General features: G+C 41.1%; 1 protein-coding gene across 1 annotated transcript; it reads left to right on the forward strand.

Moving 5' to 3' along the window:
* Window positions 1–16066: 16066 nt before the first annotated feature.
* On the forward strand, window positions 16067–58709 carry RERGL (RERG like; the record flags this gene model as incomplete). The annotated part of the gene is made up of 6 exons (XM_082751782.1): window positions 16067–16319; window positions 50245–50403; window positions 52532–52605; window positions 55203–55351; window positions 56521–56878; window positions 58347–58709. 5 exons carry the CDS (start codon window positions 16067–16069, stop codon window positions 56795–56797), a joined length of 912 nt encoding a protein of 303 aa, XP_082607908.1. The 3' UTR covers window positions 56798–56878; window positions 58347–58709.
* Between the last annotated feature and the right edge of the window lie 418 nt (window positions 58710–59127).

Raw genomic sequence — 59127 nt, forward strand, 5'->3', positions numbered from 1 at the left:
CAGTGCTGCAATAAAGAATATACCACTTAAAGGAATTTTGGCTTTGATCTTTGAATCAATTCTACGGGGGATTCTACGGGGGATTATACAGGGGATTCCACAGGGGATTCTACGGGGGATTCTACGCACAGTTCTGGAAGCGATTCTTCAGGCTATTGTACTAGGGATTCTAAACACTGTTCCACAATGTATTTCACGGGGGATTCTACAGGGGATTCCACAGGGGATTCTACGCGTGATTCTACGCACAGTTCCGCAACAGATTCTATGGGGCATTCTACGAGGGTTTCTATGGGGATTCTACACACTATTCCTCAAGAGATTCTACAGGGTATTCTACGGGGGATTCTACGCACTTTTCCGCAAGAGATTCTATTGGGGATTCCATGGGGAATTCTAAGGGGGATTCTACTCATCATTCCACAAGAGATTCTACAGGGGATTCTGTGGGTGATTCTATGCACTGCTCCACAAGAGATTCTTCGGGGTATCTATGAGGGATTCTACGCACCATTCTGCAGGATAATCTATGGGGGATTCTACGCACCGTTTTGGAAATGACTCTACACTGGATTCTACGGGGGATTCTACGGGGGACTGTTCACACCGCTCAGGAGGTAATTCTATGGGGGATTCTACAGGGGATTCTGCAGGGGGTTGCACGGGGGATTCTGTGCACCGTTATGGAAGTGATTCTACAACGATTCTACAGGGGATTCTATGGGGGATTGTATGCACCATTCCACAAGAGAATATGCAGGGATTCTACAGAGTATTCTACGGGGGATTCTACAAACCATTCCCCAAGGGATTATATGAGGCATCATATGGGGGATTCTACAGGGAACTGTATGCACAGTTCTGCACGAGATTCTACAGGGATCCTACAGAGGATTCTATGGGGAATTCTACGCACCTTTCCGCAACAGATTCTATGTGGGATTCTATGGGGCATTCTATGAGGAATTCTGCAGGGGATTCCACGGGGGATTCTAAGAGGCATTCTATGCACCCTACCACAAGAGATTCCATGGGAGTTTATACAGAGGATTCTCCGCCCCATTCCGCAAGAGATTCTGCGATGGATTCTGAGGAAGATTTAATGCCCCTGTTCTCACGAGATTCTATGGGGGATACCATGGGGGATTCCACTGTGGATTATACACCCCATTCCACAAGATATTATACGGGGGATTCTAAAGGGGATTCTATGTCGGATTCTACGCCCCATTCCGCAAGAAATTCTAGGGGTATTCTATGTGGCATTCTACCCACAGTTTCGCAAGAGATGCCAGGGGGGATTCTACACACTGTTCCACGAGAGACTCTTCAGCAGATTCTACAGGGCATTTTAGGAGGGATTCTATGCACCGTTCGAGAAGAGATTCTACAGCAGATTCTATGGGGCATTCTTTGAGGGATTTGATGGGGGGTTCTAAGCACCGTTCTGCAAGACGTTCTACGTGGGATTCTATGGGGGATTCTACACACCATTCTGCAACAGATTCTAGGGGGAGTACTACGAGGGATTCTAAAGGAATTCCACACACCGTTACACAAGAGCTTCTATGGGGGACAATACGGGGGAGTCTATGGGGGATATTACGGGAGATTATATGGGGGATTCTACGCTCAGTTTTGCAGGTGATTCTGCGGCGGATATCACAGAGGATTCTGTGCACTCTTCCGCAACTGATTCTACAGGGGATTCTATGGGGTATTTTATGGGGGATTCTATGCACCGTGCAGAAAGAAATTCTAGGGGGGATTCTACAGGGGATTTTACCAGAGATTCTATGGGAGATTGTATACACCATTCTGCAGGAGATTCTACAGTGATTCCACGGGGATTCTATGAACTGTTTTGCAATAGAATCCACAAGGTTTTCTACAGGGAGTTCTAAGGGGGATTCCAGGGAATATTCTATGAACCGTACCACAAGAGAATCTACAGGGGATTCAACGTGGGATTCCATGGGGGATTCTACTCACCTTTCTGTAAGAGATTCAACAGGGGAATTCATGGGGGAGTTTACGCACCGTTCCGCAAGAGATTCTACATGGGATTCTATGGGGGTTTCTATGGGGGATTCTACGGGGCTTCTACGTACCATTTCGCAAGCGATTCTATGGGGGATTATACGCTGTTTTTTAGGAGGGTTTCCAGGGGCGATTCTACTGACTGTACTGCATGACATTCTAGAGTGGATACTACAGGGGATTCTACAGGGGAATTAACAGTATATTCTACGCACTGTTCCACGAGGGATGCTAAGGGGGATTCTACAGAATATTCTACGGAGGATTCTACTGAGGATTCCAAGGAGGTTTCTGCACACCTTTCAGCAATAGATACTATGGGGGATACTACGGGGGATTCTTTGGGGGATTTTATGCACTGTTGAGGGATTGTTGAAACAGAAAAGATCCCATGGCTTGCTGCAGCTGAGCAAACCAAGCTACCAGGGCAACTATGAGAAGTTCCCATGGCAGTGTTCCCACATCACCCAATTGAGGAATTTAGAAAAATATTATTACCAGCAGCTGGCTTCAAGGACAAGGTCTATGTGACTGCTAATCACAAGGGGGTTGTTTTCTTGCAGGTGGGATTGTTTTCTTGTAGTTTTTTGTTTGAGTGCTTTTGACCAATAATCTTGTGTGAGACACTATCCACCCCTGTTAATTTCACTATAAAAGCTAGGCTATTCGGGTAATAAAATGGAGCATGATCTGACCATACTAGTGTCTGTCATGTTTTCGGCTGTTCTTCCTGCAACATACGCACCATTTGGGAAGTGATTCTACAGTGGATTCTACGGGGGATTTCACGCATTTTTCCGCAAGATGTTCTACAGGGCATTCTATGGGGGTTTCTACGTGGGATTCTAAAGGGGATTCGATGGGGGATTCAACGGGGCGTTCTACAGGGGATTCTATGCAGTGTTCCGAATGAGATTCTACGGTGGATTCTACGCACCGTTCTGCTAGAGATTCTACAGGGGATTCTACAAGGGTTTCTATGGGGGATTCTGCTGGGGATTCTATGGGGTATTCTATGCACCGTTCCGTAAGAGATTCCACTGAGGATTCTATGGGGGATTCTAGGGGAGATTCTAGTGGGGATTCTAAGCACCGTTCCAGAAGAGATTCTACGGGGGATTCTACAGGGGTTTCTTTGGGGGATTCTACGGGGGATTCTATGCACCTTTCCGCAAGAGATTCTACCGTAGATACTACGGGGATTCTACTCACGGTTCTGCAAATGATTCTACCAGGTATTCTACAGGGGATTCTACGGGGTATCCTCTGGGGGATTCTACGCACCATTCCGCAGGAGATTCCACAGGGTAATCTACTGGGGATTCTGCACAGTGTTCCGCAAGAAATACTGCCATGGATTCTGCAGGGCATTCTACAGGGGATTCTACCCCAAATTCCGCAGGATAATCTACTGGGGATTCTAGGCACTGTTTCAGAAGTGATTCTACAGTGGATTCTATGGGGGATTCTGCGGGTGATTCTGCAGGGGATTGCAAAGAGGATTCTATGGAGGTTTCTACGCACTGTTGTGGAAGTGATTCTACATTGATTCTACAGGGGATTCTATGGGTGATTCTACGCACCGTTCCACAAGAGATCCTTCAGGGATTTTACGCGGGACTTTACGGGGGATTATACATACCGTTCCAAAAGAGAGTCTGCAGGGATTCTACAGAGGATTCTATGGGGGATTCTACAAACCTTTCCCCATGAGATTATACGGGGCATCATACGGAGGATTCTGAGGGAGACTGTACGCACAGTTCCACACAAGATTCTACAGGGATCCTACACGGGATTCTATGGGGAATTCTATGCACCATTCCACATGAGATTCTACAGGGGATTCTATGGGGGATTCCACGGGGAATTCTACGAGGGATTCTATGCACCCTTCCACAATAGATTCCATGGGGGTTTCTACGGGGGATTCTCCACTCCATTCCGCCAGAGATTATATGGGGGATTCTATGCAGATTCTAGGGGGATTTTACGCTCTTTTCTGCAAGAGATTCTACAGGGGATTCTATACCTAGTCCTGCAAGACAATCTATGGGGGATTCTGCTAGGGATTCTACTTGAGATTCTATGGTGGATTCTACGCCCCCTTCTGCAAATGATTCTATGGGGGATTCTACACCTTGTCCCACAAGAGATTCTGTGACGGATTCTGAAGGGGATTTAATGCCTTGGTCTGCAAGAGATTCTACGCGGGATTCCAAGGGGGATTCTACTGTGGATTATACACCCCGTTCCACAAGATATTCTATGGGGGATTACAGGTACATGTATTTTACGTCGGATTCTACGCCCATTCCACAAGAGATTCTAGGCGGGATTCTATGGGGCATTCTACCCACAGTTCTGCAAGAGATTCCAGGGAGGATTCTACACACCTTTCCAGAAGAGATTCTATGGGGATTCTATGGGGGATTCTGCAGAGGGATTCTATGCACCATTCTTCAAGAGATTCTACATCAGATTCTATGGGGCATTCTACGGGGGATTCCACGGGGGATTCTAAACACCGTTCTGCAACATATTCTAGGCGGAGTTCTATGGGAATTCTAAGAGAATTCCACACACCGTTATGCAAGAGCTTCTACGGGGGACTATACAGGGAATTCCATGGGGGATTTTACGGGAGATTATATGGGGGATTCTACATGTACATTCTGTTTGCAAACGATTCTACGGTGGATTTCACAGGGAATTCTATGCACTCTTCCACAACCAATTCTACAGGGGATTCTACAGGATATTTTACGGGGTAATCTATGGGGATCCTACGCACCGTGCAACAAGAGATTCTACAGGGGAATCTACTGGGGATTCTACACACCGTTCCGCAGGAGATTCTACAGGGATTCAATGGGGGAATCTACTGGGGGTTCTACAGGGAATTCTACGCACCGTTTCGCAATGAAATCCACAGGGGAATCTACGAGGAATTCTAAGGGGGATTCCAGGGAATATTCTGAACCGTACCACACAAAATCTACAAGGGATTCTATGTGGGATTCCACAGGGGTTTCTACGGGGGATTATACGCCCCTTTCCAAAAGAGATTCTACGCCTGTTTCTGGAAAAGATTCTATGGGGGATTCTACTCATCATTCCACAAGAGATTCTACAGGGGATTCTACGAGAGATTCTGTGTGGGATTCTATGCCCCATTATGCAGGAGATTCTATGGGGATTCTATGGGAGATTCAACAGGGAATTATATGCCCCATTCCACAAGAAATTCTAAGCCCTGTTCCACAAGAGATTCTATGGGAGATTCTACAGTGGATTTTACAGGGAATTCTACGGGGAATTCTACGCACCGTCCTGCAAGATTTTCTATGGGGGATTACAGGTACATGTATTTTATGTCGGATTCTACGCCCCATTCCACAAGAGATTCTAGGCGGGATTCTATGGGGCATTCTACCCACAGTTCCGCAAGAGATTCCAGGGAGGATTCTACACACCTTTCCAGAAGAGATTCTACGGGGATTCTATGGGGGATTCAGCAGAGGGATTCTACGCACCATTCCTCAAGAGATTCTACATCAGATTCTATGGGGCATTCTACGGGGGATTCCACGGGGGATTCTAGGCCCCATTCCGTAAGAGATTCTATGGGAGATTCTACGGGGGATTCTGTGAAGGATTATACTCCTCTTTCCTCAAGAGATTCTATGCCCCATTCTGCAAGAGATTCTATGGAGGATTCTACAGAGTATTATATGGGGGATTTTATGGGGGATTCTACCCCCATTCTGCAAGAAATTCTACAGGGGATTTGTAGTGTTTTTCCACAGGGAATTCTACTGGGGATTCTACGCCCCGTTACACAAGAGATTCTATGGGGAATTCTACGGGGGATGCTATGCCCTGTTCCAGAAGAGGTTCTATGAGGGATTCTATGGGGAATTTTACTGGGTATTCTATGCCCCATTCTGAAAGAGATTCTACTGGAGATTCTATGGGGGATTCTACGAGGGATTCTACGGAGGATTCCATGTCCCGTTCCGCAAGAGATTCTTCGTGGGGATTTTACAGGGCATTTTACAGGGGATTCTACAGGGATTCTATGCCCCATTCCAGAAGAGATTCTACGTTAGGTTCTACAGGGGTTCTACGCCCCATTCCTCAAGAGATTCTAAAGGGGGATGCTAAAATGTATTCTACGGGAGATTCTACAGGGGATTCTGATGAGGGTTCCATGCTCCATTCTGCAACAGATTCTATGGGTGATTCTACGGGGATTCTTCGGGGGATTCTACACCCCGTACCACCAGATATTCTATGTCTTGTTCCACAAGAGATTCTACGGGGGATTCCACGGGGGATTCTACGGGGTATTCTACACCCCTTTCTGTAAGAGATTCTATGTGGGCATTCTACAGGGGATTCTACCAAGGGATTCCATGTGCCGTTTTGCAAGAGATTCTATGGGGAATTCTATGCCCAATTCCACAAGTGTTTCTAGAGGGGATTCTATGTCCGGTACTGTAGGAGACTCTACGGGGGAATCTATGGAGGATTCTACACCCCGTTCCACAGGAGATTCTATGGGGGTTTCTACAGGGTATTCTACATGGGATTCTAAGGAGTATTTTACAGGGGATTATACGAGCTGGTCCACAAGACATTTATGGGGGATTCTGCTGGGAATTCTATGGGGGATTCTATGCCCCTGTCCACAAGAGATTCCGCCAGGGACATGCCGTTCTGCAAAAGATTCCATGGAGGATTCCAAGGGGAATTCTACCCACCTTTCCGCGAGAGTTTCCACAGGGTACTCTACGGGGGCTTGTATGCGCCGTTCAGCAACAGAATCTAGGGGGGATTCTACGGGGGCTTCTACGCGCCATTCCGTGAGATATTCCACGGAGTATTCTACGGCGGCTTGTATGCGCCATTCTGCAAGAGGTTCCACTGGGGATTCTAAGAGGGATTCTACGGGGGATTTTAAGGGCCATTCCACAAGAGATTCCCTAGAGGATTTTACAGGGTTTTCTTCGGGCCGTTCCGCAAGAGATTCGATGCGGGACTCTATGTGGGATTCTTTGTGCCGTTCTGCAAGATATTCCAAGGGGGATTCTACGCGCCTTTCTGCAGGAGATTCCACGGTGGATTCTACGCGCAGTTGTGCAAAAAAATCTAGGGGGGTTCCACATGGTCTTCTACGTGCTGTTTTGCAAGAGATTCCACAGGGGTTTCTACAGAGGCTTCTATGGGGGATTCTAAAGGCCATTCCGCAAGAGATTCTAGGGGGGATTCTAAAGGGAATCCTACACTCCGTTCTGCAAGAGATTCCACAGGGGATTCTACAGGGGCTTCTACACGCCATTCTGCAACAGATTCTAGGGGGGATTTTACAGGGGATTCTACGCTCCTTTCCACAAGAGATTCCACGGGGGATTCTACGTGCTCTTCCACAAGAGATTCCAGGTGGGTTCTACAGGGGCTTCTACGCGCCGTTCTGCAAGAGATTCCACGGGGCATTTTATGGGGACTACTATGTGCTGTTCCGCAATAGATTCCAGGGGGTATTCAATAGGGGATTCTATGCGCCATTGGCAGGAGGTTCCACCAGGGATTCTATGTTGCATTCCTCAAGAGATTCCACGGTGGATTCCACGTAGAAGTCTACGTGTCTTTCTTCAAGAGATTCCACAGGGGATTGTAAGGGGGTGCCTACGCGCCGTTCTGCATGATATTCCAAGGTGGATTATTCGCACCCTTCTCAAGAGTTTCCAGGGGGGTTCTACAGGGGCTTCTATGCGCTGTTCCACAAGAGATTCCATGGAGGATTCTACAGGGAATCCTACGTGCTGTTCCACAAGACATTCCATGGGGGATTCTACGGGACATTCTACACACCATTCCGCAAGTGATTCCATGGGTGATTCTATGGGGGATTCTACGGGGGATTCCATGCGCCATTCCGCAAGACATTCAATTGGTGATTCAACGGGGGATTCTACACACTGTTCCGCAAGAGATTCCATAGGGGATTCTACAAGGGAGTCTACGTGATGTTCCGCAAGAGATTGCATGGGGGGCTCTACGGAGAATTCTACGTGCATTTCCGCAAGATATTCCTCAGGGGATTCTACACACCGTTCCACAAGAGATTACACAGGGGGTTCCACGTGGAATTCTCTGCACCGTTCCACAGGAGATTCCACAGGGGATTCTACGTGGTATTCTAAACACCCACTGTTCCAAAATAGATTCCATGGAGGACTTTACACAACATTCCTCAAGAGATTCCATGTTGGATTCTACGTGGAGTCCTATGCACTGTTCTGCAAGAGATTTCATGCGGGTTTGTAAGGGGGATTCAACATGCCGTTCTGCAAAAGATTCTATGGAGGATTCCAAGGGGAATTGTACCCGCCTTTCCGCGAGAGTTTCCACGGGGTATTCTACGGGGGCTTCTACGCGCCTTTCCGGAACAGATTCTAGGGGGGATTCTACAGGGGATTCTATGCACCATTCTGCAAGGGATTCCAAGGGGGATTCTACAGGGGATTCTATGCGATGTTCCACATGAGATTTAACTGGGGATTCTACAGGGGCTACTACGCACCGTTCCGTGAGATATTCCATGGAGGATTTTACGGAGTTTTCTTTGGGCCGTTCTGCAAGAAATTCCACGGGGGATTCCACAGAGGATTCTACGGGGTATTCTAAGCACCATTCCGAGAGATTCCACGCAGGATTCCACGGACCGTTTCACAAGATATTCCACGGGGGATTGTACGGGGGATTCTACGCGCCTTTCCGCAAGAGATTCCACAGAGGATTCTACGTGCTGTTCCACAAGAGATTCCAGGGGGGTTCTACAGAGGCTTCTATGCACCGTTCCTCCAGACATTCCACAGTGGATTCCACATGGGATTCTGCATGACGTTCCAAAATAGATTCCCCAGGGGATTCTATACACCTTTCCTCAAGAGATTCCACGTTGGATTCTACATTTAGTTTTTCGCGCTGTTCCGGAAGAGATTCTACGCAGAATTCTACATGCCGTTCTGCAAAAGATTCCATGGAGGATTCCACAGGGGATTCTAGGAGCCGTTCTGTGAGAGATTCCACAGATTCTAAGGATTCTATGCACAATTCTGTAAGAGATTCCACGGGGAATTCTACGCGGAGTTCCGCAAGAGATTTAACTGGGAATGCTACTGGAGGTTCTACGCACCATTCCACAAGATATTCCATGGGAGATTCTATGGGGGCTTCTACGCACCGTTTGGTACCAGAGTCTATGGGGGATTCTTCGCACTTTTTGGCAAGAGATTCCACGGGGGATTGTATGGGGCATTCTACGTGCTGTTCTGCAAGAGATTCCATGGAGGACTCTATGTGGTTTTCTATGTGTCATACCGCATGATATTCCAAGTTGTGTTCTAGGCGCCGTTCCGAAAGAAATTCCAGGGGGGTTCTAAAAGGGCTTCTACGTGCTGTTCCCCAAGAGATTCCAGGGAGTTTCTACAGGGGATTCTACGCGCCATTCCACAGGAGACTCCACCGGGGATTCTATGCACCATTCCACAAGAGATTCTACGGTGGATTCTACGGGGTCTTTTACGTGCCATTCCGTAAGAGATTTCATGGGGGATTCTACGCAATGTTCTCCAAGAGATTGCACAGGGGATTCCACGTGGGATTCTACGCACCGTTCCACAAGAGATTTCACGGGGGATTCAATGGGGGATTCTACGTACCATTCTGCAAGAGATTCCACCCTAGATTCTAGGGGGGAGGGTGGATTCTACGCACCATTCCGCAAGAGATTCCACGGAGGATTGAATGGGGGATTCCACAGGGGATTCTATGGGCCAATCCACAAGAGATTCAATTTGGCACTCTACAAGGGATTCTATGCTCGTTCCGCAAGAAATTCCATGGTGGACTTTACGGAGAATTCCTCTTGCTGTTCAGCAAGAGATTCCACAGATAATTCTACACACCGTTCCGCAAGAGATTCCATGGGGGATTGTACGGGGCATTCTACGTGCCATTCTGCAAGAGATTCCACTGAGGACTCTACGTGGTTTTCTACGTGCCATACTGCATGATATTCCAAGTTGGATTCTAGGTGCCATTCCAAAAGAGATTCCAGGGGGGTTCTAAAAGGGCTTCTACGTGCTGTTCCCCAAGAGATTCCAGGGAGTTTCTACAGGGGATTCTATGCACCAATCCACAGGAGACTCCACCGGGGATTCTACGCACCGTTCCGCATGAGATTCCACGGGGTTGTCCTATGGGGGATTCTAAGCACCGTTCTGCATGAGATTCTACAGGGGATTCTACAGTGTTTTTTACGCACTGTTCCACAAGAGATTCCACGGGGGACTCTACCAGGGATTCTATGCGCCGTTCTCCAAAATATTCCACAGGTGATTCTACGTGCCGTTCCGCAAGAGATTCCACAGAGGATTCTACGGGGACTTCTATGCACCGTTCTGCCAGGGATTTCAGGGGGGATTCTACGCGCCATTCCACAAGACATTCCACAGGGGATTCTACCCACAGTTCCACAAGAGATACCACGGGGGATTCTACGCACCGTTCTGAAAGAGATTCCACATTGGATTCTACATGGAATCCTACACGCTTTTCCACAAGAGATTCTATGCAACATTCTGCAAGAGTTTCCACGTTTTATTTTACGTGGAATTTTATGGGCTGTTCCGCAACAGATTCTTCAGGAGATTCTAAGTGCCGTTCCGCAGAAGATTCCATGCGGGTTTCCATGGGGGATTCTACGTGCAGTTCCACAAGGGATTCCACGGGGTATTGTATGGAGCTTCTATGTGCCATTCCACAAGAGATGCCATAGGGGATTCTATGGGGGTATATCGCGCTGTTCCACAAGAAATTCCACGGAGGATTCCATGGGGGATTCTACGGGGAATTCTAAGGGCCATTCTGCAAGAGATTCCATGGGGGATTCTACAGGGGATTCCACAGGGGATTCTATGTGGGATTCTAAGCACCGTTCCGCAAGAGATTCCACGGGGGATTCCATGGATTGTTCCGCAAGAGATTCCACAGCGGATTCCAAGATTCATTCCACAAGTTATTCCACTTGGTACTGTACGGGGGATTCTTTGCACTGTTCTGCAAGAGATTCCACAGGGGATTTTATGTGGAATTCTGTGCGCCACTCCACAAGATATTGTACAGGGGGATTCTCTGGGGCATTTTACCCACTGTTCCGCAAGAGATTCCATGGGGCTTTCTATCCACTGTTACACAAGAGATTCTATGGGGGATTCTACAGGGGATTCTACACTCCATTCTCAAGAGATTCCACAGGGGATTCTACGGGGGATACCATGTGCTATTCCACAACAGATTCAATGGGGGATTCTATGTGCCGTTCTGCAGAAGATTCCATGGGGGATTCCACGGGGAATGCCACATTGGATTCTTCGAGGGATTCTACGCACTGTTCCACAAGATATTCCATGGGAGATTCTATGTGACTTTCCACAAGAGATTCTACGGGGAGTCCTACGTGGGATTCTACGCACCATTCCACAATAGATTCTACGGGGGATTCTATGCACCGTTCCGCAAGAGATTCCAAGGGAGATTCCATGCACTGTTCCGCATGATATTCCACAGGGTTGTCCTACAGGGGATTCTAAGCACCTTACCTCATGAGATTCTACAGGGGATTCTACAGAGGATTCTACATGCCCTTCTGCAAGAGATTCCACGGGGGATTCCATGGGGAATTCTACGCACCGTTCTTCTAGAGATTCCACAGGAGATTCTAGGGTGGTTTCAACAAACTGTTCCGCAGGAGATCCTACATGGGATTCTACGGAGGATTTTACACACTGTTCCAAAAGAGATTCTACGGGGGATTCTATGCGCCTTTCCGCAAGAGATTCCACAGGGGACTCTACAGGGGATTCTACGGGCCATTCCGCAACAGATTCCACGTGGGATTCTACGTGGCATTCTGCAAGAGATTCCATGGGGTATTCCACGTGGGATTCTACGCAGGATTCTATGCATCATTCCAGAAGAGATTCTATGGGGGATTCTACACACTGTTCCGAAATAAATTCTACAGGGGCTTGATTCCACGTGGAATTTTACTCACCGTTCCACAAGAGATTCCATGGAGGATTCTACATGGGATTCTACCCAATGTTCCGAAATAGATTCCATGGGGGATTCTATGCAACGTTCCAGAAGAGATACCATGGTGGATTCTACGTGGAATTCTACAATTCCACAAGCGATTCTACAGAGGATTCTAAGGGGTATTCTACATGCTGTTCCACAACAGATTCCATGGGAATGCTACGTGCATGCCATTGTACAACAGATTCCACAGAGGACTCTGCATGGGATTCTATGTGCCGTTCCACAAGATATTCGAAGGGGGATTCTACACGACTTTCCGCAAGAGATTCCACGAGGGATCATACGGTGGATTCTACGCACCATTCCACAATAGATTCTATGGGGGATTCTATGCACCATTCAGCAAGAGATTCCAAGGAAGATTCTACGCACTGATTCACATGATATTCCACGGGGTTGTCCTATGGGGGATTCTAAGCACCTTTCTGCATGAGATTCCACAGGGGATTCTACAGGGGATTCTACACACCGTTCCGCAAGAGCTTCCATGGGTGTTTCTACGGGGGATTCTACGCACAATTCCTCAAGAGTTTCCAAGGGAGATTCTATGCACTGTTCCACACGAGATTCTACAGGGGATTCTACAGGGATTTCAATGCACAGTTCCACAAGAGATTCCATGGGGGATTCTACATGGGATTCTATGCATCATTCCACAAGTGATTTCACGGGGGATTCCAGGGGAATTCTACGTGCCATACCTCAAGAGATTCCACGGGGCATTCTACGCACCGTTCTTCTAGAGATTCCACGGGATATTCTACGGGGGCTTCAACACACTGTTCCGCAAGAGATTCTACATGGGGTTCTACGGCAGATTTTACGTGCCATTCTTCAAGAGATTCCACAGGGGATTCCATGCTGGATTCTATGCATGATTCTAGTTGCCGTTCCACCAGAGATTCCAGGTGGGATTTTCCGCACCGTTCCACAAGATTCCATGTGGGATTTTAGGCAATATTCTGCAAGATATTCTACAGGGGATTCCACACTGAATTTTATCCGGGACTCTACACACCGTTCCACCAGAGATTGCAGGGGGGATTCTCCGTACCATTCCACAAGACATTCCACGGGGGATTCTACTCACTGTTCCGCAAGAGATGCAAGAGATTCAAGAGGGGATTCTACCCACTGTTCCACATGAGATTCCATGGGGTATTTTGCGTGTAATTATGTGAGTCGTTATGCAAGATATTCTACATGGGGATTCTACGGGGCATTCTACCCACTGTTCTGCAAGAGATTCCGTGGGGTATTCTATGGGGGATTCTACACACCATTCCACAAGAAATTCTATGGGGGATTCCATGTGGAATTTTCCGCACTGTTCCACAAGAGCTTCCACGGGGGATTCTATGAGGGATTCTACCGATGAAGAGATTCGACAGAGGATTCTAAGGGGGATTCCATGTACCGTTCCTCAACAGATTCCACGGGGGATTCTATGTGCTGTTCCACAGAAGGATCCATTGGGAATTCCACAGGGGATTCTATGTGCAGTTCCACAAGAGATTCCACTTGGGAATTTATGTGGAATTCTGTGCACTGTTCCGCAAAATATTCTACAGGGGGATTCAACGGGGGATTCCACGTGTCATTCCGCAACAGGTTCCACGAAGGATTTTGTGCGCCATACCGAAACAGATTCCATGAGGGATTACACGGGGGATTCTACGTGCCGTTCCACAAGAGATTCTACGGGGGATAACGGAGGCATTCTACACGCTGTTCCACAGGAGATTCCACGCACCATTCCACAAGAGATTCCACAAAGGATTCCACTGGGACTCCACAATTCATTCTGCAAGAGATTTCATGGGGGACTCTACAGGGGATTCTACCCGCTGTTCCGCAACAGATTCCATGGGGGATTCTACGCGCCTTTCCACAAGAGATTGCACAGGGGACTCTACGGGGAATTCTACGCGCATTTCCGCAGAAGATTCCATGGGGAATTCCACGAGGGATTCTACGCGCAGTTCTGCAAGAGATTCCATGGAGGCTTCTACGTACCGTTACAAAACAGATTCCACGGGGGCCCTACGGGGGATTATACACGCCACTCCACAAGAGATTCCACTTGAGAGTCTACGCACTGTTCCGCAATAAATCTACAGGATATTCTACGAGTCGTTCCACAAGTAATTCCACGGGGGATTCTACAGAGGATTCTACTCACTGTTCCGAAATACATTCTGTGGGGGATTCTATGGGGGGTTCGATGCACAGTTCCGCAACAGATTCCACGGGGGATTCTACGCCCCATTCTGCAAGAGATTCCATGGAGGTCTCTACAGGGGATTCTACTTGCCATTCATCAAGAGATTACACAGGTAATTCTGCACACGGTTCCGTAACAGATTCCATGGCGGATACCATGGGAGATTCTACTCACCATTCCGCGAGAGATTCCATGGGGGATTGTACAGGGGCTTCTACGTGCCGTTCCATAAGAGATTCCACTGGGGATTCCACGGGCCTTTCCCCAAGAGATTCCACGGGGGATTGTACGGGGGATTCTACATGCTGTTCTGCAAGAGATTCCACCAAGGACTCTACGTGGTTTTCTATGCGCTATACCACATGGTATTCCAAGGTGGATTCTAGGTGCCCTTCCGAAAGAGATTCCAGGGGGTTTCTACAGGGGATTCTATGTGCTGTTTCGCAAAAGATTCCACGGGGGATTCTATGGGGACTTCTATGTGCTGTTCCACAAGACATTCCATGGGAGATACCATGGGGGATTCTATGGGCCATTCCATATGAGATTTAGGGGGAATTCTACAGGAGATTCTATGCACCGTTCCGCAAGAGATTCCACAGGGGATTTTATAGGGGCTTCTCCACGCTGTTTCACAAGAGATTCCATGGGGGATTCCAGGAGGAATTCTAGGGGCCATTCTGCCATGGGGGGATTCTACGGGCCATTCTGTAAGAGATGTCAGGGGGAATTCTACAGGAGATTCTATGAACCGTTCCGCAAAAGATTCCACGGCGGATTCTACAGGGTCTTCTACGTGCTGTTCCACAAGAGATTTCACAGGGGATTCTACGCAACGTTCCACAAGACATTGCACAGGAGATTCCATGTGGGATTCTACACATTGTTCTGCAAGAGATTCCATGGTGGATTCTACAGAGGATGCTATGTACTGTTCCGCCATAGATTCCACAGGGGATTCTATGGGGGATTCTACGCTTTGTTCCACAAGAGATTCTATGGGGGATTCTACGGGGGATTCTACGCACCACAAGAGATTTGACTGGGGATTCTACGGGTTCTCTACAAACTGTTCCGCAAGAGATTCCACAGGGCATTCTACGCGGTCTTCTACATGCGTTTCACAAGAGATTCAATGGGGGATTCAACGCACCGTTCCTGAAGAAATTCCCCAGGGGATTATATGGGGGGCACTAATTGCCATTCTGCAAGAGATACAATGGGGGAATCAATGGGGATTTCTACATAATGTTCCGCAAGAGATTTCACACTAGATTCTAGGGGCGATTCTATGCGCTGCTTTGCAAGAGATTCCGCCGGTTATACTAGGTGGGGATTCTACGCGCCCTTCCTCAAGAGATTCCACGGGGGATTCTAAGTGTTGTCTCACAAGGGATTTCTCTGGGGAGTCCATGGGGATTCTACACGCCGTTCCACAAAAGATTCCACATGGGTTTCCACAGGGGATTCTATGCACCATTCCAAAAGAGATTCCATATGGGGACGCTACTGGGGATTCTATGTGCCGTTCTGAAAGAGATTCCAATGGGGGACACTATGGGGGATTCTACTTGCTGTTCCAAATGAGATTCCACGAGGAATTCAGTGGGGGCTTATACGCACCATTCCATGGCAGATTCCAGAGGCGATTCCAGGGCCACTCCTCGCACCTTTCTGCATGAGATACTGTGGGCCACTCCGCGCACCGTTCTGCAGGCCACTCTGGAAGAGATTCTGCGGGGGATTCCGCGCACCACTCCGCGGGGGATTCTGTGGGAGATTCTGTGGGGGATTTCCCGGGGGATCTACGGTGCATACAATTCCCTGTACAATCTCTTGAGGAACAGTGTGTCCAATTCCCTGTCCAATCCCCCATGGAACAGTGCGTAGAATCCCCCATCCAATCCCCCATCCAATCCCCCGTGGAATGGTGCGTAGAATCCCCCGCAGAATCCCCCACCCAAACCCTCAGGGGATGGGGCGCAGGCGGGTGCAGGGGCGCTCCCATCAAAGTGCAAGTTGGCAGCCCCATAGAATGCCCAGTAGAACTCCCCACCGCAGGAGGGGACGCCAAACTCCTCTTCCCCCCCACCCCCATACGCCAGAACTAGGTGTAGAATCCCCCATCAGAATCTCTTATAGATGAGGGCCTAGAATCCCCTCTAGCATCTCTTATAGAACAGGTTGTAGAATCCCCCATAGAACCTCCTGCAGAACTGGGCGTAGAAATCCCATACAACATCCTGTATAACCTCCCGTAGAAGGGGGCCTAAAACCACCCACAGAACCGGGCAAATAGTCGCTCATCAAACCTCACATAGAACCTACCTTTGAAGCTCCCAAAGAGTATCACATAGAATCTCCTATGGAAGGGGCATAGATTCTCCCATAGAAATGGGTATAGAACTACCCATAGAGCAGGACACAGAAATCCCGTACAATATCCCGTAAAACCTCCTGCAGAACAGGGCATGGAACCTCCCATAGAATGGAGAATAATATCTCCGGTAGAATCTCCAGTCGAACCACCCGCAGAACAAGACTGCCCGCCGGGTATAAAATCTTCCTTAGAATATGCACTAGAATCTCCCATAGAACCTTCCTCATCATCTCTTCTAGAATCTCCCATAGTATATCTATTAGAACCACCCCGCCCCCCCTTTAGAACCCTCCTGCTCCCCCAGCATAGAACGCCTCTCTGAGAACAAAGCGTGTAATCTGCCATACGACCTCCCATACAACAAGGCAAAGAATATCCTGTGAAACCTCTCATATAATGGGGCGTAGAAGCTCGCACGGAATCTCCCATAGAACAGGGCATAGAATCTCCCCTAGAATCTCATCTAGAACAGCATGTAGAATCTCCCCTACTGTCTCCCCTAGAATGGGACATAAAATCTCCTGTAGAATCTGCCATAAAACAGGGCATATAATCTTCCCTAGAATAGGGCACAGAAACCCTCCTTAGAATGGGGCATAGAGCCTTCTGTAGGTTCACGCATAGAATCTCCCATTGAACTTGGCATAGAATCTGGTTTACAACAGGGCATAGAACCTCCTGTAGGAGCTCTGCATAGAACGGGGGAGTAGAAAGGTATGTAGAACCTCCCACAGAACAGGGTGCAGAATTTCCCAGAGAATCTCCCGCAGAATGGGGCATAGAACCTCCCCTAAAACTACCCTTAGGACCCCCCCAGAACGCGGTTCAGAATTTCCTGTATCATCTGTGTAGAAAGGGGTGTAGAACTTCGTGTGCATGGGGGCCTTGCAAGTGACACCAAACTACCCCCAGTATGGGGCATCAAACCACCCCCACCCCCATCGAACCTGCCCTACAGCAGCCAGGGCACAGAATGCCCCACAGAAGGCAGGGACAGAATACTCTCTGTGCATCAAAGCATAGGTTTAGAGACATAATCCCTTGTTTTCCTCACTGAGGACTATATCAACACAATAAATAACTTGTCTGACGAGTCTGATTTCTTTTCCCTTATACAGTTCATACCCCTCATGTAATTTAACAGCATAGAGGCTATCAGCTGCTGGTACTTTAATTTAGCAGAACATGAACAAAAGAATTCTTCCCTGAAATATATGTCCAAATTAGTGAAGATTTGCAAATACCTAAGGATAGAGATAGAAGCATCTCAGATTGATTTAGGGCTGCTATCATTTAACAAAAGCAATGCTATGCCAACTTTAAAAGGAAGTTAGTGTAAGCTACAGCCATGTCCAAATGATAGCTATGAAGTTCTGATAAATTCTCATTAAAAATACTCAATAAAAAGCAGTAGGTAATACTTCATCCAATTCCTTCTAACAGTGTAAGAGAAACATCTTTCGTTAAAAAGGTTCCACATTTATCATAGATATAACTGCTATATCTGAGGACATTAACAATACAAACTAATGACTATATTGCTACCTTACACATCTTAGGAAGATATGCAAGTCCACACACCAGAAACTTTGAAGCTGACTTGAGCATCTTGTATCCTTGCAAAAGCCTCCTAATCCCTAGCAATGGTTCTGACATCCACCAAAAGATTAAATAAACAAATCAAATGAACATGGTACTGATATCTGACTGCTGTTCAGCTTGTCTGGGGAAAGAACCTTTATGCCATTTCATTAAGAAGTTTGTCAAGTGTAAACTACACCAGTATGTTAGATGAGACTTCGACATGGAATAAAGCCTACCACTTTCACAATAGCTGTTGAACAGGAGATTTTCATAGATTCCTTAATTATGCTTTGTGTTGCAAGATACAAAGACTTGATCCAAAACATTTGACTTGATTCTCCAGAAGGTGATTTACTATGCCCAGTACCAAGAAATGTACTGTTCTGATGACCAGCAAGAAAAAAAAAATGAATTAGGAAAGTTAAAAAAATGTTATACGTTCAAGGTAACTTAACTGTAAGGAAATCTGATCTATCATTGGGATAATTAGTAACTGGTTATTTGCAGATACTCGTCACAGCATGTAGTTATGCATCATGGATTGTCTATGCAGAAAGGAGCTTAATATATGCAACAGCATAAAATATTTCTAAGAAGGCATGAGAAGTTCACATCTTACAGAGAACTGTAAATAAGCAAAGCAGTTAGTTCAGATCCATAAGTCACGAGCTGTCAACATTGATTTCAGTCTTTATGACCTATCATCTTCATTCTGTATACCTGGCTCTCGCTGGATAGACAGTTACAGAAAATAAGCAGCTATTCTTAATGCTGCAGATTAATTGTTAGTGAAATGTACACTGCTAATAAATTAGCGTGAACCCTTGCAGTGAAAAGCAGGACTTGAGACAACTTTTAGGCTCCTTCTTCCATCAGTGTTTTTGACCAGCTCTGCTCTTTACATCTTGTCACCACACTTTTTGTTCATCCTCAGTGCAAGTTAACTTCCCAGAAGAAAATAGCCTCTCGAATACTAGACACTACGCAGCACAATGAACCATTTTTTTCAAATCAATCTGGCTTCTTCCTGATCATTAAATACATTGTCCTTTTAATACTTTATTCACTTTGGTTATTTATTTATTTTTAAATCACAAATAATTTGCAGGTAAATGATTGTTTATTTGACAGATGATATTTTAGGCAGTGTTTTTCTGGTTGTCAGAAAACAATTGCTAGGCCAATGACTTCACTGTTTACATCCTGCCAGTGCAGAGAATTTGCATGCAAACTCAGGATTTGGTTTCCAGAAGAGCTCTGCATGAAAATATGAAGTTTCCTATGAACATTGATCCTATGAAAAGGCATTAACAGTTTCAAGGAAGTCAAAGGCTGTAAACATATGACTAGAACTAAATTTCTTGTACCACTGCATATAGGTTATTTGATTCTCTCCTCCTCCCCCCCCAGCACCAAATGATATGTCCCAATCTGTTATCATCCTTTTAAAAACAACCCCAAAAGTTTAAGTCATCTTCCCAGCTGTAAAATCTATTGTCTTCTGTTCTAGTGTGGGTACAGATAAGCCTTGTTCCCTCTGAAGTAGCTATTTATGTAAATGCACGCTATTTTGTCTTCTTTCTGTAGCTTTCTCAAAGTTAACTGCTCATTTTCACTACTTCATCTTTAATTTGTACACAGTCAAGTAGAGCACATGCACATAGACAATGCTTCTGCTAGAACTTGTACAAAACATCACTTGCTTTTCAGGTTATACTTGTATTTACAAATACCAGAAAGATGTTTTTCACAGCAATATGATATTGCTTATTCAGATTCAGCATGAAACCCATTAAACCACCTACCCCTCCAAGTTGTTGCTGACTCTATATGGATAAAACCAATTTAATGAATGTATATTTAGAGAAGCATTTAAGTTTCGTTTAAAGTTCTGGAACAAATAGTGAATCCCACAAAAAAAAAAAAAAAAATGAAGTGGTGAGATAAAGGACATAAAAACATGGAATGCACAGAAAAATGGACTCAAAAAAACATGCCTTAAGGAAAAAAAACTGAAAAACTCACCTCTTTGGATTCTACACTGAGGTTGGGCATAAAGGTAAAACACAAATTTTACATAAGATAATATCGTTAGAAGCAGAGACATACATAACCCTTTCCTCCCCTTTCCCCTGCACAGACAGAAAAGTACTTTTGAAAAGTGCGTTTAACTTGGCATTTGTACCCTTGTACAGAACTAAGGCTTCTCAAGAGTGTGATGCACTCCAGAGATGTATTTTCTGTTTATGGAAAATAGCAAATGAGGAAATGTACCAAGTCCCTGATGAAATGTAACGTGACACTTTAGGCAAGAATGTCACCCTAAAATTGCCAACAAGCATATTGTTTTCAAAAAAGCCATTCTCAAAAACAAACACATGGGGATGAACAATCAAACACTGCAGAATAAACAAAACTAGGAAAAAGATACTCCCTTCTGAATGATCAACTTAATAAGGAAAAGTTGTACAACAGTATTATACCAAGAAAAACAGAACCCATGTTCTCTAAAAAGACTATAGATCTCTATATATCTGTGATGAAACAGTATAATGCTAAAGACTGAAAATTAAAAATACTGCTATTAAACACATTTTCTGAAAGACATACACTTCTTCCAGTAGGTCTTTAAAATAAATCTAAAATCATGAAATTAGTATAGGTTGCACTTATCCTGCAGGGCAATGGAATCCAGAACTTAGTGCTGAAAAGAACAAAATTTCAATGCTTTCTGTAAAATGCACTGTTTAGGTCAGAAGCAATATATTAATACTAAAGTTTCTTGGTTTGAGGACCACCATTGCCACAGCTGGTGCAAATAGTACAGATTGAAGGGGTTTTTTCTTCATTGCTGTCCATGACTTGCTGTATTGAAAATAGTCTGATCATGAGAAGTAGGTTAGTGAGGGCAGATCAGAAGATGCAGTTACAGGTTTAAACTGATGGGGACAGCAAGGACTTGAAAGTTCATTTTACTTCTAAACAGCAAAGGACAGCAAAATCACCTTGCAGAAGACACCATCTGCCCTCCTACTTCCTTACTTGTGTTATCTTCATCACTTAAACTGATGGAGTTGTTTGGGCTACAAGAGATGAAGCAAAAAGCTTGGGAAATTTCTCTACTGCACTGGAATTTCTCTGTTAAGGGACAATTTCCCAGAGTCAAGATGACATAAGTTGTATTAACATCAATTATACTCAACAAAAATATAGTTTGCTATAAATACTACAACTCCAGAAAGCAAATACAGAAAACACACATCAAATCAGTTGACCTAATCAAAGTTTCTCAAATTAAGAAAGAAGCATTCTTTATCCACAATTAATGTCAAGCAAAGACTTCTCATGCACATATGGAGACAGTAACTTTGAACATTTTCATTATCTTTTGCTGTCACTTAGATAAAATGGTCATTATCAGAAAAACAAATTTTATTTTATTATTTAAAAAAAATTTTTTTTTTTTTTACACATAATTAAAAAATTGCATATCATGTGGGCAATTTAAGTCTGGTTTTCCATTTCTTCTAATCACCCACACTTTAGGAACAGGAAGCTTCACTTAATATCTCTTCACTATATGATCTTCAGCATGGAAGATTAATTTTCATTATGAAAGAACGCATGGAGGATCAAAAATCAAAAATATTCACAAACATCTACAGCAAGATATAGGACTAAGGAGGGATATTTTTTGTTTCCACCAGTTAAGTCACTGGACACAAAGTTTACCTGCAGATGCTCAGAACTGCCTCGGTACTGTTAACCCGAGCCCCTCATCACCTCTTTCATAAGTACTATAGGTATATTTAAATTAAGTGTTTTTCTTCCTGACTGTCCTGAGACTTAAGCCTACTATATACTCAGCACATTTACCAGACACAGGGAATCTGATCTTGGCAAGGAGTGTTTTATTCCCTGTTTTTAAGTGAGATCTGAAAATGGTGTACTACAGTACTACACACTACAGCATGTGCACAATATTACAGAACACACTTGTAAATAGGGAAAACTCCAAGTTTCTTTTTCAACCTAGGAAAAGAGAAGTTATTATAAATTTGAGCAAGCATTAAGTTATCTTGAGACAGAGACCAAGGACCTAGCTTTCAACACAAAGCAGAATATCTCAAATAGAATTGTTAAAGTCATGAAACTAGAAAAGAGGGCTCTCTCTCTCTCTCCAAGATTGCCCCCTCAGTGCTCTAATCTATCTAGAGCCCTCTGCAAGGCCTCTTGTCCTTCCAGGGAATCAACAGCACCTCCCAGTTTGGTGTCATCAACAAACTTGCAAAGAATGTTCTCCAGTCCTGCATCCAGATTGTTGACAGAGAATGTGAAGTAGCTTCTTTCTTAGCCTCCTGATTAATACACTTATTATAAACCTCTTAATTCTGCCCCCACTGATTGTATGGAGCACAGCTACTAATCCCAGACAGGAATTTCAGCCTGACGAACAAGAGATTAAAAAAAAAAACTCAACCTCAAGTCCTCAGTGTCATCCACTCATATCCATCTATGAGGCTACCTTTCAGTCTTGTAGAAGACAGACCACAACTTTCTTCTGAATATTAGCCACCACATTAATTTGTGGCAGCACACTTTAAGTTGAATAATAGTTTAGACTGAAAGAAGATTTACTCCTTGTACTTTGATGGAATTGAGCTAGAAATTAATAATTTGTCTATCAATAAGAACAGTTTTTCTAATCCTAAGTGTTTACCAATATATATTCCAAAATAGAGCAGTCTCCAAACCGTAAGTAGTATTTAATGGTTTACTTCAGGAATTTGATGGTGGCTGTACATATTGAATTATGTCCAACTTAACACACAGCAAGAAATATGAAGAAAATATTTACTGTAGCAAGGTCCTTCCTCTCTCTCTGTAACCTACAAAGGAAGGCTAGGTATTACCAAAAATGTAATGGCTGGTATTCACAGATCTTGGAGATTTAAACTAATAAGTGAGTTCAAAGTCTCAGAACATGTGACTCATGATAAAAAACAGGAAGTCATCATCTAGAAACTGCTTACAAATACCACAACAGCAGTGAACTGTACAGCAAACACCGGTCTTTCCTACCAAGTTCCAAGAAAAAAAAAAAAAAAAGAAAAAAAAAAAACATATTTTCAAAGCACAGCACAAAGACAACATATAATAGCATGCATTTTTTCATGTGGCTTCTGGAGGATGTTTAGCATGCTCAATTTCAGTGTACAGGGTAATTACATCCTTTATCTCAGCTTCAAGTAATGAAACTAAGCCCAGTTTCTGTTTTCCAATTGTACCAATACACACATTGCTGGTGTGGGCACAGCTCTGTATTTTAAAGAAAGAACAAGTAAATTTAAATTTCCTTTGGGGAAAAAAGCAAATGTTAAACCATAGCTTATCTAAAGCAAAAAGAATTTCTTGCAACAAAGCAGCAAGACTGAAGCTAGTGAAGTTACACTGTTGTCTATCTGCTCCACTGGAAAACAACATCTACCCTGTAGTTTAAGATTGCTCTCATCAAAAAGATAATCATTGTTTCCATGAGGAAGCTCTTCTGTTGAAATTATAATGATTTTTATTTTTTTTCTAATCTATTTATGGAGTTTAATTCTTTATGAGTGGAATGTTTCTCTTGGAAAGTGGATAACTATGCTGATGATGAATTTTAGTCCTTCATTCTTGTTTGGAACATGAATAAGTATGTATCCTAGGGCCTGACAGAAACATCTGTGCAGTTACAGAGTCAGAAAGGTCCACTGCACAGAAGAAAAAAATATTCCTTTGATATGCTTTTTCAGTGAAGCATTTGAATGGTGCCCATCTTCTCTGAAGTCTCAACTGTGTTATGACAAAACAAAATAATTCTTTTACGTTGCTCTAAGTCTTCCATCTATGGATTTCAAAGCAGCATTAACAAGGATACATAGCACAAAGAGTAAGAGGTACATTGTCTTTCCAATACCTCTGCTATGTGCTTTCAGACCTGCAGTCACACAGTATTTCTTTAGTTGACAGAAACAGACATCAATTATTTACATATTGAAAAATCATTATGTCTAATCCTACAGTAAAAGCAATCACCACCTCGGAACAGATGTATTAAAGAAAATCAACCACTTTGCTTAAAATTAATACAAAACTGAGGTGCTGGTTTATTCAATGCAACCAGTTTGTTTCTGTTCTACTGCCTTTACTCAGTAGTAATTTGAGTAAATTCACCCTGTAACCTGAACCCTTGTAATCCTTCTGTGTTATAAGTCATTCTAAGGAAACATTAAAAACCCCACAACCACCTTGTTTTGGAAGCCTTACTTTTAGGTATCAAGTTTGACATTAAAAAAATAGGACTCAACTGAGCAATTGAGCCAGCTTCAGACAGCTATAACCTAGTCTGGACTTCTTTCCTTCTTTAAGTCAAATGAAAGAAGAAGACACTTTAGGATAAGATGGCATGTGAATGAAACCATCCTCTTGTCTCTATTGACCTCACAGAGAATCCAACATCTACCTCCACTACAGGAAACACAAAGCAGAATCTTAAGTTTAGGCAAGATGAATCTCCCAGATATCCCTTGCACATGATTACACCCCCACCCACCCCAATTCTTCATGCCTTTAATTGAAGTGCTCATGTGTGCAGTACTTCTGAAAAGGCCATATGGTGTTTTTTTTTTTTAAGTGAATGTTTATTTCCACCCCCCTCTCCCCACCCCCCCACGCCCAATATCTCCTCACAGACTACATTTCCAATAAATGTGTTTCTTACAACTTATTCGGAAGTTTGAATTTGTTTAGCAACAGTGAATGCAATGAAGGTTAATTTGCTTGAATTATTTTTTTAGATGATCAGTGTTGGGTGCTGGTTTTGTTTTTGTTTTTTGTTTTTCCCATACAGAACCTGAAACCAGTTGTATGAAATTTGCATGGAAAAATGAAGAATATACACTTTTGATACTTTCATGATCCATAAACCATGCAAAGAAATTAAACTCCAGGTAAGAATCTCTCCTTTGCATAACTGACAATTGAATTATCTGCCCTCAGGATTTGGGAATTTTGGAAATTTGGGGAGTTTTTTCCTGACTCAGGTTTTTAAAACCTATGATGCTCTCCATATTTTAAAATTCTTCGAAAGTTTTCATTACAGAAACATAGAGAAAGTCCTGCGAACACTCTGCCCAGGACCTAAGCCTGACAAAGGTCAAGTCTGTTCTAAACGCAGAGCCAGTAATATTCCAACAGAGTTCAGAAGTCCACACCCTCTGCTCTCCCACTATAAATCTATTTAGATAAGTTTTTTGGAACAAAGGTTAACAAGACTTTAGGTCAAAAACCAATATAAGTCAACATGATCCAATTAAACAGTTATTCTTTTTGTTGTGTTCTCCTGTCTTGCCTTAGTTAAAAAGGTAGCCCAAACCAAAAACTTGAAGAAGTTCCCTGCCCCCTCCCCAGCATGAATGTTACACACAAATCCAACAGTCCCCTATATTATCACATACCTATTTATCCAATACGATATTTCTATTTGATTTTTTCTGAACTGTAATCCAAGATGCTAGTTTGTTCCATGCTTTGAAAAAGCACAATCTTTTCTACCTCAAAAAAGGCTTACTGACTTAAACAAAAAGGCTAATGGGAGTGAGGTATGCAATAAAAATGCACTGAATTTATAAGTTGAATACTTCTGCTTATATGCCCAAAATTAGGAAAAAAATGGTTATACAAAGTCAGGATGGTGAGGACATTAATGATAGTCACAGTTAGCAGACATCCTTCTGCAGTTACTCATATCTGCTGATATCATTTGCAGAATGTCTAACATGACTATTTTCAGTTATGTTTCACCATTCCAGAGCATTAAATTATATATTTGGGGAATGGAGGAAAAAAGATTTATGGAATAGGCTAATAAGTCCTGGGTAACTATATTCTTCCATGTTCTTACTTGGATCAGTGATCAAATATATTTTTCCAGGAAAAGCTTTCTATAAAAAAAGAGCAATAAGCTTAAACTACATCCTGTAAAGTGTTACTGCGTTAACTAGATTATGAATTTATAAACTGTATTATAAACTGTACAGATCATGCCAAGTACCCACCCTCCCCTAACTGTTTGCAAAGGAAGCCCTCAGCCCCTGCTAAGAATTACGGCTAACAGCAGTAGTGATGAAACACATGAAGTGGTGCAAAAAACATAACAGGCTGAAACAGTTACCCCCCAAAGATGTTGTCTGCTCTCAGGACCTCAGTTGGGTATCAACTGTTAGACAAGATGATGGACAATTTCCCAAACCTCAGACTGTCCCCCAAACTCTCATCCCCAAGCACTAGGGCAATGTACATTAAGAGGAAGAGATCTTGGATGCTCCCTCAATCTATTCATGAGGAAATCGCCTTCAATTTCATTCAGTCTTTGTTGCATAAGGTAGGGTACCCTGGCACTCCAGAGAGGGAGAGGAAGACTGCAGCCTGAAGTGTAACAGGCAAACTATCTGCTGGCAGGAGGGGCAACACTGATACAGGGTTGAATTAAATTGCACTTTTAGATATCTCTTGATATAATGGTTTGAAACCTTTTTCCTAGGCTTCACTAAAAAGTCAGAAGAAGCAGCATAGGCTTTTACAGCATATGCCCCAAATTTCTACTAAAAAGTCTTGACTTAAGTACTCATAGGACATGTTAGAAATGTCTTCAAAATAGGATTAAATAAAAAAATGGGATTTATTAAAAGAATAGAGGTAAGCAAACAGCGCTGGGTGCACTGGGAATCTCCGCTCCACCAGGATGCACACCAGCCACATCAAGTAGCTGATTTTTATGCTCCTAGACTAATACATATTCATTACTACTTCTAAAAAAAATGGGTTATTATAATTAGCTTCCGGGGCCCAGTCCCTCCTACTGGAGCATGCACATCAGTCTCCGGTGGTCCCTCTGGGGGTCTCTAGGGGTCTTTCATGCTGAAGGCTTGTAGTCTTCCTCTCTAAGTTTTTTTCTTGTCCTTCCCCTTTGTACTTCCTTGGCACCGTGTCAAGTTTACACAGCATCCCCTGCAGGTCTTGTCTCCTAGCCATCCTTCAGCTTCTTTTTTTTTTCTTCTTCTTAACCTCTTGGCCACCTGGCCAGATATCAGAGGCTTGCATAGTATCCCATAACAGTCACTAGTTGTTATCAGTTGTTCTGAAACCCCCAGACATCAAAGACTTCATACAAACACAAATAGCTTTCTTATTGACACTTCACCAGTAATTAAAACATTCTTCACCAGCCATTCACAGGGACAGTCACACCTATAGCAGTGTTAAGTTAATCTCGAAGAAGACAAAAAAAAAGGCTGTAACTGTTAGAAATAGAAGTCTGGAATAACAAAGGCAAACAGGTTCATAAATTTGAGGAGTATTTTCTGAAGACTTGATAAATTGACTAGAATGAGGGGGAGACTGGGACACACTGCATCTGTGGTTCAAGAATTAAATTGCCAGTGCAGGACCCAGAGGCAGACAGGACTGTTCTTTATTGACACGAATTGTTAAAACATTCCTAACAGGACTTACCAAGACTACCCACTTTAGTTCATATTTTCTATGTATTTGCCTGCCTTCCTGATGAGGCAGAGGAATGATGACACAGCAGGGGAAAACAAAAAACAAGAACACAGTAAATGCATTTTACTGGGAGGCTGTAAGCCTGCAATGCTATCAAACAGATTTGATGGTTGGTAGGAAACAGCAAAAGCCTTGACATGATAAATGAGGTTTCTGTAGTTCCCATTAAATGTCCTACAGATCTGCCAAAACTTAAGCCCCACCCTCCACCCACCCAAAGGCTTATATGTGTTCACTGTTAGGACCTGTTTAGATCAACAACTCACAGTACTGCACTTGATGGGCCTTTCAACTCCTCATTTAGAGCACAGGCTAAACACAGAAAATGATAGATATACTTGAACCAAAAACTTAACTGGATTTTTACTGCAGTTGATTTTTTCCTGTTTAGTAGGGGAAAGAAATGACAAGCATCCAGACTGCCTCCACTATATTCTCAGTACTTCTACTGCTGATGCTGTGGAGTAAAGGGATATCATGAAGGAAGGGGAATTTGATTTAACTACAGGAATATTACAACAATAATGGAATAGGAGCAAAAGAGAGTCTGTGCAAAGATTAAGTGAAAAGACAAAACAGTATAGCCTCTAGTTCAGGAGTCACAAGGCTGGAAGCCAAGAAACCATATGAAAGTAACACCATGCTTGTACTGATACAAGTCTTTTAGGAATCATTTTTGGCCTCCAAGCAATATTTACAATCATGAGAACAGCCACGCAGATCAGACTGAATGTTTAAGATGGCCACAAAAGAATTTTTTTTAAAAAGAGGATCACTAAGGAGAGAAGGGGAAGTTCGTTCTAATGAACCTAGGCAAGAAATATATCCTAGAAACTTAATTACACTGATTAAATATATCAGTTCCATGGTAATTAATACTAGTTGAGAACTGAAACTTTGTACACTGAGGTGTTTTAACAAGTAGTTCACTCAGGTCATAGTGAAATCAGAGCAAACCCATCTCATTATGTACTCATATGCCTTAGAGGAGGATGTACATCCTTAGAAAAGAAATCATAGATACTGTTAGGCTTGAACTCATTTATCATATTTACTTTATAACTCAAAAAGAAAATGTCTTTATAACCAGCATAATTTAACAGACATTTCTATTTTTTATTTTTTTTTTGTCACTGTTTGATTAATTTAGAAAGCAATAGTATCTATTAACAATTATGCATCAATATCTTCATAACCTTTCATACGCAACACTATGGATTGTGACACGCTACATTAACTGCTTGAATCAAAGAAAGAACTTCTACTCTTGCTTTCACATGCCAGGAAAAGGTATGTGAATCCTGGTTATGAGATATATCCAGATGTTTAATAACTAGCATACCTTGTAAAAAATCTGAAGACCCTAACTCTGATTTCACATTAACCACTATAAGTTAGAAGCAACTCCAGCCATGTTACCTCAATATAAAAGTAGTGTGGAGCCAGCATCTGGACCTAGACATATCTAACTCTTCTAGATGTAAAAGATCGGGAAATATGAAATTACTAGAAATGCACAAGCAATGTTAGGTATTTTACTCTCTATGGGATTAGAACCACTGAATTATCCAATATTAATATACTTGCTTTGCTTCTTTGCATCTTCTGATCAACTCTCAACCATGAACTGTAGTCTCATGTAGGCATTGTAATTAGCATGCTTCCTTCCTTTCTGGAACCATGCTGATTTTTTAAATGGAAGTGCAAGACACTCTTCCAATTGAATGTAAATTGTATAATTTATTAATTATTTCAGTAGCACTTGATATTTATTTTAATTAATTTTTAAGTCAGACGTTAACGCTGTAGAGTAACAGCAGGACATCAAAATAAGTTTTTTTTTGGTTGAGAGCATTTTTATGAAAGAGTAAGTAGTGCACTTTTTTTTTCACATTATAAAGGTTTAGTGAAATTATGCCACATAAAACGGATGTTTCCAAACAAAATAAAAAAGTAGTTTCTCAATGTGTTACCTGCATGTGTAGGTCAAGAAATAAAAGTAATAATACTCACTTCATCACAGCCTTTCCTGCAGAGCTGTACCAGGATCAGCAGTCTCTGCGGGGACAGGATTAGGAAGTTTAATTAAAGTCCTGCTTCCTTAGGCTGTGGCTGGAGGCAAAACTCTCCACGGCACCCATTGGAATTCATGGGAAATGCATCCTAAGCCAACAGTTATCTTCCTCTTGTTGTGTTCCCTTTAACTGAGGGAATCAGTCATACATGTCAGAGAGTTTTTAAGAGCTTACTCTGAATTGGCAGAGACCAAACCTGTGAGAACATTTGACTAACAGTCTTGGGACAGAGAGTTGTCTTAATGTTGAAAAGCAGTCAGCAATCCTTTCTATTCACTGCAGCTAGTAGTTGAGGAATGGACAACGGCTATCTGGGCAAGTAGATCTACAACCTCCTCTCCTCATCCCACATTACTATAGCAAACCATAGCACCAATAGCATTTCTGTCTATCCCAGAATCTTGTGGCTGAACAAAAGTGAGACAGCATGCCTCACTTCTTTAATGACACCAATAACTTCAGAAGTACTGCCTTTTAAACCAAGAATTGTCTTTCCTAGTCCTGCTGAACTTCAGGAACCTGACATTCTACTGAACCTTTTATTAAAACTGCAAAATGGGAATTACTTTGGCCCATGGACACATAAAATTGAGTACAGAATTCCCTGATTTTAACTACATTTTTCACCATACCATATGAATTACTCCATATTAAGATGGCCACAGGTTTTTACAAGAACAGTGCTTTGTCTGCATTTTGCCTCTACATGTACCAGCACTACAGCAACATAAATATCATGTTTCTGGAAAAAAAAAACACAGGCCCTCTTTTCTTAAAGAAATTGGAATGATACAAAAATAGCAAACAAAAATCTAAAAATAGAGTGGTTTTCAGTGAAGTTTTAAGATAACAATAAATTTGCTTAAATATTTTGGCTGCCCATGACCCCAAATAAATCACTCAATACTGAGTTTCATTTCCTCCCCATCAATCAAGTTGTAGCTAGAACACAGAAGATAAAAGGGGACAAAGTAGTATTGGCAAGGCTTTTATGCCAGTATCATTCAGGAGTATGCATGGCCCATAACATAAACAGTATCAGCTCTGCATTCACCTGGGATCTTTGCATTGTGCTGCAACTTGCAGGAAGGGTATGCAGTGCTCAGTGCCTCATGCTCCTACCCGCCTCCCCTTATTCCCTTCCCCATTTCCAGATCTGGAAACAAGACATACTTCAAGTCTTTATGACAGTTTACTTTGAGTTGTACTTCAACTGTGAACAGCTGAAATGTGTTTGTTTTTTTAATGTTTAATTAAAACAAACAAACAAAAAAATACACAACACCCCCTGATTCCCACTCCATGCTTGTGCTTAAAAGTCCTTACTTCATTCCAGTTATTTTACCAGACTCACAGTTAACATAATTTGAAGTCTGTGCACATGGAATAAAAACCATGTCCCTCCCTAATGTTCACAGCCTATCCAAAAGTAAGATATCTCATGCTATATTCCCCATCAGCTAGAAGGGAGAAAGAAACCCACTTTCTTCTCTGAAGAGAGACAAGCTTAAATGGCTGATCCTCTAAACGTCTTTTCAGAAGTGACTAACACCTTGATGCAAGAGATCCAAAAATCACCTCCCAGCTGAGCCCTGCATCTCCTTACATATTGCATAGCTCACCTTCTTGTTATTCCTTGTTCAAGGAGTAGCAGTTCTTCCAAGCCTTTCAGATTTGGGTCCCAGTGGAGAGAGGATCAATGATCGAGTTTGAATATATTTAGACTCCATATTACAACTCATGTGAAAACTTCATGGTATGCACCAATTAGGCAGATAGTACACAGTTCTGTTTCCTTACCCTCATCCCAATAACAGCACTTGTTTTTTTTTAAGCAAGAACACTCAACATTTTACAGTTTAGGATACTAAATATTCCCAACACTCATACCACTACAACCCTCCTGAAGATCTGCATTCCCACCAAAGCAATACATAACTTAAAGTTAACATAAAGGTCTTCCTGTCCCTGTGCCAAGACAGCATGAGATTACGTAAATCAGTGGAAAACAAAGATTTCAGCTTCATATGTTGTTCTGCAAATCCTACCTCTTTTTTCTCATCGGTGCATGGAAAAATGCAGTGGAGAGAGAAGCCGCTTTTCACAGGCAGTAATGATGCTTTCAAGGTCACAGTCCAGATGCAAATTTACAGAAAACAAACAGTAATAACATAACTTAATCATAGTTTTTTCCTGAATCTCTCCAGTCACCCTGGGTTCATGTCATTATTTCCTTTTTTTATATGCCTTGCTAGTTTGCACATTTCAGCCAATCTTCATATACAATACTGAATACAGACAATATAACAGGAATTAAAGCTCTTTGAGAGCCTATGTGCCACGTTCAATTAACAGTATCAAGAATCTTGTAGCTAGCAGCAAACCCAAGATACATAATAGGACTATTTAGAGTTTACCAATGGATAAGATACTACACAAATACCTCCTCTTTTGCTTTCTCCTCTTCTAGAAAATTACAGTAGACTTCAAAATAAGAACCGCTTATCTTATTCCATCATGCAAATTAGCATTTAAGTTGGTGCAGAAGGACAAACCAACAGGATGTCCATTACTCCCACCTCATCCAATCTGCCTTATGCAGCATGGAAACTATATCTAGTGCTGCAGCATGGCTTAAGAGAAGCAAGTTCTAAATAACTGCTTTGGGAATCAGCTGGAACAAACTGCACTGTGTCTAGCACAACCTTGATCTAAGCTACAGGAAAGTTAATCTCAAAAAGCCAATAGCCAGGCATATGTCAACAACATGTATGAATTACTATTTCTTAGTCTAGGGAAGCCAACTTCTCTATTTCCTTTGTGCTGCCCTGTCTTCAGATAAAATGTCTTTTAGGGCTTTTTACTGCCTACACAAGAGATGAGTTATGCCCAGTAATATTGGCAGAGAACACCTTTACAAGAAAATTCCCAGTAGTCAGATGCAATATATACACGCCCATTTGGTATAAAGGGAAACCAGTCCTTTTCTGGTAGGAATCGCCTCTTGACTTGAATACATTGAAGGAAAACTGAGCTTTTGCCTGGAAAGAATCCATAATGCTTGGCAGTATTAACACACTAGTAGGAGCAAAAAGCTTTGATGTAATTATTACCAATAGGTTGTATGCATTAACTACTATTTCCAAACCAGCAGGTTATTCAGCAGCTTTAGAAACAATAAAACCCTCAAGACAAAAAAGAAGTTTAAGAAATCATTAGTAAATCTTATGCATTCATGATAAATTGCAATTATAAGCAGGTATACATGCTGGGAATAATTAGCAATATACCTCAACATTATTGAATGTCAATGGAGTCAAGAATACTCTTCATGGAAGAACAATACAGAGGAAGCAGCTAAGTTGTATTTAAGAGGAGACGTGGGCAATTCTGTTAATTGCAGAAAAAAGGCCAGATATAAATAGGATGGGCTCAGTTTGTAGTATTTCTTCAAAACCAGGACCTTCACAGATTGAAAGATAGAAATAAAGTGCAACAAGTTCTCTCTAAAGCTTTTAGGACAGAATAAGGTACTTGTTAACCTTTTTTTAAGACACTGTCACTCTAAATCGGATCTTTGGTGAATGACCATTTTCTTTTCAGTTGTCCACAAGCATCTGCTGATACTGTTAAGTAGACATCTAAGAGAAATATTAATTTAGCATGAACAGAGTATACACCTCAATTCTATATGGGCAGAGTAACCAGGTAGTCTACTCAGTCTCTGTAGAGCACACCACCACCACATTAGTAGGTTGGATTGCTGAGCGCCCTACTTGGAGTAACCACAAACTCAAGCTTTATTACTTCAGTAATAGTTTACTAGTATGCTCTGGTAAAAATAATAATTTGTTAACAAAATTGTCAATGACAGTGTCTCAAAAGTGTGAGACTGTCCCTGCTCCCCCTTAACAATATATTACTAGCTTTGTTTAGTGAAAACGGCAGATTTATTTTTCCAAACAAGAGCACAAGAAACTGAAGGAAAGAAAATCCCATACAAGTATGTGAAACCCGCTACTGTCTGTAGCAACTTAAAGGCCTTTAAATTCTGACTGTAACTGTCTCAGGTTAACAGAGCCTCTGGAAAAGCCAGAAATTGTAATTCAAGCTTCTTCACATTTAAGCTTCTGCCACTATAATTTGGCTGACATACCTAAACTCCATGAGGAAAAAAAAAGTTCCTAGCAATAGGCAGATGCCCATGTGCCAGATTTCCAGAATCAGCACTCTTTAAAAAGAATATCCTTCTTTAAAAAAAAAAAAACAAAAAAAAAAAAAAAAAAACAAACAGTAAGGATAAGACTATTTTAAGACTATAATTTTTTCCTGAGAAATTTAAAGACTCGTTTTAAAACAATTTCAAAGAAATTAAAGAAAAAAGGTATTCTACTCAGAAGAACCATGAACTGAAAACAGTCTCTTTTAGCAAAAGACTTATCAGTTTGAAGTATTTTTAGATTAGACAAGAGAATCATCATGCTACAATCCACTATGTAAACATTTTCATGGGTAGAAGAAGTTACTGCATATTAAAGCGATTGTTTTGTTGATGTTAGCAGACAGTACAGCCCCACTAGGAAGAGATCTGGAGGGTGCTGAGGACCTGACACACACCCTTTACAGACTTGCAGAGTGAAAGAGGTAAAGAAGGATTTTAGATCAGCCACAGCCTGCTTTTGTGGCCTCAGTGCCTCTCTGCAGCTTGAGCACATTAGCTACACTCCTGGAATGCGTCTTCTGGTCTAGTCTCATTGGAAAGGAATCTGCTCACAGGCTGTGAGGTGACTCCAATGCCAGTCACAGCACAGTGAGGGTTTGGCAAGAATGGAGGAGGGAAAAAAAATGAGGAAGGGGTTAACAAAAAACAAACAAACAAAAAGACTTGCTTCAGAGTGCACTTCTGATGGGAACTGATGAGGTAATGCAGATGCATCCAAAATCTTTATAAGAAACAGTCACTGGAAGCTGTACTCAACTTCAGATTGATGTGAATGCCTAATTATTATTAAACTTCAGGAAATTTACTTACTTGAACCAAATACCCACATAAGTAGTAAGATTTCCCTTTCTGACTGTCTCAAAACCAGTACTGGTTTACACAGTACAAAGTGTAGTCTTTCTGGAAGATACAAATAGCTTTGTTTGACTAAAGCTAGGGTTAACAGAATTCATGGGACAAGTAACAATGTTGAAATGAGGGGAATATAGCACAATTTATGAACTGCATATAGATCGGAGTATACAAACCAAAGGTTTCTGGTTTTAAATAACATGAAGTTATGAAAGCTCTCATATAATTGATAATAAACAACTACAAGTCCAAGTGATTTTGATAGCAGTGGAGGCCACTCAACACCACAGAGAATAAGAATAGAAATAGAAATATGAAGAAATAGAAAGATGAAGTTCTGCTATGGACCGTCTTAAGCACTGTGAAACCTTAAACAAATCTGTTTGCCCTTGGTGCCCTTGTGATGGAAGGGAAGAGTTTTGGCCTAAACATTAACAAAGAGCATACTTGTTAACAGTGTATTAATCAAGTGACCATTTTAAGATCAGATGATATATGTGTTGCCTGGGGATCCATTTCAAGATTCTGAGGTTAGGGTCAGATTAAGGTAAAAATGTGATAAACCATCATCTCCAGAATTCCTTTCTGAGATTTATATAATGTTAACAATTTTTCAATAGCAATATTAAAGTGAATTAGTTCATCATTTGAAATTCCTATGTGACTCAGTAAATCGTTGGAGTAAACAAGGAACTGCATGACATGGGAGGAGCTACCTCTTTCAGGTGTGGGTTTTGAAGTCTTAACGTGATATTGATATCATGACTTTATCAGAAAATTTAAACATTTTTAGAAATACATTTCAGAGTGAAGGCATTTTAGACTCTGTATTGCCAAACTAAAGCAAAATGAAATCACTAAAATGATATGATTGCAGAAGTTAAGGATTAAAGTGTAAGTAAAACTAGAAGACATAAAAATGGCCATTGCTTCCCTAGTATATCTATCTCTTTTCTCTGCAAGTCACATCTGTTTACTATCCTAACAAATGAATGTTAACTCTGGCAGCTTTCTCCCTCCAGAGCTAGGACAGACAGAAAAAGGCTGGATTCAGCCATGTATCAGTGACATGTCATCTGAGTTCTAAATGCAGAATCTTCTGCAGATTAAAGCAGAAATAACAGTTTTGTGTTTTTTTTTTTTTTTTTTTTTTTTTCAGACTGAGGCTGACTTTGCAGTTCAGGAAGTCAATAAAAAATGTTTGACTTGTAAACTAAACAGATTTAGTCTGTAAGTCACTGAGAAAAAAATAAATGTAATGCTCTCAGCATGTCAGCTTGACAGGGTCCCTTTGCTTTTCTGACCACAATTCTAATTTAAAATTAACCTTTCAACAACTGTTCAGTTTTAGTCATCAATCCTACTACTGTTGAAAAGCAATAGCAAAAACACGTGTTGACTTCAATAGGGGGAGGATGAGGTTCTGGATAGTGCTTGCCTTATAAGTGATGGTCTTGTGACACATAAAATAATCATTAAAAATCTCAGTATGATTTTGGCAGGCAGAAAATACCCTGTTGACCCAACTCAGAACACTAGACACCTACATTCATTTGTTCTCCATTCAACAAACAGAAGCATAGTTTCTACCCGCCACACACACCCTCCCCAAATCAAGGCAAGAATTTGATAGAAAACAAAAACTACTCTATTTTAGGTAGAACACTGAACTTCAGTTTTGTAACAAAGTAGAAAATCTCCAAATTTACACCACATTTGGAAGGCAAGCACAGCCCCCAGGGGCATCTCATAGTAGGCAATGAGTTTATACCGACCTGCAGTTTCTAGGTGGTGGAGGAGTAAGGCAAAAGACAGTCCCATCTGCCCTCCAAAAGGTGATCTAGGAATCTTGTGACTCCTGTGTGGGTAGTTAGGGTCTGGCGGCCGGAAGATATCGCGCTGTACGGAAAGGTGAAGCCCCTCCCTTGATGGACAGTAGCATGTGGTCTGTGACGTAAGCAAGCGGAAGTGACGCTATGGGCCTCGGGTATATAACACCATGTGACTCGACAATAAACGCCATTTGCTATCCACCACATTGGTGTCTGTGAGCCGAGGGACCGAGCGGCCTGGGGTTGGTTGCCGTGCCGTTCCTGAACCAGGTTGCCACTGCCCTCTGAAGGCAACACTCCTGACATGTTAAAGTCATGATATGTGGGTTGTAGGATGTTTGGCTGTTTAGATAGGAAACAAAATGTGTTTTATCGTTATGTCCTGTAAGAAAGAATTCAGACATGTAAAACAGAGAATATTGATTATTTGGGTTACTTTGTGAGAATAAAGGATCTTTAAAAAGTAAGTGTATGGAAAACTCATTGGCTGCACTTTTTCTGTCTAATGGGTCAACTTGCATAAGCCATTTCTTAACCTAAGCAATTTCCTAGATGTTCGAGGGCCCTTTCATATTTTTTTTTTCTAGTCGTAATGCATAAAAAAAAATAAATTGCAAGGGTTGGGGGGATGGACCTTCTCCTTTTTTTTATCCTTGATTGATCATTTCTGGCAACATCATTGTTGGCTTATCAAGAAGTTTAAAGAAAAATGAATGTTCAACTGCAAATGTGTTAGGTACGTGCCATCTGTGCTCTGGAGCTTCTTGTCACTAGCCTCAAAGTTAGCTGTCAGAGTCACAACATTCTTTGCTTATCAAACTCAGACTATTTCACTCTGCTCTGCAATTATATTGAAAACATTTCTTTGATCCCTTTAAACAGAGCATGAATACTGTAGCGTAAAACAAGTTGCAGAGCCACTACAACTCCTTGTTGAATTGCCCACAACAATAGATTCTGAGGGCAACAATAGATTCTGAGGTACCAGCAGGCTTCAAAAGGTAAACAGAACAAAAAGATAACAAAAAAGACAATTCTTATACAAGTTCCAAAATCAAAATACATTCCCTTCTCTGGTATATTGTACCACAATACATAAAAAAAAATAAATAAATTTTAAAAATGGGCTCAGCATAGCATGCTAAAATGGATACATTTTCACCTGTTTGGATTATCTGTTCTTGAAAATCTAGTCAGTAATAGTTCCTGGTCTGTTCAGTTCCTGCCTTGTGGTACACCTTTTTCAAATTGTTTAGCTCTATCGGAAACAGAGACACTTCCTACCCCACATACTGATCTGTCATCACTACTTCAATGGCTCTGAGCAGTTACAGTTTTGTACAGTCTAATTAAACCTTCATACAGAACCTGAGCTAATTAAAAAGCCAACAAATTAAGTATGAAACAGACTGACTGTAAGTGGGTATTTATATGATGCAGATACTTGCTGATGAATGTGTTTCTGTTATTCTTTTCCCTCCTGCTTCTTTCAGCAGCAGAGTCAACAGCTGTGGGCACATGAAGCATCTACAGCAATTTAAGATTCAGGTGTTAAATCCTGATGAATTTTTTCCTCACAGTCACAAGTTGCATTACTGTCTCTACAGTATGCTCTGTGGTGGTATATACCTGGGGCTTGATTCTATTCCTGAATTCAACTATCCTACTGCTACTTTTGATTTATTTTATTATTTTTTTTACTACTATTATCCTTACTATATGCACAAGAATAAAGTCATCTGTAAATTTCTCATGAGAGTCTGTGTGGAAAAAAAAATAAATGGTTTTGACCACTTTCCAGCTCAGCAAGTTTCAATTAAATTGGTTCCTTTTCAGGTCTTAGTAAAAAGATGCTTTTAATGTTGCATTAACAAATCAATGTTGAGTCAGAATAGCTTCTACTAAATTTCTGACCAAGAAAAACATTTCATGGCTTTTGTTTTAATTCCAATGGCAGTAATTGCTTCTAAATTAGTAAACCTAGCCCTGAAATGTTTGTATTCTCTACGCACCAAACAAAACAAAACCATGAGTGAGAACTTGAATGTAATGCTGGCCATACTAAACTGTAACAGTTTCCATTGCCTAAAGTAACAAAAAATTCAAAAGGTACATAAATAATATAACTATTAATAGTAATTTGGATTATATATATTAAAAAAAAAAAAAAAAGGAAACTTCCAAATAATTTCACCTATACACAGAATGTAAAAAAAAATAAAAAAATCTACTTATTACATTTTTTATCTGTAGTAGTATCTATACCGGTATAGTATCTATATAGTAGTATCTATACCAGTATAGATACTACTACAGGTTCAGGTATAGTAGTATCTATATCTGAACCCTTATCTTAGACTATAAGCATCTTACTCTGAAGAAATTAAATGTAGTAAAACATTCGATAGCCCTAAATGAAAATATGATATAGTATATAAAATTAGAAAAAGTGACCATAAAAAAATTAAACCATTTCTAAATTTAAATTTGTATCATAGGCTTTAGTATAAGAACGGTTATTTAAAAACAAAACAATAATTAAAAAAAAAAAAAAAAAAAAAAACAACCTCAAGATATTAAATGAACTAGTTTTCCAAGGACAATTCTATCAGGAGGCCAAGAGGCACTGCAGTGTTCTAGCTAGAAAGACACACTACTATACACTAATAAATAATTCTAATTATATTCTACCCACAAAGTCTCTGGGAATATTTTAAAGGTGCAGAAGCTTATTAGAGAGTGCAAGCAAAATCATGTGGCTATATTATGATTTACCTATTCTGGCTGATATATTTTAGAGTGCTCAGCACCTTTTCATATAAATTACATCTTGCAATATCAGTTCCTTAAAGAACTTCCAAGATCTTTTAAAGATGGCTTTTGTAGTTCAATCATAATTGCAATGGGAATTAACATAAAGTATTAAAATTGAATGACATTCAAGTAAGTTTACATCAAGTAAAAATATTTCTACAAAACTGGGTATTTGTACTAATGGAAATATTACTGTTTCTCTTTTGACAGTCTTGTGGTTTTAGAATCTTAGGTACCGTCTGATTAGATGAAAAAAGACAGTGAAATTAGCCACCCTGTGGCCTAATTCATTTTAATGATAAAAAAAAAAAATGCAATACAATTTCTTGAGATTTATTTTTATATAAAATCAGCAAGCTGATCTGTTCAGTCAAGGGTCCACAAAATGAAATGCTGGAGAGACTGCAAGAATCCCCAGGAAAGAATAGGAGGAGAGTAAGACTACCCCTTTTGGCTGCAAACCATCTTCTACCAGCTGTGGAAACTTCTCTCTCAGAGCTGGAAACAGATGTGTAGTTTCCTGCAAGGGTTAGATTCTGATACTTTTAGAACATTTTATCTGGGGACTGAACATCTCCCTTAGCACAAAAATTTATGAATAAATTTTGACTATTTTAATTTTCTAATTTATTTCACTAATACAGGTTGGATGTAACACAACTTCAACTTGAAAGCACTCTAAACTTCGCAGTACTAACCTAGCAGAAGCTAGAAGCTTAGGAACTGCTTATTTATGTTTTGATCAAATAACCTCTCATCTCTAAGATACTAGCATGAGATGTCGGATCTAGCAGCAAAACATTATAACAGATAGAACACAAGCAAACATTTAAAAAATATACTAAAAAAAAAATAATATCAAAATACAAAACTTTACAAAAGGAACTGTGCTCCTCTTTCTAACCTTCCATAATGATTCAAATTCTGGATTTATAGAGATGTAAGACTCACTGAGGGAAAAAAAATATATTGTCTGCCTCATACCTACTGTTCAAGCATTCAGATTCTGCAGACCATGTCCACAATCAATAAATGCAGGAGATGTGATTCTGAGAAGCAAGAGAATTGCAGATGACAGGGAACATGCTCAGCTGGAGTCTTCCTTCATCTCTAAAATGATGGAAGCAACCTCAAGCCTCTGTTTATTGACTTACCTGACATTAAACTGTCAAACTGGCCCTAAAGAGAGGGTAAGACTTTATAGCTCAACACTACCATCTTAATACCATCCAGAAAGACCTTGCTATCATTAAGCATCACCATATCTCACAAGTTTATTAGAGATAAGAAGATATGTGTTGGTTCTTTATTGCAGAGCAACTAAAATTATGTAAATTCAAATGCTAGCTTATCTCAATGTAACTCATTTGAGAGCTCTCAGTAGGCCCTTCATCACTAAGTAAGCTGAATGAACATCAGTGACCACCAGAAGACATTTACCTTCACTGCAGAAATAGGTCAGGTATCATTTATTCTCAGAAGCTTTAAAAGTGACTGGCACTCCAATCTATTTCCAAGTCCATTCCAAGTCTGATTTTTCTACTTTATTGTCAGTGGAATCTTGGCATCTAATGTTGTGCTGGTATTATCTACTTCTGGGGTTCTGTTTCTTTCATATATTTTGAGGAAAATAGATCAGTCACATTTTCTACGGTTTTTGAATATGCGTTATTTCTAGATTGAGGGAAAAGTAATATAAATCATAGGTTGGATTGATTTTACTGATTTGCTACTTTCTCTTTGACACAACCCAAAACAACTTTTTTTCCCTATGGAGTTAAAAATCAAAATTAAAATAAAATGAATATGAATATGAGTATGAATATAAATATAAATATATATTTTTAAAAGACAGCAACTACCTTGTGGCTTTTTTTTCCCTTACTTCCCTGGTTGTGCTCAAGTCTTAATTGCTCCTACTAGGTGAGCTTATGTGTTTTTTTTTTCTTGAATTGATGGAACAGGATCAGTATTTTTTCACTATATATCCTAGATCCTAACTATTACTAAAACAAAATCAACAACAAAACATGAACATCTGAACTGGCAGAACAATAGAAACCATGAATGTACACACTGTTCATCTTGTATGCTGTTCTAGGCAGGGCACTGGCTAGACTGTTTTACTGCTAGTAAAATTGCCCTTTGAAAAATAACAGTGATCACCCTAAGTATTTTTAATAAGCCTTCTGGACCTTAGGTCCAAACACTTTAGGAGAATCAAGATAGACTTTCTGTAAATTAGAATGTGAATTTCAAATGAAGTATTTCCACTGTTGAACATTTTTTCATTGTTTTTGCATACAAACAACAAAACTTGAATGCTTTCTTTTTGCTTTAGTCTGTAAGCACAACCAATGGCAACTGTTTTAGGATCTCATTCTGAGCATTAAGAATGGTTTTAAAAGTATCAACAATTTTATTTGGTCAAAACTCTTCTCAAATCAGAGAAGAAAATTTAGGTGAAAAAAAAAAAAAATGCACCCAATAACCTTGTGGCAAAGGTACTTGCCTGGAGTATGAGAGTTCCTTACAATATTTTTATTATAGCTTTTAAAAACAGAACAAAACCAAAAACAAACAAACAAACAAACAAAAAAAAAAACCCTGCATAACAAAACAAAAACCAGCTTGTACAAATAGGTGAATGACAGAGAATAAGATCTGTTTTTTTCCCTTAAGAGCATTGCAATTGCCTGAGATGTTGGAGAAAGAATTTCAAATACTTATTCTATCTGATTCTGGGTAGGGACTTGAGCTCATTGTTAAAAATCCTAAACAAATACTCCTCAATGACAAGATTATTTAGTTACTCTAGGATGATACTCTTATTTTAAATACCTTGCAAAGGATATCTGGAAGTGCAGATTCTCCTTCCAGTGCCAAAAGAGGAAAAAAATCTTAATGCCCTTGAATTATTTCAAAAAGTAACATTAATTTCTGGACAATTTCATTACATTCTTTAAAAATATGTATATATATATATATTAAGTTCTGAAATTATTAATGACTTCCTCCATATATGATGGTAAATTTATTAAGGTAAATCATAGAAATTAAGTTATAGTGCAAACCACCGTTTAAGTATTTTGTTATTGTTATTTTTGGTACAAATACATCTGCAAAACTTGAGATAACATTCCCCTAGGCACTAAAAATAAAAAAGATATAAACTTTATATTGGAATCTGGGGTATAAATACCCTCTTATAAGCATATAGTCTTGTAACTCAGATTGTGCTGATCTTTGTGAAATATTACGTTAAATGTTTAACTACACAAAAAAAGTCATCTGTTTTCTGGAAAAAAGTCTTACTGAGCAGAGCAGAATTCAGTCTAAAATTGGAAATTACAATAATTATATATAAAGAAGATGTATGCCATTTAAAATCTCTTGCCTCTTGTCATTAACATCCTAATTACTCAAGAATTTAAGAAAGATTTTTTTTAAAGCTCCATTATGGCAGCCCAAGCCATATGAAGAGACTATTTTTATGCTTTAATGTTTGCATTAGAGTGAAACTTAGAGGCATTTATCGTGTGTTAGTCCCTTAATAGTTATATGTACTGAACATAAGCTGTGTCCCAAAGTTTGCATAAAGCAGATGTTAACAGAATAGATGTTCTGTGTGGCTAATTACGTTAAGTAAGAAACTGAAAATCAACTTGACAGTTCACTGTGTAGTAATGTAATATTGTTCTGGGACTTCCACATGCCAAAGTACCCTATTTACTCAAGAATCACACAGCTCAGTTTTTAAAGATTCTGAACATACTTTCCATTCTATTGAGAAAAAACTTCTAATTACCTGGATAATAGATGGTTCAAACTATCAACTTGTAAGTTTAGATGCCTCTGATTTCATTCCCACACCGACCACAAGCTGTTCTCACTATGCTACCCAGTATCCCAACTTTCTTTGGGACCATCTGTCTTTGGGACAGTGTTTGACCATAGGTGTGCACCGCTGTGGGGGCAGGTAAGGTAATGGCCTCTACAACAGAACTAACTCTGTGGTACTGTCCTTACTTCTAAACCTTAGCAGCTAGGAGGCCTACCAGGAGACTGCAAAATCCTTCATGATATCATGGAGAACACACTTACAGAGACTGTGAGAAATCTGAAAAGCTATGGAGTTCTGTTTGTGACATCCAATGTGACTTGTGTACTAACAGCACTTCATCACAGATCAGTTTTGTAATTTCTGCTGAAAAACATTTTTTTTTCACTGTCAGCATGGTAAAATTCTAATTATTGAACATAAGAACATGCCTCCAAGAACAATTCATCATTTTCAAGGGGAAAACGGATGTTTGCATCTTGTTCATGTAAAGAGAACACAACATCCATGGGATTATGCTGTATTCTGTTTTCCTTCTGTCATGAATGAATCATAGAGAATCATAGAATCATAGAATCTTGGAATCATAGAATCATAGAATGGCTCAGGTTGGAAGAGACCTTAAAAATCATCTTGTTCCAAACCCCTAGCATAGGCAGGGACACCATCCACTAGGTCAGGTTGTCCAGGGTCCCATCCAACCGGGCCTTGAACACCTCCAGAGATGGGGCATCCAGAGCTTCTCTGAGCAACTGTTCCTGTGCCTAAATACCTTTGAGTATCTCACTGAGGAAAGTATCCAAGTTCATAGATGATGAAAACATCACATTTGGCTGAAAAGCCTGTATTTCTAGTTCTGTTAGTTTGTTGTGGTTTTAGATCTCTAGTTAGCCAGTTCATATGCTGTGGAAACTGTTAAAGTACCAGATGTAAAATTTGCAGTGCTCTTCCTAAAGAACTGATGAAAAGTAGGCTTTAAGAGACAGATCTTGTCTGGAAAACGTTGTTCTTTAAGCCAAAAGGAGACTGCAGGGATGGAAACACCAGCAAGCTTTAGAAATCCTGTGCCATTTGGTGCAAAACCACGTGCTTCACCAGGTGGTTTCTAACTATACTTTTTGGATCAAGGCATTATGGTTGTACACAGAATACAGATAGTCATGTACTCCAAATTCCACCTTATTTCCAGCAGTTACACTGCAGGGAAAACAAAAAAAAAAATATGTTTTTTAGATGTTACTTTTCTCCACAAGCAGTTTTGACTCAAGGAAGGCCTTGCACCAAGTTGTACAAATCCTCATCTACAGAACTGGAGAGTGAAATGCAAAGTGACCTCAGCTGATCAGTGATCTGCAGACTTGCAAAAACTTCCAGCTTAATTCAGAATGAATCCTCTACCATGTTCATGGACCTGGATAATGATTTATTTCCATTATATACATTGGAAACCTACTATTTTCCATAGCAAAGTTTTAGACGTGTAATCAAAGTTCACTTGATTCTAACTTAACAGCTCAGAGTTGACTCAGTTTTGGCCACCAGACCTGAAACTCACATGTGAGCTTCTGTTCACTAGAAGAATGAACTATGTTCTGTTCACCTCTGCACCTGAACAGGCATTTACACCCCTGAGTAATGAAAGCAAAACCATTCCAGTACAGAGGACTGGCCAGAACAGATTTGGTGCTGGAAGGACCAAATCCACACAACTGTACAAGTTGCAGAGATGGGCAATCAACCGCAAACCCCATAACACTTCAAGGAGAGGAGGTGGCTTTTTTTTTTTTTTTTTTACTTTCTAGTTTTTGAGTTCCTATGGGTTAGGATCAGCGGGAAGGCCAACAAGGCAAGCATCCTAGTGGGGGTCTGTTACAGACTGCCAAACCCGGATGAGGAAATGGATGAGGAATTCTACAGGCAGCTGGCAGAAGTTGCGAAATCATCAGCATTTGTTCTCGTGGGGTACTTCAACTTCCCAGACATACCCTGGAAGCACAACACAGCCTAGAGAAAGCAGTCTAGGAGGTTTCTGGAGAGCGTGGAAGATAACTTCCCGATGCAGCTGGTTAGTGAGCCTACCAGGGGAGGTGCCCCACTAGACCTGTTGTTCACAAACAGAGAAGGACTGATGGGAAATGTGGTAGTCAGGACCTGTCTTGGGCAGAGTGACCACGAGATGGTAGAGTTCTCCATTCTCGGCAAAGTCAGGAGGGGGATCAGTAAAACTGCTGTCTTGGACTTCCGGTAGGCTGACTTTGAGCTGTTCAGAACACTGGTTGATAGAGTCCCTTGGGAGGTGGTTCTGAAGGGCAAAGGAGTCCAGGAAGTCTGGGTACGCTTCAAGAAGGAAATCTTAATGGCTCAGGAGTGGTCTGTCCTCACGTGCCCAAAGACGAGCCAGCACGGAAGAAGACTGGCCTGGCTGAACAGAAAGTTGTGGCTTGAGCTTAGGAGAAAAAAAAAAGGGTTTATAATCTTTGGAAATATTATATATATTATATAATATGGAAATATTATATATATTATGGCCACTTGGGAGGACTATAAGGATGTTGCGAGGCTGTGCAGGGACAAAATTAGAAAGGCCAAAGTTCATCTGGAGCTCAAACTGGCTACTGCTATTAAAGATAACAGAAAATGGTTTTATAAATACATCAACACAAAAAGGAGGACTAAGGAAAATCTCCATCTACTGGATGCGGGGGGAAACAGTTACAAGGGATGCGGAAAAGGCGGAGGTGCTTAACACCTTCTTTGCCTCAGTCTGCAAGAGCAGTTGTTCTCTGGATACCCAGCACCCTGAGCTGGTGCAAGGGCATGGGGAGCAGAATGTGGCCCTTATAATCCACCAGGAAATGGTTGGCGACCTGCTACAGCACTTGGATGTACACAAGTCGATGGGGCCGGATGGGATCCACCCAAGGGTACTGAGAGAACTGGCAGAGGAGCTGGCCAAGCCGCTTTCCATCATTTATCAGTAGTCCTGGCTATCGGGGGAGGTCCCAGTCAACTGGCAGCTAGCAAACATGACGCCCATCTACAAGAAGGGCCGGAGGGCAGACCCGGGGAACTATAGGCCTGTCAGTCTAAACTCAGTGCCAGGGAAGCTCATGGAGCAGATTATCTTGAGTGTCATCACGCGGCATTTGCAGGACAACCAGGCGATCAGGCCCAGTCAGCATGGATTTATGAAAGGCAGGTCCTGCTTGACAAACCTGATCTCCTTCTGTGATAAAGTGATGTGCTTAATGGATGAGGGAAAGGCTGTGTATGTGGTCTACCTTAACTTCAGTAAGGCCTTTGACACCATTCCCCACAACATTCTCCCCAAGAAACTGGCTGCTTACATCTTGGACTGGCGTACACTTTGTTAGGTTAAAAACTGGCTGGATAGCCAGGCCAAAGAGTCGTGGTGAATGGAAATCCAGTTGCAGGCTGGTCAATACTGGCGTCCCCCAGTGCTCAGTACTGGGGCCAATACTCTTTAATATCTTTATCAATGATCTGGATGAGGGGATCAAGTGCACCCCCAGTAAGTTTGCAGACGGCACCAAGTTAGGTGTGTGTATCAATCTGCTCGAGGGTAGGAAGGCTCTGCAGGAGGATCTGGATAGGCTGCACCGATGGGCTGAGGCCAACTGTATGAAGTTCAAGAAGGCCAAGTGCCAGGTCTTGCACCTGGGGCACAACAACACCTTGCACCTGGGAGATGAGTGGTTAGAAAGCTGCCTGGAAGAGAAGGACCTGGGAGTATTGTTTGATAGTCGGCTGAATATGAGCCAGCAGTGTGCTCAGGTGGCCAAGAAGGCCAACAGCATCCTGGCTTGTATAAGAAGCAGTGTGGCCAGCAGGACTAGGAAAGTGATTGTCCCCCTGTACTTGGCTTTGGTGAGGCCACACCTCGAGTACTGTGTTCAGTTTTGGGCCCCTCGCTACAAGAAGGACATGGAGGTGCTCCAGTGAGTCCAGAAAAGGGCAACAAAGCTGGTGAGGGGTCTGGAGAACAAGTCGTATGAAGAGTGGCTGAGGGAGCCTGAAGAAGAGGAGGCTCAGGGGCGACCTTATCACTCTCTATAAGTACCTTACAAGAGGCTGTAGCGAGGTGGGGGTTGGTCTATTCTCCCACATGCCTGGTGATAGGACAAAGGGGGAATGGGCTAAAGTTGCACCAGGGGAGGTTTAGGTTGGATATTAGGAAAAACTTCTTTACCAAAAGGGTTGTTAGGCATTGGAATGGGCTGCCCAGGGAAGTGGTTGAGTCATCATCCCTGGAGGTCTTTAAAAGACATTTAGATGTAGAGCTTAGTGATATGGCATAGTGGAGGACTTGTTAGTGTTAGGTCAGAGGTTGGACTAGGTGATCTTGGAGGTCTCTTCCAACCTAGACGATTCTGTGATTCTGTGATTTTTAAATTGCACTAATTCCGTTCAAACAGCTCTACTGACAAAAAGGAGAGAGAAGCATGCACAGATAGAGAAACCAGGCAGCTGATGCATTTTAGAGGCATCACTACTTCAGTTGCCATATTGTTCAACTACAGCCACAGGCTTTTATACTAAATGTTAAAGCTAGGCAAATCATTCATAAAGAATGTGTTTACTTTGCAAAATTTCTTCTAGCAGACTATACTTTCCTTCAAGCATACTACTATTCAGATAAGCTGATCAACAAATGTGTTAATTGCATATTGAAAAAATGATGTTGTTTAGAAGAAGATTGGTTTGCTCCCTCATAGATGAGTAACTGTTGCATTTGAGTTTGGTGTGGGTGCTCACATTAAAGAAATTTGAGATCTCCCCTCCATGTGTGGAGAAATTCAAAAATATCTCTGTATATATATTTGTAAAATGCAAATGCAACAATAATAACAGGAAATTAATAGCAAAGTTTATGATTAAGACTAACTGATTTAGAGTGGATATTCAGGAATTCCTTCCACTGTAAATTTTCTCAATTCCACTTAGTTCTGGGAACTAGTTCAACACAGTATATTCTTTAAAATGGTCAGCACCCTACTTTGTTTATTATGGCTGCTGTCTAGATGTGAGAAAGTGCTAATGTAGTTAAGACCATGTAGTGGAAACAGGAGAGCTGGATTCTTTCTTTCTTCTTTCATCACCTGTGAAAGTCATAACTTTGATGATGGGTGCACATGGAAAAGCAGCTTTAGGCTTTCCTGTTGCAGAGGTTTCAGTGTTTACAAAACAGTAAAATAAGAGTAAAATAAACTGGCCATGCTAGTTATACCATTGGTAAGTCCAGCCTAGTGATCTTAGCATCCATCCTTTTTTTCAAAACCTAATGTTACAATAGCCATAGAGGGTCAAATTATGGTTCTTTTTGGTCAGTCAGTAACTTTTGTCTTCTCAGTGAACAGTAGCAGGAAACTACCAGAAAACAAACAAACAAACAAACAAACAAACAAAAAAGACACCCCACACAGCTAGGTAGGGTCACCCTCCAAATACATTTCCAGCCATTAACAACTTAATTTTAAGTACTTTGGAGCCAATTTATGTCTGTGTGTTTATTCTTAAATATATTTTCTTCTGCTAAGCATTCCCTTATATGTTCCCTTCAACTGTAACAAACATATGTTCAAATTCCTTCTCTGCCTCATTTTTTTGATCTCATGTAAATCTGTTGTATCCATATCCACTAGAAATTACATCGAAACAGCACTTACTGAAGTGTTTATACAAAACATAAGTTTTATTCTTTTCAACAGAAGTGAATAAATATATCAGACTAAATAAATATATTCAGCTTGTATAAACAGAATAAAATAGAGATGAAAAGAACAAGTAAGTGCAACTTGGATGTTTGAGAAGTCTCCTATTTACCAGTGGACTATCTAAACCTATACCCAAACATTTTATGCACTTTCAGAGTCAAGCAGCCTGTAGAGAGCACTTGTGGAGCCTAACAAAATGCAGTAGCAGGCTCAGCCCTTTGTGCCTCACCTTGCACATTTGTCGTATTTTCCTGCAACAGATGAGTGCTTTAAGTGTTATCCAGGCACCATCCAGCACATTTAAGCTCTTCACCAGGCTGATTTAATTCAGTAAAAACATTCATAGGCACAAAAAGCATGCCCACCTAAGTATCTGCAGGACTAGAGGTTTAGTGAGCGACAAGAGCTTTGAAACCTTTGAATGGCAAATATTACAGAGGTGCAGAACATTTATCTCCAACAAATTGCCTCAGTAGCATTCAAAGGGAGTGCAGATCTCTCTAGTTTCTTCACATTCCTGGTACAAGAAGATGGCTATCTGAAAAGAAACTTAAAAGCAAGACAAACAAGCACCCTCCCCTGCTGTAGAGCATCTCTTTATTATTATTGTTTCTTGTTTATTATTATTATTATTATTCTCCATGGTTTTTTCCTGCGTCTTCTGCACGGGCAGCGAGTGTTGGGGAAAGAATGGGAGGGAAGGAGTGGAGGGAGGAGAAACTCAGCCCCCGCAGCGGTAGAAAGCGGCCGGGCCGAGCCGTGCCGGGGCGGTGTCAGGGAGCGGCGGGGCCGCTTATAAAGCGGTGGCGGCGTGGAGCGGGCGACAGGGGTGCTATACGTGGGGGGAAGCTGCCTGTGCTGGGCGGCAGCGGATCGGGCAAGTCGGGAAGGGGGCGGGCTGGGGGACGGCCTCGGCTCGGTAGGCGCTGTGATTGTGCCCCTCACCCAGCCGTTTGCTTCCTTCTCGCAGCGCTGGCGGTGCGATTTTCTGACACGGCGCTTCATCGGGGAGTACGCCTCCAACGCCGGTGAGCGCCGGGGGCTTCTCGGGGAGCGGGGGGAAGGAGGCAGGAGCGCAACTTTCCGGGAAGGTTTGAGTTTTAGCTCATTTGTCGGCGGGAGCTCCTGGCCGCCCCTGAGCTCCGGAGGCGGGGCGGGTGTCTGAGGGGGTCGCGCCTGCAGCCAGCCCCGTGTGAGCCGGGCTCGGGGAGGGCAGGTAACCCGCTGCTTGTGAGAAGCTTGGGGAGGTCATAGGGACCTCAACTGCAGAGGCGATAAAGCAGAGAGTAAAGCAATAGATTGTTAAAAAAGTGCTATTGAGTGCCTCTTTACCAGCCCTATAAGAGCAGCGAAACGTTGTTTATCAGGCAGCCCTGATTAATCAGGGCATAATGCCATGTCCCCTGCTTTTGCAGGATAGCTTTTTGGGAGGACTGACTGTGCTGAGAGTAAAAGGTCTCACTTGTATCAGAATAAGTGCAGTGATCCATAGGGCACCTCTAAGATCTTGGAAGATGGCAAAACAGGACTCGAGCTTTCACATTTTGGATAGAAGCTGTGTAAGCACTGCTAAACTGCTACGCAAACACCTCTGGAAGTGTGCTATTCCAGCTGGAGTGGTATGAGAAGGCCCAGAGTTTAAAATGCCAAGAAGACTGCATCTACCTTGTTTGTTCTGCTAAAGTCAAGAAATCTTTCCAAACCCCCTTTTTTTTTTTTTTTTTTTTTTTTTTTTTCGAAAATCAGAGTAGTCAATGTAAAAAGTAAAAAAAAAAAAAAAAAAAAAAAAAAGCATTAATAAGTTGAATTTCAGTCAGACATCTAAATTAACTTATTTTGAAAGTAGGTTACAGTTGTACAAAAGTGCTCTCACAAAATAGCCACTATGCAAACAGGCTCTAAGGACAGTTTGAGTCCCAGATGGCTTATCTGAAATCTGAATGTTCACATGCAGATCATGTGGTGCTCTCAATGCTCCCTGGGTGCTCTAAATCACAGCTAAAACCAGGTTTCCTTGTTCTGAGCCTCTGATACTGCAAGTCTCAAAAAAGACATAAACACCCCAAAACATTTTTACTTCTAAATGTTTGTTGGAAGATAAGTTTAATTCAATTTCTAGAGAGGCAAAAGGGTGAAGAGAAGTAGGAAAATGGGTGTTAAAGTGCACATCATCCCAGAAAGCTTAGTGGAATCAACATATTTAAAAATAATAATAATAATTAATTGCGGAAAACATCAAGGAGCTGAGGGTTTGATTCCCTGGGATGCTTGCAACTCATAGTTCACATCAGATGAACTCTTAAGCAAGAAGAACGCTTCAGATGAGCATGGTGCTGAACCAAGGATACTCAGTTCCAGAGATCATAGCACTAACCATGCCCTCCTTACGTGCAGTTTGAAGTATATTTTCAGTAGTACCAACAGCAGTTCTTGTCTTTGTAGTTCAGTAGCGCTGAGGAATTATACTGTAGAAAGCCTGCTGATGAATGTCACTGTAAATGTGAGTTGGTTGCATTTTCTCAGAACAAACTACAGCTTAAAATAATAGTGACCACCTGGCTACAGTAGAGTTCCCAGGGTTGCTAGTGCTGGCAGTGAATCTTAAATCTTAGTGCTGACTCTACAGAAAAGTTTTAGGATTTAGTCTAAGGACGTTATCCTGTAAACATTAGTATGTGTCCTAGTATAATAACTCTTAAAGCATCAGATTTCAGGGTAAATAATCATTATTACTAAAAAGTGACTTGTGCAGAATCAGCATTTACATGTAGGTTGACTTACTACTTTCATAATCCTGAACCTTCATAACAAAGTCATCAGCATTTAGCCATTTCAAAGTTTTGTGTGCCCTTTATGCCTCCATTTGAGAAGAAAGCTAGGGTCTAAAAGTAGTGCTTCCATGGGAACGCCAGTGAAATGGTGTTGGTTGGCCTAATAGACTGGGCAGCTCAGGTGGTGCAAAATGAAATGAGATTGTTTCCATCTGAAATAAATAAAATAAGTAAAGGAAACCTACAATACCAAGGAAACTAAAAGGCTTCTCAGAATTAAATACCAAATCTCATCTTCATCACATTTCTTTTTACCACCATTTCCAGTCACTTTAATGCTGCTTTTTGTTAGATGCAATGTATTTATTTATTTATTTATTTATAGAATGCATCTCTACTAAACACTTAAACCTGGATGCGAGGCAGATACACTTGGAAATTTATGACCCTTGTTCACAGGTAAGAATTTTAGGAAGCTGACAAAATCTATTCCTCATTCTACCAGTGTGATGGTGGGGAGTTGCAAGCATTCTGTCTGTACTTGGAATTTGTGCTTGCTCTTCTTATTTGGAAAGACTGAATCTTTATAGTTGCTGTGGCTCAGAAACTATGTATTTCCTCAATTCACGGAAGAAGCCCTTCAGTGCTTATATCTTTCTGGAAATGCTTTTGCATTTTGGAATATTAACAGGAATAATCTTTCCCACTTCCATATCATTTAGGTAAATATGGAGGAAACACAATTTTCTCAAATTCTCCGAACAGACAGAATTTAGTTTATAAGCAAATTGTACGGCTTAAATGGCAGCAGAAACAGTCAAAGTAGATAGGCCTGGAAATAAGTCTTCTATTCACACATCCAAGGAAAGCTATAATGCAGGCTTCTACATGTTGACAGCTGAACTTTGATCACAATAAACCACTCCAAAATTAATGGGGTTTGTACTAATTTCTTTCCTGCTGTTACAGGAATATGGAAACTTTGGTACTGTATAACGCAGACAGACCTAGATAGGTCTGTCTGGCTATTAGTTCACAAGAATCCCTTTTTTGATCTTGATCTTGCCTTTTGCTGACCAGGATAATGAATGCTAAAGCCAAAGCACTGAGAGTCTAGCTCAGACTTGAGTTCAAGGACGTAAAAACTTAACCCAGTGAGTATATAAAACAAACCCCTAAAGAGATTTGCCTTCTTAGAGACAGGCAAATTTTACTTGTCTCAGGACAAAGCAGATTGTAACATGGCACAGGGGCCATTTTAATATATTACATGGAATCCTTCTTTGCTATACAAGCTCTGTTAGAAGCTAGTTTTCTGTAGACTTGTTTCTGCCTATCTCAGACCTGTTTCCTAAGCCCACCTATAACTTCTACTTACTGTATATTCCAATCCTGTGGCACATGAACAACTTCTTAAATGCATGCTTGAAACACTGACAGTGGCAGCTAGCTAGGTCAAAACAAACTATACTGCTGTATGTATGGGTATGGAGTTTGGTTGCTTGTGCATGGACACTCTTAGCTTCTAAGGAGATTAGAAATCAGCTGTCTGTTGAGGGCAACTCCTCTTGGAGGCCCTGTTCTATCACTCAGTTGTGTTCATCCTTAGGAACAATATCTAACATTTTCTGAACTGCCTTCTGCTTCTCTCACCTGCAGAGGAGTAAGTAGTGATCAGGAGCGAAGGTGATGGTAATGCTTTTTTCCAATAGGACTGGTGATTTTTAGAAAGAGATGGATGGGGTATGGATGTCCTGTATGCCCTGGGAGCTCGGGAAGAAAAACAGATCCTGAAAGAAGGCTAAACTAACTGGTGAAGGAAAAGTCACCATCTTTATTTCTGCTTCCTGAAATCTTGTTGCTCTCTGATGCTTCCCTCTGGTAACTAAAGCCTTTCTTTCCAAAGCTCACTGTCTCTTCATCTGTGGGAAACAGCTGTCACACGAGTCACCTTTCTTGCCCCTAAACCTGCTGCACAGTCACTACAGCATTCAAAAACTGTTCTTGTGAAGACATTGAAGTCTTCAGACAGTTCTGGGAACTTGTTTCATCTTTTGTTTTTCATGCACCCCATATCACTGCCAGCATTGTCACCATCCCTCATTCAAAATTAGAGCCTTGGTACACCTGTGTGTATGGTGCTACAGTGCAGCTGTGGTGCTGAGCTAATCAAGGCAGCCAGGGTGGGATACTGGTGGGTGTATACACTGCAAAGAGCACAATATTTAACTTAAATAGTCCTCAAGTTGCTGTCCAACGTGGTTTCCACAGAGCACATGTTCTAGTCTATGCTGGTGAACTGCCAGTATCTTACCTATCATGGATTACGTGGTTCTTGCCAACTGCAGCCATCTGGTAGGGATAAGCTAACTTCAAGTATTTTTGAAATTACCTTCCTGAGCTTAATGGGACAGTTTGCAGCTGTTAATTTCCAGAAATCATGACAGTGACACTTTCTTGGGGTGAAAGGACCCAAACACTAACTCCCATTATCCCTTGAGTGGCTTTTGTCACCTGTGGTGTTAAAATCAACTGCGGTTTGAAAGGAGATCTGTATAACCCTATGGAAATTTATCTTGTGGGTAAACACTGCTTCAGACTTGAACAAAGCAAAGAAAAAACAAGAGAAGAGAACAAAGAAATTTTAACGAAATAATGAAGCTTATTGTAGTCAGGCTATTAGAAGCATACATAACAGCCATAACCAGAAACACCACAAATAAGGGTGGCCCACACTTAATTCTCCTGTAACTCTGCAGAATGTTCAGCGTATATATGCCAAAAGCAGTGGCTGTACAGATAATGCAATTTTATTGCTTAAACAAAGCACAGGTGTTTCACAATGAATTTGTTAGTGCTCCAAAATGCAATCTGTAGTGGTAGTTATTTATTAGGTTTGTGGAGTAGGACTCACCTGAATTCCATGTTGGCACCAAGACCTATTAATATCTTTTGCAATGAAAGATGCAGTGTTCTCACATTCACACTGCCAAAGAAAATACTCAAGAGTGATAACAGTAACTATCTTTTTTCATGTGAATTTGAACTTCTTTCAGCCATGGCAGGGGAAGCTCTCCCTCACAGATGAACTCCACTGGGCTGATGGATTCATCATTGTTTATGACATCAGTGACAGAGCATCATTTGCATTTGCAAAAGCATTGCTATACAGAATCCAAGAGTCTCACATAGGAGCTTGTAAAAAGTAAGTGGTATTGTTTTTTTCTCTCAGCAAAACATATGAAAAAGCTGTAGGAATCCTAGTAACAATCAAAATCCAGCAGCATCCCAGCAGCATAGTGTAATGCCAACAATACAATACTTGACGGTAAATTGCGTTGCAGATTAAAACTTGTTGCACTGTGACCAAAACCAAATGTAGTAAGATCTTTGTTTTCATTTCTTACAGCAATATGTTTCAAATAATTGCCATAAATCTGCCTGCTGTGATTTACGTGGGTAAAAAGCTATCACAGTCATCCTGTGCTTTTGCTTCCCCTACTAATGCTCATATTACCAATGGAGATGCACCAGTGTGGAATTCAGAGAAAGTGTGTCCTACAATAAATTAATCTAATACTATAAGTTTCTCCAAAGCTGCCTTTAGCAGCAATCCCCATGTCATTTGTGCACATGGGTGATCACAGAGTAAGAAACAAACCACTTACATTCAAAAAAAACAACCAAAATTGCATGTCTGAGTACACATGGTGGTGTGTATTCCTGTATCGGTCCACTGAGGTGCTTTCTAAGTAAATGAGTGAAATATTTTTCTTATTACCAGAAGTGGAGTAAAAAAAAAAAAAAAAAAAAAAAAAAAAAAAAAAAAAACCAACACTTTTCTGTCTGTTTTGCTGCTGAGCTTCCTTAAATAGGGTTTCTTTGGAAGTGGTAATTTTAGCAGAAGCTTGCAATTAGGATCCCTTTTAGAATTAGGATTTTCTTCTCAATGATACCATTCATAGTGATCTTAGGTGCATCTCTTTAACTCTAGTCTGTTACCCACAAATGGAGAATATGTTCAGTTTTCTTCTTCATGACATCCAGGAGATGACAATATCCTCAACAGTAGAGTATGAAATCTGCAGTGAATGAAAAGCAGATGAAATTATTGAAAAGAAGAAATGAAATGAAAACTTCCTGATTGATGTCACGAGAATACCTTGTATGGAAAGTCCTTTAATGTTTGACTACAGACAATAGAAAACTATAACTCTACCTGGTATGGTTAGGGTGGTGGTTTTTTTTTTTGTTTTTTGCAGTGCCTCTTATCCTGAATACACATACATCATTTACATGCTACCTATTGCATAGCGTACAACACAGTATTTTAACATCTTTTCTCTAATTTAAACTTTTTTTTTTTGATTTCAGAATGGTTGAGTCAGCAGTAGTTTTGATTGGTAACAAACAAGATTTATGCCATATGAAGGAAGTTGACTGGGATGAAGGACAAAAGCTGGCAATGGATAACAAGTGCCATTTCTCTGGGCTGTCTGCAGCTGAACATTATCAGGAAGTTGTGGCAATGTTCACAAAACTCCTGAGGAATATCACCTCAAATTTCAAAGCAAAGAGAAGACCAAGTGGATCAAAATCAATGGCCAAGTTAAACAACGATGTGTTTGGAAAGAGAAGGAAATCTGTGTAAAAGATGGTTAGTCCTGAATTAGGAACAAGCTGAAATAATGGAACCCAAGCAGCACTTGCTGTTCAGTCAACTTCCTCTGGGGTCAGTGTCTGGAGAAGTAAGACAGTATAAACTAAAGGTTGGAGATAGTACAGTCAAGGGGACAGGGTCTAGACCTAGGAGACCCAATCTTTTATTTCCAGTTCTACAACAGATTTAATGTATTAGGGCTATGTGACTTAATCTCTAAGCAGCTCCTTCCACTCTTTATCTCCTAAGTTCTTCAGAGCAGGGAGTTTTATTCTGTATTTATTCAACATCAGCATGGACTTGGACAGAGTCCATGGCTTATACTCAGGTGTGGCTGAGTATAAGCAGCCATTTTCAATTAACTCAGCCTTGCTTACCAAAATCTTTCTTGAGAACTCGGAGATGTAGTTGTTCTTTTGCGCAAGAACACTTGCACTAAAGAAAAGCAAAATATTCCTATAGTGTACGATAGCATATTTAACTTGAGAAAGAACAGTTCAGAGCCTCATGAGCCTAAACATGCCTTACACCTGCTGAAATTCATACAAATTAAGTGTTTAGACAGCAAATCTACAGAAGATATTTACTATCAAAGCTACCTTGTGGAAGCACCAGAAGTAGGGAATCAAATAAACAACGCAGTATTGTCTTCTGTTTCATATCTTCTTTGTGGTGGGTTTGTTTGTTTGTTTGTTGTTGTTGTTTAGTGATAAGGTAGAGAGGGCTGAGGAGGGTAAGAACTGAAAAATGTTAGTCAGTGAGCAGTGGACTGTGTTAGCAAGATCATTAGCTAGGGCCAGTGTAACATCTTGGACTGATCACTTTCACAGACTAGTTTTCCGGCATTGTAGTATAGTTTCTTTACTGGTAAGGTAGATACGCCTGTTCAAGAACTTAATTTCTGCATGCATTTAAAGGTCAGCCTGCTGGTAGGAGCCATACTCCTAACTTGCATAGTTTTTCCAAAAGACCAGTGCTTTAAAACTGAGTCATCACTGTGGTATTAAAATGCCACTTGACAGAGTACTAAGGAGCACTAGCTCCACTTTTCAAATGTGGATATTAAACATCACATGGGTCTAAATATGCTGTCAGTTGACATTCAGAGCTCTTTCTGTAGATTTAACTAAATAAGGGCTTAGCCCAGCATGTTTGAAAGTGCTGTGCTCATACAGAAATCATGAAAGGGAAGAAGAATGATCCAAAAGTGAGTTACTGCTTCTTGCTCAGTCCAGAGGACAGCTGGGATTCTGTCTTTATGAGTCTCTGCACCAAAGCCTGCCTCTTCTCTGGAAGGTTTGAAACTGTATTGAAACTGTTAGGATTACTTTATCAGTTGGGACAGAATACTGATTTTAAAATGCCCATAAGATATAAAAAGCTATGTAATGTTAATATTATTGTAGTAAAATAAAAGTAAAGAAAGTTTTAATGAGTTGACCAAAGATCACTTGTTAAATAAACTTTTTATTTCACTTGTTTTAAGACTACAAATATTGGAATATAGTTCTCACACAACGCTACTGTATTTTCTTTTCAGATGCTTCTGTGCCATATCAGGAGTAGTGTACTTAAGACTGTATTGTCAGTATTTATGAAACTGAACTTGAAGACTACTCATGTACACCTCTCAGCTTTCCAGCATACATGGAATTCCAGTACAGCTGATAGACTGTCAGTATGCCAGGGCAGCTGTATATTGCCATTTCTAGCATTGTCCAGAAACGTGTTGACCTGTTGTTTCTATTTACTGCTATGGTATCCAATAAACTGAATATAAGATGGATGTATTAACACTTTTTTTGTTTTGTTTTGTTTTACTGTGGTATAAATACATGTGTGTGTGTATATATATATATTTCACAGAATTACAGAATCACAGAATTTTTAGGTTGGAAGAGACCTCAAGATCATCGAGTCCAACCTCTGACCTAACGCTAACAGTCCCCACTAAACCATATCCCTAAGCTCTACATCTAAACATTTCTATAAAAGGGAAGCACCATGCAGATCTGGAATTTGAATTAGAAGAAATAAATCTGAGAATCAGAAACTTGTGCAAAAGACAGCCTCTAGCTGCAGTTCCTGTACACAATGAATCCTTCATGTACAGTGAACAGTAGAGGTTGGCTACATCCTTCTGTCCCCCACCCCTCAGATATTTATATACGCTGAGGAGATCCCCTCTCAGTCTTCTTTTCTGCAGGCTGAACAGACCCAGGTCTCTCAGGCTTTCCTCATAAGGAAGATGCTCCAGGCCCCATATCATCTTTGTGGCCCTCAGCTGGACTCTTTCCAGGAGATCACTGTCTTTCTTGTAC

Source organism: Aythya marila, assembly GCF_965140915.1.
Source record: "Aythya marila genome assembly, chromosome: 1".
In the NCBI taxonomy this organism is placed as follows: domain Eukaryota; kingdom Metazoa; phylum Chordata; class Aves; order Anseriformes; family Anatidae; genus Aythya; species Aythya marila.